This window comes from Rutilus rutilus (genome assembly GCF_951802725.1).
Source record: "Rutilus rutilus genome assembly, chromosome: 6".
In the NCBI taxonomy this organism is placed as follows: Eukaryota; Metazoa; Chordata; class Actinopteri; order Cypriniformes; family Leuciscidae; genus Rutilus; species Rutilus rutilus.
The window spans coordinates 44,538,101-44,610,189 of NC_140214.1; the positions used below are offsets into that span (position 1 = coordinate 44,538,101).

Here is a 72,089-nt window from a genome sequence, read left to right on the forward strand (position 1 = left end):
AAACCAAAGCCATTTTAAGAAAAGTAAGTTGATCGGCTAACGTCTTTTAATGGTGGTCTTGACCTCTACTAATTGAAACGATTGAATTAAGTTCCTGAGGTGGCATTCAAGGGGGCTATTTAAGTGTCTGTTATTTTGTACGTGTGAATACGGCAGATTCCAGATATTTAGCCAATTACCTCTGTTTTGGTAAGCCAGACTGGCGAGATTGTGTCGTGCATCCTTAGGAGAAGGACTGCAAAGCGATATAGTTTCCTTATCTATAAACGGAAAAATATAAAGTAAGAGCAAATAGAATAATCAAACATTAAAATGGCCATTTAAAAAGACTAAATGAGAAGAAAAGGTATTTGAAACCTAGCAAAGAAAAAAGAGAAACAGCAAATGTACATCTTATCAGCCCTGAGCCAGAAAAGCCTTTTTCATATTCAAATGTATTGACATGAGAACAAGCAGAGATTTGACCAGGCGTTAAGTTGTTCCAGAGACTCTTCAGAGACTGAAAACAATATAATTTGACTTGTATTGTTAAAGAATATAATTATATTATAACTTGAATTATAATAAACATTACATTACACTCACAGAGTAGGATAATAATTGGAGAAGTGTGACTTTCGTCATTAAAACTGAATTTCTGAAACAGAATTTCATTTGTGTGCTACCCAGTGCCAAAAGGGGCGGGGTATGCCTTTATTTTTCACCGTTAGAAAACACGGCTAGAATTGTGGCACAGGTAATAGCAAACCAAATTGTGCAACAACTAAAATGTAATCTAATCAGAGAAGTAAATTTACAAGGAGGGTGTGAAATGCTAAACAGCAGACAGAAGTACCACAGTTTTTTTGCAGGTCAAAAAATATCTGCACTAACCAAAATGTGTGAACGACACCATAAACAGCAAAATGCTAACCAGACAACCCAGAGATCTGCCTGTAATGAGAGAAAGCAATGAGCATTGCACATGCAGCAGACTGAAGGCTGAACTGAAAGAGCAGCTTCAGGTGTCACAACACACTGAGACAACAGCAACAATTCAGACTTGGTCAATGAAACTCGGTTTCATGTGACATCTGGAATTAAAAATTCCAACTGACATGATAATGGAACAAGTAAAAGAATTCCACACGTCTGAATTGAATGTTTTTTAAATATTGGAATTGTCTGTGGTTCACTCTCCTCTGTTTTCTGTCTCAGGCTTACTTCCGCAAATTCCTCAGAAGATGGATGCCAGGAGCACACCTGGAGCAAATCCAGGACAGCGGAATTGTTAGAACATAACATGAGACTCGGGAGATGGGTGAAAAGATATTACAAAAGGCCTTTTCACACGTCACACCATCACATTACTGCATAAATATGGCCTCCCAGTTTAGAACTGGAACGAAATTTGCAACACAATTGTTATAGATTATATTCCACCCATCTCCTAGACATGAACACTGAACACTACACATCATACGAAGATGTGTCATTTTCACACAAACAGATCCAGATAGCTTCACACACATAGGATGGTCATGACAGTCTAAAAGAGACACACATAGCATACGCTATTCACAACAAACTGCCAACTAATGCAACACACATGGACAACTGAATGGCTACAGTCACAAATCAAGACAAATTCTAAGGCAGACCTGCCATTAAATTTCAAACTCTATGATTGTTGGTGGGGGTTGGAAAATCAGAGGGCCCCTGATTTCTCAACATACCTACTAATAACAGAAACATAATTAAAATGGATCATTACAAAATTCACAATTCAACTCATCGACTGTGACTTAGCCAGATCAACACACACTCTCAAACACACTCTCTGTCACAGACACACACACACACACACACACATACAAAAACACACTCTGACATTCTAAAAAATACTCTCACACAAACACACAAAACCATTGATTGGTTTACACCGACCTCTTTCTGCATTTCTGAAACCTATTTTGATTTCTGCATTTTTTTTCCTTTGAGTAATTCAGAAAAACATTTCTGAAACTTATTTTGATTTTAATTTCTGAAACTTATGTTTATTTTAATTTCTGAAACTTATTTTGATTTCCTTTGAGTAGTTCAGAAAAACATTTCTGAAACTTATTTTGATTTCTGCATTTCCATTGACTAATTCAATGAATGAACAATCTCCATTCTTATATGCTTAAACATGTTCCAAGTCACTTCTTAGATCTGCATAGGTGGCTTGCATTGGAGGATTCATGAACAAAGTGATTATTATATTGAATATTATTATCGCTGTTATTTATTTAGGTTACACCGACCTCTTGCTGCATTTCCTTTGAATAATTCAGATCAAGAATATTTAAATTCCACTACCATTTAACATCACAGTGGTAGTGAAGAATTGGATATTTAAAAATGAGACCCTTCTACATGACCCTGAGAAACATTTGAGACCAGATGTACCATTCGCACTTGCTGACATGAACATGATATTTTATATTAGAAATGACATGATTTTGTTTTGTTGCATTATGTGTTCCCATGCATTTCCAAACGACTTCAAGTTCATAAGTGCTCAATCGTGAAGTGGACATTTAAGATGCTTTTCAGGTGTCTCAGGCTTTTCACACAAAGCAGTGTGAACTAAGGAGAAGCCCTTCATCCACTGAGGTCTGCCCAGACAACCGCACCACTGGAGGTGACAGGATTGGTCAAGAAGGGTCAGATTATCATCGTGGAGAAGGTGCCAGAGAAGCAGAAGTTTCTCCATGGAGGAGTGACACATCAACTGAACAAGTCACAAAGGTCCAGATTGACTCTACGAACTTTGCTCGCATCACAGGAAGAGAACCTGAATGCATTCATCCACCTGCTGGACTCAAGCAACATACATCTGGTGAGACCAGGTGTTCTGCAGGTGAACACAGCCCTCTGCAAGCTTCTACAGATGCTAACATTGAAAAGACAATTTTCGGGTGGACATCTCAAGAATGACAACAGACGTTTATCAGTGACTCCATAGGAGCTCATTTGAATTTGACCCACGGAGTCAAGGAGGGAAAACTGTAAGAATTGATAAATTAGGAAATTCCAGACAGTCTGTTTTGGGGGTGACCAGGCCCTGAGAGGACAAAAGGACCTCTCTGGAGATTAGCATTTGAACTGGCTCTCATGCACCATCGAGACGAAAGTCTCACCTCCGAGTCATCTAATCTACATCTCTTTCCCTCTCCCCTCACCCCTGTCTCTCATGCTCAAATGAACAGCTGAAATCACCCAAGAAAATGTATAGTTTAATGTGAATGATTATCACAGAGTATTTTCATGTTTGGTATCATTTAAAATGTCACAGTGCGACTGGTACAGATATCTCATATCCAGATAGATAAAACAAAAGGTAATAAGGTTTTTAAGAGCTTATGGATAATTGATTTACAAAGGAAGGTGGTCTCTAAGCAAATGGTCCCACACCCCCATGAAGATGTGACCACTGCATGCAAATTTCTATTGTTACATGTTTCCAGGTAAAAGGTTTGTCTATTTAAGGAATTGCAGCAGGGAGATCGGGGCCTTTTTCTGTACTTCAGATGGCCCGTGAGGCTGAGAGACCGAGATCTCTCAGCCTCATGTATTTCTTAAAGTTGGGTTTGCATCTTTTCTTTATTCCGGAGAATTTGATGTTTTGTATCGATTATCTTTGAATTGATTATGAAATTGGCATGATACATTTACCTGACATAATAAATTGTTACATTTGATTATTCTAACTGACTTTGATATTATTTTCATTGAAGAGTTAAACGGAATAGTCAAACATTCACTCATGATTAATGATCCACAGATATCATTAAAACCCTTTCATTTATGGAGTCAGATGAATTAAACGAGTAAATATATGATTAATATTTTGCATTTAACCAACCAATACTTCGCATGAGAAAAGGACAGGAACACGTGATACCTTCCCCGTGTATTGGCGAACCGGAGATTGGACCAATATATAACGGGCCTTACATGTTTTTTGTATTTTTTTATTTTTTTTATTTATTTATTTAAAGAAACAGGGACAGCGTACAATAAACATTAACCTCAAGGGGAGAGATGCATAGTACCAGGTTTTAGCTCAAGAGCTAATTTCCACCCGCAGTCCCTGGGCAGGCTGATGTTATAATAAAATATATCATACATACATGTATACTAAGATTTACATTGACCAATATAAAAACATTTCATTTACTATGGTCTACTCTTATAGACCTCCGAACACACACTAACGCACACACAGACACATTCACATACACACATACATACATACATACATACATCCGGTCACATGTGGATGCAAATTTGATTTGACAAGAGCCATTCCTTTGCCAGGCGTGAGAACATATAAAAGTTGGTGCTTCTTATCAACTCTGTGGGCAACATATTCCACTGACGAGCGGCCACACAAGAAAAAGCATAGTTTCCAAATGCTGTCCTGCATTTAGGTATCCTGCATTCGCCTCGCACTGTAGATCTAGTGGCTCGAGCTGTTGTTTCAGAGCCCAAAGATATAAACTCTTTTAGTGGAGGAGCAGCGGTGTCATGAAGAATCTTATACATCAAACACACATTTGTGTGGATTATCAGATTTTCAAAGCTAAGAAATTTATGTTTAACGAGGATATGACAGTGATGGAATCGTCTGCCTTTCTTATCGTGAATCTTTAGAGAACTTTTATATAATGACTCAAGTGGCCTAAGGGCAGATTTACAAGTCTGTGACCAACTTGTCATACAATAAAGAAAATGTGGAACAATCATTGCATTTAAATAAGCTCCTGAGGCCTCCATTGTAAGGGAATTTCGAATGTATCTGAACTGTGCCATATTAAATTTGATTGTATTTGATAACTTTTTTATGTGCTTTTTAAAGCCTAAATTTGGTTCCAATATGACACCTAAATATTTTACCTGCTCCGGATTTGAAATGATTTGTCCATCAATTAAAATCTTAGGACAATTTTGTATTTTATAACGATTTGTAAAAAACATTGAAACAGTCTTGTCTAGATTTAAGGTGAGGCATGATTTTTTTCAGCCACAAAGAAACTTTCCTCATCTCTTTGGTCAGTTTTTGAGCGACTTCTTCCGCAGTTTTGCCATGTGCATATAGCACCGTATCCCCCATATCAGCTTGAGAAAACACATCAGATCATTGCACTTGTTTACACAGTCTCGCAGCGCTGTGAAGAATAATACTATAATGGAAAATTTACCTCAGAAGTACGAGGAGCAACAGATCCGAGGCTATGGAATAATGTAGTACGTTTTTTTTTTCATTCTCAAGTGCGTCGCGTTTCTGTGCATGAATGAATGAATGAACGGCAGAGATGCCGCTGTTTACCACAACTGGCAAAAGACAGTTTAAATTTGAATCGTTTCTGTCTGTGAATGTTTCACTTTTAGCAAACTGTATTGCTATAGGCTACTGAGTAAAAATCGAGTGAAATATGTTGAAACAAAATGCATTTGTATAAGCAACGTATTAAACTGCAAATTAACATTTATATTTCTTATTATAAAAACAAAAGTCCTTAACTTTGAAATATGTATGATAAATGTATACTTTATTTTTTAGAAATAAATATTACACTTGAATTGTTGTTGTAATTCTAACCTTTTTTAATGAAAAAAAACCAAGGTAAATATAAGCCTTTTCTTTAAAATAATATTTTATTGTGTTTTATTAGTGACAAATTTGGGGAGAGGATAAATATTCCAAAACTGAAAATACAGTATGAGAATTAACTGCACAATTACTAGACATGTTTTCCTTTTCATATTATAGGCCAATACTAGATGCTTCCAACTGTTGCTCTTGCATTCTTTCTTGTGACACACCTGAATGAATGGCTCATTAAGTATGCGGCCCCAGTGTCTCCAGGTGACGCCCACTCCGCATATTGACTTTCCAGACAGAAAGTGTTTTGTAAAATTTAAAGGGCACCTATTATGCAAAATTCACTTTTACATGGTGTTTGAACATAAATGTGTGTTGGCAGTGTGTGAGCAAAACCACCCTAGAATGATAAAAATCCACCCAGTAGTTTTTTTACTATCTCAATAAATCATAAGCACTGTCTCAGAACACCCTGTTCTAGATTTTCCTCACTGTGACGTAGAAATGAGCTAAGCCCCACCGACGTGATTTGATTGACATCTGGTTTTGGCATAGACCCCGCCCTCGGTGATCTGCATCCTCCATTGTTTCAACGACAGCCGGTAATGTCTCCTAAGAAGTGTGTTGTGGGATGTAAGAATGGACATACTAGTCTTCACTGACATCAGAGCCACTGAAAACGCAGCGGATGGATTTTATTTATGAAGAAAAGGCACCACTTAAACGTCCTAAATACAAGAATCATTTTCTGACTGACTGTTTAGTTGAACGAGGGTCAAAGTTAATCCTCAAGTGTGGATCGTTGCCTACTGTTCACGATCCAACGTCACCTCCAGAAAAAGTAAGTGTATTTTAAGATTTTTGAGCAAATAGTCATTTCAATCGATGTCAGCCAGTTAAACAACAAATGCATCTAAAGTTATTTATTGTCGTCGTCATAGGATGTCTCAACAAACAACGTCAGACAGTTTTATGTCACGTAGGCATTTTTTTGCAGCATTTACAAATGTAAATAAATTAAGGTCTGCTCTATCTCCATAGACAGTAGGCTATATAAACGTCTATCTCCCTCCCCTTAAGAAATAAATAAAAAAAATTGTTTGTACTTAGCAAACGTTATCACAGTAGTGTGTGTGTGTGTGTAGTTTAAAAAAATTGCGCGAACGTTATCACAGTTCGTGTGTGTGTGTGTGTGTTGCACATCCATAATGGCAAAAGGGACCCGATTAAAACTTTGTAAGTACATAAATGTATCAAATAACCATTTCGAGACGTTTAGTCCATTCTCATTCGTGTTTATTCTGTGCCGGAGTCTCTTCCAGTGTTGCCAACTATTTTCAATGGAAAGTAGCTGACGCCTCCCCTAAAAGTAGCTAAATGTCGCTAGATGATGTCAAACGACAATTAGCATATTCATGACGTCATCGCGGCGTACTTGCACTAATGTTTTTTCTCATTAAAATCATGCTCACATACTGTATTTTAATATAACATAACATAATATAATATAATATAATATAATATAATATAATATAATATAGGCTATATAGCCGAATGTCCAATAAAGCTGTTCTCATTTACTATATTTTTTTGTCAGACAATAGAACGAGTAGCTATTGAATGACTATTTTTTATATGTGTAAAATTATCTGAATTGAGAGTTCGGGAACTGGATGAACTAAAGCACTGTGATAGTGAGTATTATAAGTAATAAGCACAAGAAAAGAAAGGAAAATAAAATGGTCAAACTAAATTCTTTAAATATATATATTTTTTAAAGTCCGTCCGTGGAAACTGCTCATTCACGTCTGTAGCTGCCGTGCTGCTGCCCTCAGCCATTCACAGAACAGGGTAGACGCAGAGAGAGGTGTGTGACCGCAAGGAGAAAGCAAAGCTCGCGCTCGCAGGACTCATGCTGGCAACATTTGGAGGTTACCGAGGTTTGTTCAAAAAGTAGCTAGATTAGTCGCTAGTCGCTTTTTTGAAAAATTGTCGCTAAAGGGGTCTGAAAAGTCGCTAAAAATAGCGACAAAGGCGCTAAGTTGGCAACACTGGTCTCTTCATCATCTGGGTCCAGCAGCAGGGCGGGGATATGCAGCTCATTTACATTTAAAGTGGTAGACGCCAAAACAGCTCTTTTTAAAACAGGCCCCAAAAATGACATTTTCAAATGGTTATAATAAATTAACTGTGGCGTATTTTGTGCTGAAACTTCACAAATACATTCTGGGGACACCCAAGACCAATATTACATCTTCTAAAAAGGGGCATAATAGGTGCCCTTTAAATCAATGTATTGTGTTATGTGAATGATAAGGCAGGATAATTTTCACATACTTTTGAAGAAAAAACAGATGGCAACGACATCCATTAGTCAAAAGTCTTATTGACACATATTTACTATGTGTTTTGTGGCCTTATTTCAGAAACTTTAGTTTTTAGTTTTTTCAATAACCATGCATAAACATTATTCTCTCAAAAATACAAACATGTACATGCATGGTGCTCACATATTATGGTAGCCCTGTTTGTGCTGAATAGAGTGAATTTACACCTTTGCCATTAATATGTTTATAAGCAACTGAAAAAAGCAAAAATGTCAGCACATGTCAGAACATCTCAAGGACCCCAAAAACACCTCAGACCCCAGAGGGTTAAATTATTGATGTCTTTCTGAGACCCTTTGTGCTTTACGCAGCGTGTTGAAGAGGGGCACATTTCAAACAGCAGCCGCTTGGACTCTTCAATCCATTCAGAGGCGAAATTATTTATCACCAGCAAAACAATTTCGTCATGGGCCAGTGTTCTCATTTTAACGACAATAAAGTTTAAAAGTTCATCTTCAATGATCACTTTGCCATCAGTAGTTTTATACACACAAATCTCAGTTTTTGTTCTTAAGCGTCCAGCTCCACCTGCACGCACAGCCACACTTGTCGCCATCTTTTTTTTTTTTTTGTTAAAGGAGTCATAATGTTGTTTTAACTTTGGTACCCAATGCTCTATTATAGTCTTTCAGGCACTTCTAAAAAAGAAAAGTGGAAAAAAAATCAACACAGAGCCCCTCAGACCCTTATTTCTAAAGGCATTATTGTCTCGCGAGATCTGATGCGATGTTTTGGCTGTCGTGGACGGTCATTATAATAATGCAAATTAGGGGCGCGTTGATTGGTTGCAGGAAGGAGGGGGGTTGACACCGCAGGTAACTTCAGCATCATTACAAACTGACATGGCGCAAGTTGTCAGAACCCGACCCGGCCGCGACATATGGGATTCAACCGTACATGTTTGAGCCGGACTCTGAACCAGAGCTGGAAAGGGAAGATGTAGAGTTGTTGGATGCACGTCTACATCAAGATGTCTCTGAATGGTAAAGACAATCATTTTGACTGAGACATACATTAACATCAGTTCGAGCAAAAACGTGTGTTGCTATTTTCTCCCACATAAATTTACCTTTTATTTAATGTAGATTACATTAACGGAGATGTAGTTTTTTTTTTTTATCAGCTTACAGTGGTTTTGAGATTTTTACTATCATGTGGTGTTTTTGCCTTGTTTCACGTTGTGGTTATTTAGACATTCAATATGTTTCTTCTTTAGACATGCAACGTGATGTTATACTTGCATTTAAACAGTTTTAGCCACTGAGCATGGACTCCTGTACCGTCACTACTGTAGCTGCTAGTGTAAAACAAAGTGGAAAGATGTGGCTAGCATTCGTAGAGTCCATTCCCCGTGTTTACCTCGAAGGTAACGTTACATACAATAGCCGCATTAGCAGTTAGCTGTTATTTGTTAACCACAGTAGAGCAATAAAAACACAGTCTTACCTTTTCAATTTCTGGCAAGTCCCTGATGGTTGGGATGGCACCTTTTCCCAAACGGAGCTTCGAGGCCAAGTTCGCCTGATATTGCCCCAAATTTGTAAATGATTCCGGTGTAAAATGTTTAGCACACACACCTAACGATACGCCACTTGAAAGAGTTGTTGGGACAGCGTCATTAAAAATGAATTTCCTCCACTGTTCCCTGATAGTTTCGTCCGTTTTTGGTAGATAAAACACATTTGCATGTTGTTTGTGGCAGTCACCCACAGAGCATCTCAAGTGTAGGCTACACTCGGTTTCTCCATCTTTCTCGAGTCGACTAAACTGAATCTGAGGGGGAGAGGGGCGGGCTTCCCGCGGCATAGGTTTGCGGTGTCCATATTTGGTATATCCTCCCCCGTCTTGACGTCAAGAGGGGGAAGAAATCAAAATCTCGTTTTTTCGTGCGCGTGCACGTGGCCTATTTTACAAACCCTGAGGTAAACAAACGCTTCACTTTTAAATATCGGCTTCCCGGCCAGTGTACAATCATTATGCAATCATAACATACATTGATTCTCGTGGAAAAGTGAAATTTCTACATTATGACTCCTTTAAAAGATGAAGGTATTAGTTAATAACAAACAAACAAAAACTTTAAATTAACATGAAGCCATAATATTAATAAATAAAATATGGTATAATTACAGTTTGAAAATGACATCCATAATATTTTATTTTAGTAAAAGGTATGCCTGGATCACCCAACACAAAGTTGTGTGTTGTGAGTGAGACATCGCAAAGATTACACCGTTATTAGATTTTTCGAACATTGCGTGGTTACACTATGCCTGAAACTTAGTAATCAACATGCATTTATGTAGGACTGTCAAAAAAAACATCTGTTATCATGGTTTAGTTGTATTTTAAAGCACTGTTTTTTCTTAAAAATGTTGTGTCAGACATATTGGGTAGCATGATTATCTTGTTTAATCGTGTATTAAGTCCATATTTATCAGTTTGATATTTGTAGAAATAAGCAAAATACATTTATAAAACAAAAAGAACAAGTTAATGGCCTTGTGTCAGAACACAACAGGTATGAAGATATGTTTGGTTTTTTACTTTTTATTCTAACTTTAAAGCTAGATTATCCTTTGAAAAGTGTAATACAGTATTTAATTTTGGGTGAAAATCTGGAAAACTTCCTTACACATGTAGGGTTTTCGCCAACTGACCTAAACCGTTGACCCCTGAAGTTATGACTTCTGAAGGCCTCTCATGTGTATTCACTCGGTTGAAAAATGGTATTTTGTAATTTAAACATCTGAAATTAAAGGTACAGTAGTTTTTTATGTATTTTATTAGCTAAAATCATTGTCTGTATTCATAAAATATGTCCTCATTGGTGTAAAATGACCTCTGTCAATGATCTGACTTATCCTCGTAAGCGAAGAATTTCTTATCTTTATTTACATGGGACGGGTAAGTCCATGGAAACTTTCATGTCGTTCCGCCATCTTGAAAAACTATAATGGCAGAGAGGGACAGAAAGCACTAGCCTACCTCAACACGTTTCATCATCAACGCGTGTTCGTTCAGAGCCGGCTGCCTGAGACCAGCTAAAGTGGACAAGGAGATCAGTGAGAGGCACTGGTCACTGCCCCCGGCAAATCTGAAAAGGCTGCACTGCACGGTACAATATAATGCTGGATCATACGTTTGCAGAGACACAGGAGAAGGAATCCTCGTTGCCAAAAAGCAAAACATTATTTTATCGGGATGTAAATAAATATTGGGATAGCTTTTCCAAGGTGGAAAGAGCTAATGAAGGAGAAAGACTTTAAAAGGGACGCTGAAGTTGCCTGCTTTCTTCTCGACAGGTAAGTCAAAGTTACGGTCTAAATGACAAGCTTTTTTCATTGCTTGGTTGTGTAAAATATTTTCAGGCAGCATAACAGTAGTTAAACTCGATGAAGTGCAATTGGATGTCATAGCTTGTCATAGCTTCTTGGCACATAATGGTTACCGCAGTTGCAATACGCATTTGAAAAGCAAGGCGCTATTCGTTAAAATGCAAAATACAATGTCGCCACTAGATGGGTGAATTTCCTACACCTTTAAGGACTAACTTGTAGGGTCTTTAACAAAAAAAGCCTCCAAAATCGAGGAGGTCAAAGGGTATGCTTCTTGCTATAGTATCATCAGCTCTCCCCAAAGTCTGTTCATGCGTCCAACACCGGATTTAAACTTCTACATATATTTTGAGTAGATAACCGATAGTATATTCTCAGTAAAGGGTTTCACCTTATGTGTTTCCGCACTGATTAAGGATAGTTCGGGAGATACAAGAAAAGTAAAAATCTTTTTCCATCTTTTATGTGTAATAGATCATAGTTACTGTAGAAAATGTAAGATCATGCTTTGAATCAAGACTCACATGCGGAGGGCGCGCACACAGGCCGGTGGTGCGCTGGAGAGGCATTAAGGAAAAAAAAACAGTCTTTTGTTTTACAACTTTTAATAATTTATTTAATTTAAAACATTTAAAAATATATATAATTTACACTTTGAAATAATTTTAGCCCTAACACAAGGTCTCATTCTGATCGCTGAATAAACCCTAGGAGTCAGAGACCGTCAGATTGCTGTGAGAGAGAACCACTCTGTGATTTTATATTATTATTATAAGCAATTAATTTATATACTTTTAAAGAATAGAATGCTTTTCAACTTTAGTTAAATTAGCAAGATATTTATATTATATTATATAATTTATATACTATTAAAGAACTGAATGGTTTTTCAACCTTTGTGTGAAATATACACCTTTTTTATAAAATCTCTTTTTCTCACTTTCACTGCTCTCTGGAATACGATGTGTGTACATAAGCTGTATGTTTTTTTTTTCTTCAACTCTATAAACATTTAACTGATTGCAATTTTTTCTAACTCCATTTTATTTAAACTTTTGGTGTGAGGTTTTAGTAAGATCTTATAAACATTTAATTTATATTCTTTTAAAGAACTGAATGGTTTTTCAACGTTTGTGTGTGAGATAAACTTCCACAGTTTTTCCCTTATCAGTTTTCACATTACAGCCCGGATGCGTTCAGGAATATCCTGTGATACCAAGCTTCAAAAGGCTTCAAAACCCAGAACTTTCTGTCATGTTCAATAGGCTTCAAAAACACACACTAACTGTCATACCATGAATTATTATTATAACAGCGTCTTCAATAGTCAATAGTCAAAACCCAACTTCAAAACCCGAAACCTTTTGTCAATAGTCAAAACCCAACTTCAATTGATTAAAACTAACTGTCAATACCAGGGTTCAAAAGGCTTCAAAAGGCATAAAAAACCAAACTAACTGTCAAAACTACATGATCAAGGGCTAGTCGGGTCATACTAACTGTCAAAACTACATGATCAAGGGCTAGCCGGGTCAAAGGTTATTGATCCCCTTTGATCCCCCTTTGATCTCATTTGATCTCCTTTGATCCTATGCCAAAAGGGGCGGGTCACCTGTCACCAGAAGGGGCGGGGCACCTGTCAATCAATCAATCATTTTTGACAGGTGGTCCAGGGTATCAACTACTAACCAGCGCACAGCATCTCAAATGTTACTTTTAAAATTTTGATGACACAATTACGTCCACAAACATCAGGCATCCAAACACAAGATATTTTTATTTATTATGATTTTTATTGAGTTTCGTCTGTGCACTTTTTAGGCGCAAGTCATTTATTATGTAGGAAAAAAATCAACAGTCTTTCCTGGTTGCAGCATCTTTCAATTTTATTATTGATACTTTGTGGCACTTTACCAGGAAGTGATGATTGTATTCTCTTGAATTATATTACGATTGTATTATCTTCACTGATGGGTTTTAAATTAGTCGGTGTTCTACGTTATGCATGTATGTATATACACTGAATGATTTTGATACTTGATTTTTATCTCCTTTTTTTCCTACTACTTTTCTCTTTATTTTATTCTTTTATTGATTTATTTTATTGTACTGTAAAGCACTTTGGATCAACTACGGTTGTGTTAAACTTGTGCTCTATAAATAGAACTTGACTTGAACACATTGGATGGAAACAATGCTTTATTTGCTAATATTTTATGTAATATTATAATTGTGCACTGTAGATTTGAAAATCATGCTTTTCCCCGTTATTATTTGATTCACGGGACCGGACACCAGTTATCTTGCCAAGAAAAATCTTTATTATTATATGTCAGGAGAAAAACTTTAGAATATGTTGTATTTATGCCAGGTCTATGTGTTTCCGTCTTTCTCTGCCATATGCAGTACAGTAAGATGGAGTTTATATACACCACTGAGGGACTTTACAACTTCCTTGTAAGGTAGATAAACATGTTGCTTAAGCTTTAAAAATGGAATGTATATGTCATGCTTACACATGACATGGCACAATCCACTTTAAAATTTTGATGACACAATTGCGTTCACAAACATTAGGTATCCAAACAGAAGATAACATGACAGCGTTTGTTATAGAGTTTCTTCTGTGCACTTTGAGGCGAAGTCATTTATTATGTAGGAAAAAAACAACAGTGTGTCCTGATTGCAGCATCTTTCAACTATATTATTGATACTTTGTGGCACTTTACCAGGAAGTGACGATTGTATTCGCTTGAACACATGGAATGGAAACAGTGCTTTTTTTGCAAATGTTTAATGTAATATTCTAATTTTGCACATAAGTTTAATTCAAAACTTTGAAAGGAAACACAGCTAATATGGTGAACATGGAACATGATATCACGGTTAAAAATAGTTCCAGATGAATACACATCCACTGATACAAATATAAGACTATTTCACCAAGAAGCCTGTTAAGCTATAATACCACCTTAATTCCATTAATAGTTAAAAGTTAATATTAGGAATTTTTGCAAGCGTCTAGTAGTTGTCACAATTTGAAGAGTGTTAATTTAAATGATACATAATGATATAATACATCAGGAAACTAGATTAGGTCAAATAAACCATGCAAATAAAGCAAGCTGACACTCTCTTGATTTGTGCTTATGTTAATTTACAATACTTGTGATTACATAAAAATAAATTTCTATATGACAATTTTTTTTATTAATAATTGTGATCTTGAATTTTTTTTATCAAAATAATTGTGATTGTCAGTTTATCCATTATTATGCAGCTCTAAAAGAACTTGTCATTTTCAGGTTTGTTGCATTTATGTTTTTTTTAACATGTCTGACAATGACAGTTGTGTTCCATTTTTGCCAGCTTAAATTCATCACATAATGTAAAGCCCCCTTATTTTTCTGCTCTTCTCCAGCTTTCCTCAGATCCTCCAGCTTCTTCATCCATTCATCTTTTCCCTCCTCCTTCAGTCTGGGAATCAGGAAATCCAGATGTTGAAGAGTGAAAGCGCTGTCTGCTTTTAATGCGATCTTACACAGACTCATGATGGCCGTATAAGCTTCACAGAGCAGGACGGACTTTTCTTCTTTAGTCTTCTCCAGGTCGCAGTTCACTTTTTCTTCCAATGCTGTTTTATTATCAGACTCTTCAATGTTACATTCTTGTTCCTTTTTAGTATTTTCCTGTATTTTTTTGACAAAACTGTTTTTTACTGCTTTCAGCTCGTCAAATGTCATAGTGACTGGTTTTGTCTCTGTCACATATTTTTTGTCCTCTTTGACATGTTTGCTGTAATGACACTTCCTGGTACAAGCAGTGCAGTGGCTGTTTTTCATGACTGAACACTTTGAGAGATTATCGGGAGAGACCCACCAGCAGCCCCACTCATGACAGTTTTCCTGACAGACGGAGCAGTAGGTTGCATTTTTGTTTCTCCATGATTCATTTTTAATGGGGACTTTTTCTTTGAAAACTCTCTTGACTGTAAACTCAAAGTTTTCACCTTTCTCAATCTTGTCTCTGTTCTGTCTGAGGGCTTCCTGAATCTGAATCAGTTCTTCAGTTTTTAACTCCTTCTCAAAGATTTGCTCTATCAGATTCGAGACACAGGCCTCAAGTTGTCTTCGCTCTTTCAGAACATCTAATGTCATCTCAACACTTTTTCTGTTCTTTTCTTCCAGGAGTTTGAAGAATTGATTCACGCTTCTCTCTCCCATTTCCCAGGCTGATCTGTAGATATGCTCGTACTGCTCATCTCTTTCTTCTTTCTGTCGGTTGTTGAATAAGAAGTGAACAGGTTTTCTTCTCTCGTCTCTTCTGCAGGGTATTTCTGCTTTCTCAATGGCATTGAGAGCATCTGTTGGAGGTCCTCCATCTGACTGTGTGAGTAGAAACACTATGTTGTTCTCTATATCTCTACCAAACAGAGACAGAACTGAGTGAAATATGTAAAGCTCTTTTCCAGAGAGACGATTCTGAGACGCCTTCATCACAAAACACACTGCATCAATATAACGAATCCCATCATCCTTATCTGAAAATAATCTGGTCAGATACTCATCAATCTCTCTGTCTTTCTCGTCTCCTTCAGTGCTTCCGTATCCTGGAGTGTCAATGATGGTCAGAGATGTTGGGTTTTCTTCAACAAACACCTCATAAACAGTGATCTCGCGTGTCTGGGATTGTGACTGATCTTGATGTTTTTCTTCTTCTGTGATTTTATAAAACTCTTGATCCTCAAACTTCACTCCCAGTAAGTAGTTGATCATGGTGTTGATCATGGTGGTTTTCCCAGAGCCGGTTTCTCCCACCATCAGGATGACTTTGTTCTTCTTGTTTCTGTCTCTTCTTCCATATGTCCACTGTCTGACCTTTTTACCAGTCCCATCAAGATATTTTCTTTCAGTGTTCAGACGATAAAGCGCTGTAGGACCTGGATTCAATAGTTTGGCATCATGACGTGATCTACAGAAGATAATTGATTTAGAATTTATATGTTATGATTTCAATCAGTTATAATTATTCACTTATTATAATAGGGGTTGATAAAGGATTGTTATAGGCTCGTGGTCAGTATAAGAGTGTTGGCCCGATTGACAGAACAGCCTTTTGGGCCAGTTCAGTGCTAAACATTTCACATTCCTTTATCTTGTATGATGTTTATTTTATTTTATTTTTTTGCTGATTCAACAACAAGTTTGTGTTATTTATCTGGCTAACACAGATTAACAAAGAAAATCTTACCGCTTCCCCTTTGGTCGATCCCCATCACCTGTATTTGATAGTAAGCATTTTCAAAGATTTCAATAATGAATAGCAGACAAAATAAATAACTTTTGACTTATTTTAATTTTATTCATGACATTCGATTTCTGTTATTACAAAAAAATAATGTGGTAATTTACAGACTCACATTTAAAATTAGTATGACGATCATTACTGTGATCTGAAGCACCGCTGTCATCACTGCCGTCAGAGTCATTGTGAAGGTGATCCATCTTAAAAACAACAACAACAACATTTTACTGTCTCTTAAGTTATCCATCACATGTCCTAATAAATATTGTTGATTGAGTTCAGTGTTCAATGAATCATTAACAATATATCACAAAATGAAATATCTAATTTTGTGATTCCCTGTTAATGAGTTGTTGAACACTGGAGTAAAAGGAATACAAACAGCCTTTTAATGACATACTTACAGTCTACAGGGTAGAGCATTTGAAGAAAATTATGCTAAAATTCCAATGTTAAAGGAGTCATGACCTAGTATTACCTTGGATACCTACTGCTGTATTATAGTCTTTCAGGCCCTTCTAAAAAAGAAAAGTGAAAAAAAAAATAAACACAGAGCTCCTCAGACCCTTATTTCTGAAGGCATTATTGTCTCGCGAGATCTGATGCGATATTTTGGCTGTCGTGGACAGTCATTTTAATAATGCAAATGAGGGGCGCGTTGATTGGTGGCAGGAAGGAGGGGGTTGACACCGCAGGTGACGCTTTAGCATATCATTACAAAATGACATCATGGCGCAAATTATGAATGAACCCGACCCGGCCGCGACCGGCTTCCCGGCCAGTGTATAAGTATGAGGCGCCGTTTAGGGCTTAAATCAAACTTCATTCACGCACACATATATGAAACACGCTTGCATACATACTAAGTAGTCACACATACATGTATATGAACTCTCCACGCACATACTCATATGAGACGCGAGCACGCACACACACACACACACACACACACACACACACACACACACACACACACACACACACACACACAAACTAGACGGCGCCTCATATATAAGCGTTAGGCAATCAATATACAATAGCCGAATTCATGATGATCTCAGTCATTTGTTGTTTGCAAAGTAACGTTAGCAGCCATTCCCCATGTTTACCTCGAAGCCAGGGCCGGCCCTGACCAATTTGCTGCCTTAGGCAAGATTTTACCTGGTGCCCCATGCATCACAGCCCATTTCACCCCGTCATTGTGTTTATGATTATTTAGCCTATATACAGTATATATATATATATATATATATATATATATACACACACACACACAAACACATTACAGCCTAAACACAAATACCAAGAGCATTACATCTAACATTCAAGTCCCCATTATCTTTTATAGCACGTTTTACAATACAGATTTAATGTGAAGTTGTGAACTTTGCTATTTTGAATAAACCTGTAAATAAATATCATTACTAATTTTGGCAAATAAATTTTAAAAATGCCATACAGCACAGGCCAAAAGTTTGGAAACATTACTATTTTTAATGTTTTTGAAAGAAGTTTCTTCTGCTCATCAAGCCTGCATTTATTTGATAAAAAATACAGAATTTTTTTTTATATATATATTGTGATATATTATTACAATTTTAAATAAATGGTTTTCAGTTTATTATACTTTAAATGATCATTTATTTCTGTGATGCAAAGCTGAATTTTCAGGATCATTACTCCAGTCTATAGAAATTATTCTAATATGATGATTAATTATCAAAGTTGGAAACAGTTCTGTTGCTTAATATTTTTTCATAACCTGTGATACTTTTTTAGGATACTTTGATGAATAAAAAAAAAAAAAAAAAAAAAGAAGAAAATGTTTTAAAAATAGAAATCTTTTGTAACAACAATATACACTACTGGTCAGTAATTTGGGGTCAGTAATTTTTTTCTTTCTTTTTTTTAAATAAATCAATACTTTTATTCAGCAAGGATGTATTAAATTGATAAAAAGTGATCGTAAATAAGATTGATATAATTAGAAAATATTTTTATTTTTATTTTTAATAAATGCAGTTCTTTTTTAACATTTAATTAATCAAATAGGCTATATTAGGCAGCAGAACTGTTTCCAACACTCATAATAAATCAGAATATTAGAATGATTTCGAAAGGATTATGTGACACTGAAGACTGGAGTAATGATGCTGAAAATTCAGCTTTGCACCATATAAATAAATGATAAAGTATAATAAACTGAAAACCAACTATTTTAAATTGTAATAATATATCACAATATTATTATTTTTTTTCTGTTTTTTGATCAAATAAATGCAGGCTTGATGAGCAGAAGAAACTTCTTTCAAAAACATAAAAAATAGTAATGTTTCCAAACTTTTGGCCTGTACTGTATCCCCCCAAAACTGCACAACTGCAGAGTAAAACATTAATTTAAAAAAATGCGTCTTAAAACTGACATGATTGTTACAAAATCACACAGTCTGGGGACTCTGGATAACTCAGAACAACTGCTAACATTAAGTTTAAGGTAAAAATAACTGCCATGAAATTATAGTATCTTACTCCTGTCCTATGCAATTATATAAACTGTTCATTCACTACATCACTTTACCTCTGTCTTTATCCCCTTTTATTCTCTTCTCTTCTTTTTGGCACTGTATGATCGCAGACTGCTCATTTATAATGTGTGTCATGTAAATTCGGCCATCCGTCACAATCAGGAAACTTTCACCGTGTCTAGAACTGGCGCGAGCTGCCAGGCCCGTTTCTACGAGCTGTGTGTTAACAAAAGCAATGCTGTCTACATTGGATGCGGCGTCGCGCACGCTACACAGTAAATTACCAACTTATCGCGCGCGCGCTCTGTTTCTGACGCACTTCAAGCACTCGCTGGGCGGGGGAAGATTGAAGAGCCTGACTTTTTTTTTTTTTTTTTTTGCTTTATTTGGTAGTATTTCGAATTAATGGTTTTAAAATATTATATTAAAAAAAAAAATAATAATTCACTCGTTCACTCATTGTGGCGCCCCTATGGATGAGTGGCGCCCCTAGCATTTGCCTATTCCGCCTATGCCGCGGGCCGGCCCTGCTCGAAGCTAATACTCCCGCTAGCATACAATAGCCGCATTACCAGTTGGCTGCAGTTTGTTACACAGAGTAGAGCAATAAAAACACATTCTTACTGTTTCAATTGCAGGCAAGTGTCTGATTGTTGAAAATGGCCCCTTTTTCCCGAGCTTCGAGGCCAACTTCGCCTGATATTGCCTCAAATTTGTGAAGGATTCCGGCGTAAAATGTTTAGTTAGCACAGACACATAATGTTAAGCCAGTGGGAAGGGTTGTAGGAACCGCGTCATTAAAAATGAATTTAATCCACTGGTCCCTGACAGCTTGGTCCGTTCTTGGGAGAGAAAACACATTTACATGTTGATTCTGGCAGTCAACAACAGAGCAACTCAGTGTGCACTACGTTTCTGCTTCTTTCTCGACTGAATATGAGGGGAGGAGGGGCGCCAGGGCACACTTCCTGCGGCAGGTCTGCGGTGTACATATATGGTATATCCTGCCCCGTCATGACGTCAAGTCGGAGCTGAAATCAAAATCTCGTATTTGAGTGCGCGTGCACGCGCGCTGGTTTATGAACCCTGGGGTAAACGAACGCTTGACTTTTAAATATCGGCTTCCCGGCCAGTGTATAATCGTTAGGCAATCATAACATACATTGATTCTCGTGGAAAAGTGAAAATTGCAGGTCATGACTCCTTTAAAGCAACTCATGCTCTTACAACTCTGAAAATGTCAATTTTTCAGTAATTGAAAAACGTCTCGGTTACATATGGTAACCCTCATTCCCTGAGGGAGGGAACGGAGATGTACGTCATGACCGACAGATAGGAATCTCGCTAGAGAGGCCAATCTACTTCCAGTGAAACTAAACGAGCCAATGCATATTGGCGTGCAATCATTTGCATCAGCTGTGCAGCCTCGCAGCGCGGGTATTTAATGAGCAGCTGGTGCGATTGCACATCAGTTTTTTGCTGAGGAGCCAAGCCTGAAAAGCTGGTCGCCCCGGCGGGTCGCAGCAGATGTGGCGACGGGACGTACATCTCCGTTCCCTCCCTCAGGGAACGAGGGTTACCATATGTAACCAAGACGTTCCCTTATCGGTCGGTCACTCTAGACGTACGTCGTGACCGACAGATAGGAATTCCTACCAAAGCGCCACAGCTGCCGCACCCCATCCAGCACCCTGTGTAAGTCTCCACAACTTTTTGCCTGGAAGGACGATATGAGAGGGCTTACACAGAGTGTATCTGTCACTGTTGTTCCGTGATAACCCATACTGTGAGATTATTGGATAACACTGGGAAGCGTGCCCGATCTGAGGGAGGGCAACGCTGCGGAAGCCACATTCTTAAAATAGTTATGTGGGAATATACAGTGTTGGGTGTAACGCGTTACAAAGTACGGACGCGCGCGCAGCCCGTTAACTCTCTCCGCCTTCAAACAACACGAGCGCTGTATTGCTCTCTCTCCCTCGCGCATATAGTAAAAGGTCGGAAGACCGGTTGTGTTTTATAGACAATTTTGCTTATAAATGACTATTTATAGGGCTTGAATTACAACCTGAAACTGCGCATGCGCGGGTAAAACTGCTGGGGTGAAACTGTGGCTCTGCGGCTCTGCAGACAGATATTATTGGGACAGATGGGGAAAAATGAAAGCGTCAACAACGGCAAGTACAAGTACAGTTGTTTGTAGTTATTTGTGCTAGACAGTGCCAGTCTGTTGTTGGCGTAATAAAGACCCTAAAGAACACTCCTCCTTTGTATGTTCTCCCTCCATCTGATGCATCTCAGGCAATTATAGAGTAATTAAGAAAAAAAAATGTAACTAGTAATATAACTAGTTACTTTCTCCAGGGAGTAATAAAGTAAAGTAAGGCATTACTATTTTTGAGAGTAATATGTAATATGTAATATATTACTTTTTTGAGTAACTAGCCCCAACACTGATGCAGTATAATAGCTACATCTCTGACGTTTATAACAAACCAAACCGTTTGAAAATCGGTAGAAAATTGAGCAAGTTATGGTTATTTAAAAGTACATGCACCATGTTATGAGTGAGCGAGCACCCTGTCGTAAGATGGCCGCCGTGTGCGGATGTCGAGCTCCATTGGCCAGCAGCGCGGACGAGCCATCTAGCCTTTATATGATATCTATGGCTAGAGTTGCCGAGTTCTCCTTTAAAGTGCGACGATATAAACTAAATTATGCTTAACATACGGAACTAACATATTCTATTTAGTTTTAAACTATTTTTGTAAAATATAAATAAAAGGCAAACAATGTCTAAATCATTGAAAATGAATAAAAAAGAACAACAGGAAACTTTCAATGCTCCGCCCTTCTTCCTCTTTCTCCCCTCAAAAGAGGAAGAACAAATCAAACAGCTGGCAGAACAAAACAATGACAATAATGTTTCAAGATGTATATTGACTAGTTTAGTTTAGTTTAGTTTAATTGGCTCCTTTTCCACACACGAAAAATGACACTCACAGATAGACAGTTAATGTCTAAAACCAGACTCATCATGAGTAAACAGACTTACAGACTTATGAACTTGTTCAGCATTATTGCAGGTTCACTGAAGGACACTGACTTTACTGATTACACTAAAACATCAATACAAACCCATTGTCAAGATAAACTAGATTTCAACTAGATTAAATAAATCAATTAAACAATTTTTAAATAAAAATAATTACAAAACTAGAGTAAACGCTCTCTAAAACAGTAAACTTGATACATTTTTTTGCAAAATGCTCAAAACTGATGTGGTTATTCCCTCGTCTTCAAGATTCTACATGTCTATCCAACTCTACTTTTGTTGACCTTTCTAACGTGTATTTTGCAAAGCTGATATAGAAACTTCTTTTGTTATATTAAAATCAGGTTAAATCTCTTTGGGAGAACTTGAGTTATTATCGTTCCCCTTTTATAAAATATAATACAAAATATGAAACTTTCCATTGAAAGATATATTTCTTTTTTCTTGGAGTGACTATATGCTAGTGATCTTGATGCTAATTTTGTTGTGTTGCATTGTAAAATGTTTATTCACAAAAACAAATTTCTCAACACTTTGCCTATTTTATATCTCTGACATCTCCTTATCTCTTAAAATCATTGATAACAATAAGAACAACAAGTTTCTTAAGAATGTATGATATTTTTTCGTAATGGTTGAGGTGCAATTGTTATTTCTCTGTATTTTTTTTTTCCCTTTCTTTTTCCTTTTCATTTTATGTCAATGTATTAAATGCAGTGCTGTTTCTTATCTTGCAATAATAAATAATACAAAATCCCGGAGACATAATAAATACATAGACGGTCATTTTTATGGATAATAATTCCCAAATCCTTCTGCCATATTGTTTTCAGGTTATTACAGGTCTGCAGTTACACTAAGCATTGATGTGTAACACATAGAAGCAGTGTGAGCTTCACATATAGGCATAAACAGGGTTATTATCATTCAATACTTGCATTCAATGAGTTCTTGACACAGTGTCTAATCTGCAGATACTTCCAAAAGTTTCCTTGGCCCCCAATATATATTTTTTCACCAATTCAGAGTATGATATTACATTTCATTCTCATACAGATCCCCAATTACAGTTTCCCCTTTCAGCTGCCATTGTTTCCAGAACACCCTGCTTTACCTGTACATATTCAGGGTTATTCCACAATGATGCATATGACTGTTTATAATGTGCTGTCCTGCACAGTGCACACTTTATGAATTTTGCTCCAAACATATATCTATTTGAGTCTCATTTAGCTTCATAATGTAGACAGTGGCGTCAGGTACTTGAGGGAACTGTATGAAACAATTATATAACGTTCGACTACGCCACCCGGTATATACCGGGAACTATCAGCCCCAACTCAGGGAGCGCACAGGTTCGTTACCAAAAGAAATGGGTGAGCAGAGAGACATAGGCCAGGGAATATCAATGATGAGGCAGTTTTATTCAAATACAAAAGTTAAAATCATCAATACATTAACAAGGGCTCAATATTCACATATCAAAAAGAAAAAGAAAACAAACACTTTACAAAACTTTAAAATAAAAAAATACTAAATACACTAATACAAATACACAAGAAAGCTTAATTAGGAGGGAGATGGCCTGCTGTGACCCTCAATTCACACAACACACTTAATATCCACAGACACACACTCTGTTGAAGTCAAGTCACTCAAGCACAGCACTCAATGTGAACCCCTTAAACAGCAGCTAAACCCCTCCTCGATACACTTTCTTCGTCAAAAACCAGCCCCAAAAATAAAGAAATCTAAATTACAATTTGAAGCAAACCAATAGACAAATCAAAATGAAACAAACATGCCACGGTCGGCCGCACACACACTCAGAGCAGAACAAGTCAGCGAGGAAACAGCCACGCACTCGCACGCTGCGGCGAGCAATCGTCCCAGCTCGCTGTTATGCAAGTTCAAGTTCGCTCCAACGAAAAGACGACAAAACTGCTCAGGCAAGACAGCAGTGCGTTACGTCAACAGACGCGCATCTCTTCCCGCAATATAGAGGTGAAACCCTTGCTCTCGTCACTCAAATCGGAAACGTTCTCAGCGCAGCACTATACGTGTTCGCTGGCCTCAACATGCCGCCGGTTGCTCGTCAAAGAACTCAAAACCCGGGGCAGCCTGTGCACGGCCGCACAGAGCCGAGACAGCACTTCCTACTCTCCCATTCATAAATGGCGGCCTCCGTAAAGGGGCGGTACGGGTGTCAACGCATCGCATTCGCAAGTGGCAAAAACCTCCCCATTTTATACCATGACACCAGACTGCCGATAGGTTCAATGTTTTCACATGACACTGGCCAATAATCAACACAGACACTTCACCCTGCTACAATAACATTGTGAAATTATGCTAATGGGATGATTTTTTTTTTTTTTTTTTTTTTTTGCTAATGGGATGAAATGGTGAGGCCAGTTTCTGCTCTATCTTGATCCAGTCCAACTCTAAATCGCGTCTCAGAGATATTATATATCCTCACAGGTATGTAGTATATATGGGGTACATTGTGTCAAAATGATTAATGACTTTGACCTTTGACCTTTGTGACAGGTTGAACTTCCTGTGACCTTTTATGATTGATGGGTTGTACTTCCCGAAAGGGGTTATGGGATTAACCTATTGACCTCTCCCTGCATCGATCATGTTGTATGACAGGTGCTTAATCCGTTTTAAACCTAGTTAGTCCTAAATCATAGTTTTGAAGGATAGTTTTGACGGAAGGAAATAAAACAGATGTTGTTTTGCCGGATAGTTTTGAAGGATAGTTTTGACGGATAGTTTTGACGGCTTCAAACAGCCGGTGTCATGTTATACGGATGTGTGTGTGTGTGTGTGACAGACAACAAGCTTTGTGTCATATGTGTGTGTGTGTGTGAAGAAGGGTTATATGGTGTCATGTTGTACGGATGTATGTGTGTGTGTTATATAGGACATGTGTCACAGACACTCCCTCCCACCCTTGCATTCCAGAGCATCGGGCACTGACATCTGAACATGTGCTGTTCGGTCACTGTGAAACTGTGAAGCGTATGCCACACAAAAACATTCTATCCTTTATATAATTTATATAATATAAATGATATAATCTAAAAACAATTAACATAAAGTTGAAAACATACCATTCTTTATATTCTATCCTTTATATAATTTATATAATATACTAAAGCAATTTAACTAAGGTTGAAAAACATACCTTTAAAAGCTTACTAAAACCAGTAGTTTTAGCTGAATAAAAGTGTATAAAATATTCTATCCTTTATATTCTATCCTTTATATAATTTATATAATATAAATTATATAATCTAAGCTTGAAAAAAAAACATTCTATCCTTTTTAAAAGTATATAATGAAATGCTTACACAATATATCTTACTAAAAAGTATAAAATGAAATGCTTACACAATATATGTTTGTATACATGTTTGTAAGTCTGGACGGTCTCTGACTTCAGTGATCAAGATATCAGGGGCTGAAATTATTTCAAAGTTTAAAAATGTTTTAAATTTAATACATTATTAAAAGTTGTAATAGAGTTGTTAAATTATTAAAAGTGGTAAAAATACTCCTTTCCTGAATGACCTCACCCTGTCTCAAAACATAAGGAGCGCGCGCGTGTCTGTGTGTCTATGCGCGCGTCCTCTTCCTGCGAGCTCTGACCCCCCTCCTTACAGTGTAACTGTCAAGTGAATCTCACACTAACAAAAGTTGAAAACATGCCTTTAAAAGTATAATATAAATATCTTATTGATCCAATTGTTTTAGTTTTAGATGAATAAAAAATGACTGAGTTAAAATTAACTCATCAATGTCCATACCATTCATGTCCACAAAAATAATTAACCTAAGGTTGAAAAAAAATATTCTGTTCTTTTTAAAAGAATATAAAATAAAAATAAAAATCTTCTTACATGTTTGTAAGTCTGGACGCTCTCTGACTTCAGTGATCAAGATATCAGGGGCTGAAATTATTTCAAAGTTTAAAAATGTTTTAAAGTTGTAATAATGCTTTTAAAATCAATGAATTATTAAAAGTGGAAATACAAAAAGACTTTCTTCCTGAATGAGCTTACCCCTGTCTCAAAACATAGGGAGCCGTGCGCGTGCCTGCATGCGCGCCCCTTCTCCGTCTGAGCTCTGACCCCCTCCTTTGCATACCAATCTCGCACTAACAAAAGTTGAAAAACATACCTTTAAAAGTGTATAATATAAAATAAAATAATTTTACTAAGGTTGAAAAAAATATTCTGTTCTTTTTAAAATAAAAACCTTACTAAAACCAATTCATTCAGCTGAATAAATAAAATCATCTTACCTTATTTTAGAAAGTTGAAGTATACCATTGATGTCCACAAAAATGTAATGTATGAATGGATTCAAAATTGTTTTACACAACTGAATTCACATAGTCATTCCTGAATGTCTCTCAAAGCACCGTCTCAAAACATAGGGAGCACGCCTCTAATGTATGTGCGTCAAAAGTAAAACACACGTGTCTGTGTGTGTGTGTGTGTGTGTGTGTGTGTGTGTGTGTGTGTGTGTGTGTGTGTGCTCTGACATATGAAACAGGACCCCACTCCACATTCCTGAGCCCAGTGAAAGTGTAAAGCCAGTAAAGTATATCTCATTTAAAGTGAGAATAATGTTTTATATTTCACAAATAACATAATATAAATATATTACAAAAATATACTGAAATGCTTGTAAAAAGAATAAAATTCATCTTACATGTTTAGAGTTACATGTTCAAGAAGGTCTTAAGAGACATAAATCACAGAGTGGTTCTCTCTCACACCAGCGTCTCTGACTCAGAGGGTTGTATTCAGTGATGGGATGAGGCATTTTGAATGCTGTGTTGGGGCTAAATTGATTTCAAAGTTTAAATGATATCTTTTTAAAAAATATTTGTTTCATAACATATAGATGTCCATACATCCTATGAATGAGATTGCAGTTGTAATAGAAAAGACTGTTTTTTTCCTGACTCTGCTCCTTCCCATTCCTGAGCACGGTGAAAGTGATAATAATGTTTTAAATTTCACAAAAATAATATAAAATAAATACCTTGCTAGAAATCTACTGAAATGCTTGTAAAAAGAATAAAATTCATCTCACATGTTTAGAGAGTTACGACTTTTGAACTTATGTGTTCAAGAAGCTGTTGAGAGCTATAAATCACAGAGTGGTTCTCTCTCACACCAGCGTCTCTGACTCCTAGGGTTTATTCAGCGATCAGAATGAGACATTGTGTTAGGGCTAAATTTATTTCAAAGTTTAAATGATATCTTTATAACATGTTTTTAAATTAAATTCAATACATTATTAAAAGTCTTAATAAAAAAGTCTCTCAAACAGAGGCCCTCGCTCGTGTCTGTCAGCAGGCCGACGGGGGCGCGCGTGTGTCTGTGTGTCTATGCTGCATTCTGACATCCCCTCCTTCCATTTCCAGAGGTAACAGTGACACTGTGAAGTCTATCTCACACTAACTAAAGTTAAAAAACATTCTGTTCTTTATAAGTATATAAAAAAATATCTGCTGAAACCAATTGTTTTAGATAAACAAAAGTAATAAAATCCATCTTACATAAAACATTATATTCTTTATATTCTATCCTTTTATATAATATAATATAATACAAAATAACAGAGTGGTTCTCTCTCTCATTTAAAAGTATAACCTTAAAAAGTTTGCATTAGATATTTTAAAAGATTGATTAAATTAAATCTTTAAAGTTTCAATACATACTCATCTTCTATTTATCTGTACTTATGTATGATATAAATTATTTTTTTGCTTAACGGTGACCTAAAGTATAATTGTTATTAAACAATGTCTGTTCAAAAACTGTACTTGGTCGTCTTAAATCTCATTTATATGAAAAAGATTCAATCAGCATTTTTTGTCCATGTGGGGGTTTCAATTTTTATGGCTTTCCATAGCTATCCCGCACACCTAAACACGACCATCACAGAAAACTACATTTTCAAAATGAAATAAAAATAAATAATTTAATAAAATGTAAACAAAGTTTTAGCTAAATAAAAACACCTTACATTTCCAGAGAGGCGAAGTAGTTCTTTATGCAATGATAAAAACGATCCAAAAAAGCAAATAGTTTAAGTTGTCATAAACATATCAGCCCCAGACCCTTCAGAGATAAACTACAGTGTGACCTGAAGCTTCAGGATATAGGGCAACAAACCAGATGAGTCTCGGCGGACAATGTCGCAGTAAATCTAGTCTGCTAACGCCTTTCCAGAGTACATCCAGAGTTTACACTAATTTCATTTAAAAGTTTAAATCAAATCTTTAAAGTTTTATTAAAATCATATCTTCTATTTATCTTCTTAGAAGATTTATGTATTATTGTAACTAAGCAGCGTCTGTCCAAAAACTTTAGATTGTTACATACAACATACAACATGAAACATGTTGTCAAAGTTTGTCACAATGTTTTTTAAGAAATCCTAGGACTTTACATTGCTCTTATTTAGACAAAGTTGTATCATTTGGAAAATCAAAGTAAAAATCACACATCGTCTTAATTCAAAGTATAAGTATAAGATCGTATAAGATCATTTTTACTCGTATCTCCCGAACTAGGGTGAAACCCTTTACTGAGAATATACCACCGGCCATCTACTCAAAATACATGTAGAAGTTTAAAATGTTAGCATTTGTTGATGGTGGCCGTATGAACCGACTTTGGAGGGGAGCTATAGCAGGAAGCATACCCTTTGACCTCCTCGATTTTGCAGGCCTTTTTGTTAAAGATTTAAAAAGATTCCCATCTTGCGGTGAAATTCTATTTTGCATTTAAACGAATAGTGCTCTCTAGCGGTTCTCCCATCTAATCGCTTTTTCAACTTTGGTAAATGTGTCAAGAATCTATGACAACATGTCTTCTGATAGCGCTTCATCGAGTTTAATTGTACATGTTCTACCGTTATGATGTACTTGTTACATGTTCTACCGTACATGTTCTACCGTTCTATATAATGATTAACCAAGCTTGTCATTTAGACCGTACCTTTGACTTACCCGTCGAGAAGAAAGCAGGTGTCTACTGCGTCCCTCTTTCCACCTGGGAAAGCTATCCCGATATTTATTTACATACCGATAAATAAAATTTGAATTTAATTAAAACTTCTCCTGTGGCTCGGCATAACTATGATCCAGCATTATATTGTACCGTGCAGTGCAGCCTTTCAAATGTGCCGCGGGAAATATCAACGTCTCCCATATGGTCTAGCGGTTAGGATTCCTGGTTTTCATCCAGGCTGCCCGGGTTCGACTCCCGGTATGGGAAGACAATTTTTTACATTGCCAACAAAATTCAAGTTATTCAAGTTCATCAATGATCATTTTTAGTTATTCACAGTCTTAGGGGCCTACACGAACTGCTGAAACAAGCAGTTTCTTGAAGATTCGGTACTGAATCATTTTCACAAATACAATTATATTGAATCATTTATGTCATCATTTCAACTTTTCATCTCATTATCATGACGCATAGTCATAATTTAAATTTTTTATGTCAGAATTACAATTTTTGTCAATGACGCCTTTTTAATGTAAAACGTTTTTTAAGTCATAATTTGGTTGTTGACTATAGTAGTGTTGATGATGATACCTGCTAGTGCTTTTTGTACCTCTCTGGTATTATAGTGTTTCAAGATGGCGGAACAACACGGAAGCCTCCTTGGACTTACCCGCCCCATGTAAATAAAATATAAGAAATTATCTTTCTTAAAATCAGATCATTGGCACAGATCATTTTACACCCATGAGGACATATTTATGAATAAAGACAATGATTTTAGCTAATACAATACCATTTTTTCAATCTACACATGAGAGACCTTCAGAAGTCAGAACTTCAGGGGTCAACGGTTTAGGCCCGTTGGCGAAAACACTGCATGTGTAAGGTAGTTTTCCAGATTTTCACCCAAAATCAAATACTGTATGACACTTTTCAAAGTTTGAATAACCTGTTGTGTTCTGACACAAGGCCATTAACCGGTTCTTTTTGTTTTATAAATTTATTTTTTGCTTATTTCTAAATATCAACCTGATAAATATGAATACACGATTAAACAAGATAATTTTTAAGAAAAAACATTTTTCACCATGATAATGTTTAGTTTAGATGTTGATGATTAAGTTTTAGGCGTAGTGCAACCAGATTTCTCTAACATCTCACTCACGACGAACAACGTTGTAAATAAACATTTTCAAACTGTAATTTAACCATATTTTATTGATTATGGTGATTTAAAGTTTTTGTTATTAACTAATACCTTTATCTTTTAACTAACATCTGACCCCAAATAAACAGATAATGGAATGTTCACAATCTACAGTTAGATATTCTCCTATGTATGTAAGTAGTTGTGCTTAAATCTTTGGCTGTATTTTGTCACACCGTAGTGATACAAAGTTCCAGACTCTATAACTTTAAAACATCATCTTTGGAATCACACGTGTCCATGTAAGATTCAAAAAGACCAAATCACTAAGAATTTGTGATACACAAATAAATACACAAAAGTTTATTACTCCGCTATTTTAGTCATCTTGTTCAGATAGCAGGCGACACTGTTTCACATGTTGTACGTTGGACTGTGTTTTAGGTGAAGACGTTTATAGAAATAAATTACGCTTAAGAATTTAAGCGATAGTTTGACTAAATTGATATCAATCACACAAATACGAATCACACAAAGTATTAACACGAAAAGTAAGTTCTAGAGGTCAACTGGGTTAAAAGTAAATGCATCATCATGAGCCATTTAAAACAAATACAGAAAAGCCACTATAGTGATCCGTTTTGAATGTCTGTCATTAACATCTTGTTTCTTTTTGTACAGTTTGCAAAAAGTACATAGAGCGTGGTCAAACATGTTAGGAAAGTATCCTATACATTATAGGTCCTTCTACACGATAGGCCTTTAACCGGTTCTTTTTTGTTTTATAAAAAAAAAGAAAACAAAAAATATGACTAAAAAAAAATGACTAAATCTTTCTGCGATGCCTACGAAACATCGACGTGAAAGATGAGTATGGCTGTTTTTCTGTTACCTATTACGCTATAACTCGTTTAACTATTACACAGTTAAGCTAATGAATTACGGTTGACAAGTGGTATTTTTACGTAAATTGATTCATTTTTTTATTCCATCCACACTTTGACACCAGAGTTTTATGATCTTCTTTTTATTCTGCATAATGCCGACATGTTTTAACATATCGTTCATTTCATTCGTTAGATAAATCATCTATCTAACAGTCATCGGTCAGATTCTTGTTTATATTGAACATTGTTATTGAACCGTTTTTCAATATTATTGAAAATAATTGTTAAATAAAAGCGCTATTGTTCTCGGCCTCATCAAAGTTCACATAGTTTTCACAGGAGCGTACCGACTCTGAAACAAGAGCAAAAGATTTTGTTTGCATTTCTTCTGAAACACCCTGTTTTAAAATTGTTTAACATCGTCAGCGTAACACTTACCATACTGCCGGTTGTGATGTTTTTGTATGGCGTTTTCTTTATCTCTTTATCTATTTATATATCTCTTTGTTCATACACGACGGTATTCGCATGATTTGTATCTTGATTAGAGTCTTGATTTGATACGAGAGACATTTACATTATACCGTAAATAGCGCTAAAATGTATATTTTAATATTTTTAATTATATCTCTGGTTCTATGTTTTTAAAGACAAGGACGCCTGTTTCTATAAGCGACCCTCAAAATCTGTGCATACAACAAAATTACTTTTGTTTGAAGAAAAACTCAGCGGGTGCTTGATCACTATTGAATCTATTAAACACAGTAATGATGTGTTTAACGCGATATGGATATCACATTTTAATTTCAACTAACTTACTTTTCAAATAACCTCTTAATAGTTAAATGAACTTAAAGCCTACGCAAAATTATTCTTAAAAAACATTAACTTAAAGCATGCACATCCTAACTACTTTCTAAATGTTTGTAAATCCAAAAATGTTGTCACTGGATCGAGTGAAAATAATAAACTTGTCCTTTGTGTTTATTCATCAAGTTAAATGTAAATTTGCAAATCCAAATGATAGGAAAACTTTATGATAGGAAAGTACGGACGGCGCCTTTGACCAAGCCTCTACATATGGGGCACTTGCGCAGAGAAGGTGCACATTCTTTGCACACAACTAGGTGACCACAGGGGATGAAGACAATGTTCACTTCCTTATCCATGCAAACTTTGCATGTGCGCTCCTCTTGAAGTCTTCTTAACTGTTCCTCCATAGACAAGTCTGAAAGATCTTGACTCGGGGATGCTGCTTCATTTGTCTGGGCCGTCAGGCCACTCTCAAATTCCATCTCTAAAGCAGACTCCACCGCCGCATCTTCTGAACGGTCTTCTCCAGGACCCACAGCTGGATCAACACATTCTCTCGTGTCTCCATTAGTCAATAGTCTTGGAAATCTTGCTTGAATCTGATGAACAAACTCTTGGCCCTTTTCTTGCAGCACGTATTCACATCTTGGAAACCACTTGGCATGTTCTACCCATGGATCATCACCAGACTCCCAACATCTGAGTCCACCATCGCAAGAAAAGCACTTCACGTCATCATTACGACCAACATAGTAAAAACCAGCCTTAGCCAATTGGTCTGGTCGAACAGTTATTCTTGAGGGCCAGTAGACAAATGTGAGCGACCTTTCTTCACACCGTTGCATTGCCGATACATTGAAAAGGATAGATAAAGGTACATTATCTGCACGGTCACCCCGAACGAAGGGGCAGTTGGGGTAATGTCTCTGGTGCTCTGATACTGCACAATCTCCCAGTTCCCAGTTGCTAAGCTGGCCTCCACAACTGAAGCAAGCCACTCTGTCGCCCTGACCAAGGTAGTAGAAACCACTTTTGGCAAGCTCGGCCGGACTTACTGGTGCAAGAGTCCAATTCTGAAAGGTGTCAAGGCGTTCCTGTTCCCGACGCATGCCAGGATTGTGACAAGCCGGAGGTTGCTGGTGAGACATATCCATGTTTAAGTAAACTCCTCCGTTTGGCCTGAAACGGATGCCGTGGTGGTCGACGTTACGGGTGTCGCAGGGGTGGAAAGAGGATGGCTTCGTTGTGAAGCGGGGAAAAGGATGAAGACATAAAAATGGGACCACAGGGTGTGTCTGGAATGTAAATGGTTGCACATGCATGCACATAAAATGCAGAAAACAAATATTGAAATATTGAATTATTCTAAATATTATGAGCTCAGACATTTTTACCAGAATTTTATTTCAACATTATACTTTCATACATTGAAGAAGAAATTTGAGTGAAAGACATTTACAGATGGTCTAACCAGAATAGAAAATCTCTGCAGGCTATCATGTTTTGCTCCAGGGTATAGTTGACCAGACTTTCAACTAATTCACCAACGTCAGTTTTTGCATTTTTTGACACCAGTGACACACAGAGATCCGTTACGAATGTCCATATAGTGAGTATTTCTGTGATTTCGAATTCGGCACAACATCCACGCAACACATCCAGAACTTTTCTGAGGATTACGCCGTTCGGCTCTTTGCCGTTAAAAAACATGGGCGTTACATCAGGCCATGGCTTTGTCAAGCCTCTTACGACGTCCATTTCATTTTTGAGATTTGTCACACGTTTGGTATCCTGCGCACAATCTTTTTTCATATCACTCGCAGCGTCGATGATCCTGTGCATCAAGCCAACCATTTGGCCTCTAAAATGATCTTTAAACATAGAGTCCAGCGCAGCTCTTAAACGACACTCTTTGCCCGTGGCACACTCACACACCGGAGGATAATTGTACCCCGTATCGCCAGAACTCAACGGGGAGTCGCTCTCCTTTAGGTTTTGCGTCGCCATTTTTTCAGCTTTTCAGTCTCCTGAATCTCCTGCAATGTTCCTGGAATCTCCCTTGCGGTACAATCGTGCATTAATGCGCAGAAGTTTGTGGGTCAGAAGTTTGCGTCAGGTTCAGACAAACAGGACTTTCAACTTTTTTTTTGCAGTGGCGCAGCAGTCCGAGGCTAGTAGAGCTAGAGTAGAGCTAGAGTAGAGCGTGTAATGTCGTGAAATATTTATCAGGCTGGGGTCCACCCCTGCCCCGCTGGAGGGGCTGAATAGGGTGTTGGCCTCAGGAAAGCCATAAATAACTAGTTCCTGCATAACCAACAAGTCCTACATGTCGCCAGAGAGAAGTTTGAATCGTTCGAGTCATACACACAACTGCAGCGATGGAGCGCGTGAACACGAGCAGTGTGAGAGGATTCCTGAGATCTTGTGACGATCTGACTGAGAAGATTCGCTGTTTAATACAGAAGAAACTCATCAAGAAGTACTTGAGCAGGTATAAAAACCTATTTTATTTGTGGATTAAAGAATAGAATAAAAAATAGCCATTTCTATAATAAAAGTATTTCTCTCTCACTATGGACAACCAATCCCATGCATGCCAAACTATCATTTGGCATAACTAATCATTATCAACATATATTTTTTTGATAAAAGAGTTCCAAATGGCACTTATTTTTGACCCCGTATAAGCACTCCAAAGTTCACTTTGTCCACAAAAAGGAACTTAGCCTTAATTTACTTTATGGGTGTTAGGTAAATACGTTTATTAAATTGTACACATTCATTCATGCACACATGTTATGTGTTTCTTCTCCTCTCACATTAAATCACAATTTAGAAAAAAAGAAATTAGAAACAAGTTGATTATTTTTGTAGTTGTTTAACATTTCTCAAAACATTTGTCAAATATGAAATGTTTAGTTTAGCTACTTGCACCTTATCTAGCACTTTATGACCGTTATCAGCTATTATCAGATACTTTTGTCCTAACATAGACTATTGTTTTAGCTCTGGTTTAACCTGCTGTGCGTCTGTTCACCGTCCATCATGTGCTCTAACACTGCAGCATCAGCTTGTTCATTGACTTTGAACTGGTGTATGAATGTGTTTATTTTATGTTAACTTTATTTTTGCTATTGTACATACATTTTATTCTTCTAACTGTTTATCTTTGGTTAACACAGTTGGAGAAGAACAACAGGGAGGTTGGAAGACACAGTAGAGGAACTACAGAATAAATATGGAGAGAAAACAGCATTAAAAAGGATCAAGTCTATAGTGAAAAAAATCAGAACAAAGAATATCAAACGTAGGAAAAGATTTATCATTTTACTTTGTTAGTAGTGAATATGTTTCTCAATCTTCAATAAGTTTTACTATAACGTTTACATGGTTTTGGTTGTGTATTTAATTGTTAATTTTTTTTTTTAACAGATGGTGACGTTCAGACGCTGAGCATTCAAACACATTCTGGAAACATGACAAACCAACAGCCTAACAACCATCTACAACGACAGCATAATAATACTAATAATAATAATAATTCTACATCATTCGGACGGCTATTAATTCAGATCCCTAATCAGCTTACCTTCACAATTGACCAAAAGAATGGTGGGACAATAGTTGCTCCAATCATGGTAGAAAAGACAATATATGGTGATGTTAACATCAGTGTGGTGAGTGTCTGATAAGTTAGTCCATAGAGTGTGGAACTTTGCATCACTACGGTGTGTCAAGATACAGCCAAAGATTTAAGCACAACTACTTACATACATAGGAGAATATCTAACTGTAGATTGTGATCTGAGATCTCTTTAATTTTGTGTGTTAAAGTGTTAGTAGGTATTAGTTAATAACAAAAACTTTAAATTAACATAATATTAATAAAATATGGTTAAATTACATTTTGAAAATGTTTATTTACAACGTTGTGCGTCGTGATACCTCGCAATGTTAGAGAAATCTGGTTGCACTACGCCTAAAACTTAATCATCAACATCTAAACTAAACATTATCATGGTTTTGTTGTATTTTAAAACACTGTTTTTCTTATTTCCTGATTTTCATTTTTCAGGTCGATATTTGTAGAAATAAGCAAAATACATTTATAAAACAAAAAAGAACCAGTTAATGGCCTTGTGTCAGAACACAACAGGTTATTCTAACTTTGAAAAGTGTAATACAGTATTTGATTTTTACAAATAGCGAAACCAACGGGCCTAAGCCGTTGACCCCTGGAGTTATGACTTCTGAAGGCCTCTCATGTGTAGATTCGCTCGTTGAAAAAATTGTATTTTATTAGCTAAAATCATTGTCTGTATTCATAAAATATGTCCTCATGGGTGTAAAATGACCTCTGCCAATGATCTGATTTAAAGAAAGATCATTTCTTATCTTTATTTGCATGGGACCAAGGAGGCTTCCGTGTTGTTCCGCCATCTTGAAAAAGAGCAGAGAGGGACAAAAAGCACTAGCACGTTTCATCATCAACACTACTATAGTCAACCACCAAATTATGCCTTAAAAACGTTTTAAGTATTACATTAAAAAGGCGTCATTGACAAAAACTGTAATTCTGTATTAAGTAATAATTATAACAAAAAGTTGAAATGATGACTATGCGTCATAATTATGAGATGAAAAGTTTAAATGATGATGTACTAAATTGAAATTATGATAAAGTAAATGTTCCATAGTGAAATTTTCTGAATTCTATATAATTGTATTTGTGAAAATGATTCAGTACCGAATCTTCAATAAACTGTTTGTTTCTGCAGTTCGTGTAGGCCTCTAAGACTTGTAGGCCTCTAAGACTATGGATAACTAAAAAATGATTATTGAATAACTTGAATTTTGTTGACAATGTAAAAAAAATTGTCTTCCCATACCGGGAGTCGAACCCGGGCAGCCTGGATGAAAACCAGGAATCCTAACCGCTAGACCATATGGGAGGCAATGATACTGCCCCGGCAAATTTGAAAGGCTGCACTGCACAGTACATTATAATGCAGGATCATACTTATGCCGAGCCACAGGAGAAGTTTTAATTAAATTCAAATGTAATTTATCGGTATGTAAATAAATATCGGGATAGCTTTTCCCCATGTGGAAAGATCTAATGAAGGAGAAAGACTTTGAAAGGGAAGTTGCCTGATTTCTTCTCGACAGGCAAGTCAAAGGTATGGTCTAAATTACAAGCTTTTTTCATTGCTTGGTTGTGTAAATCATTATATAGAACGGTAGAACATGTACAATTAAACTCGATGAAGCGCTATCGGAAGACACGTTGTCATAGATTCTTGGCACATTTACCAAAGTTGAAAAAAAAAACGAGTAGATGGGAGAAATCTTTTTAACAAAAAAGCCTCTAAATCGAGGAGGTCAAAGTGTAAATCATTATATAGCTGCCATAACAGTACAAAAACATGTATCGTTAAACTCAATGAAGCGCTATTGGAAGCCATGTTGTCATAGCTTCTTGACACATTACGGCTACCGCAGTTGCAACACGCATTTGAAAAAGCGAGTAGATGGGAGAACCACTAGATGGGAGAAATTCTTTTGGGAGAACTAACTTGTAGTTGGGTCTTTAACAAAAAAACAAAAAAAAGCCTCCACAATCGAGGAGGTCAAAGGGCATGCTTCCTGCTATAGATAGTATCATCAGCTCTCCCCAAAGTCTATTCATGCGGCCAGCAGACAGATTTTAAACACCGATTTTACACTTCTACATATATTTTGAGTAGATAACCGATAGTATATTCTCAGTAAAGGGTTTCACCCTAGTTCGGGGAATACAAGTTAAAATGATCTTATACGATCGTATACTTATACTTTGAATTATGACTGATAAAATTAAATATTCGCTCAAGACCAACTTTACTTATGCCGCGTCAGTGATTTTGCAGATGATACAACTTAGTCTAAATAAGAGCAATGTGGAGTCCTCGGATTTCTTAAAAACAACACAACAACAAAACATTGTGACAAACTTTGACAACATGTTGTATGGACAAAAGATCTAAGATGCCCAAGCACAGTTTTTCAACAATCAACAACTAAACGCTGTTTAGTAAAAATTCTACTTTAGGTTACCGTTAAACAAAATCATTACAGTAATCTTCTAAGAAAATAAATGGAAGATATGATTTTAATAAAACTTTAAAGATTTCTTTTAATTTTAAAATACCTTATTTAAACTTGTATGATTATGCTTTTAAATGAATTTAGTATAAACTCTGGATGTACTCTGTAAAAGGCGTTAGCAGACTAGATTTACTGTGACATTGTCCCCCGAGACTCATCTGGTCTGATACCCTGTTTCCTGAAGCTTCAGTTCACACTGTGGTTTATCTCTGAAGGATCTGGGGCTGTAAGGTGTTTTTGTTTATATATTTATTTAGCTAAAACTTTGTTTACATTTTAGTAACATATGTTATTAATAATAATTTAATTTAAAATAGAGATTAGTTTATTTTTTTAGAACCGTGTGTGTGTGCACAAAATGATATTAAATTATTTATTTATTTATTTCATTTTGAAAATGTACAAATGTAGTTTTCTGTGTTTAGGTGTACGGTACAAAATTCATTATAGCTATGGAAAGCCCCCACCATAAAAATTGAAACCCCGCATGGACAAAAAAATGCTGATTGAATCTTTTCATATAAATGAGATTTAAAACGACTAAAAAGTACAGTTTTTCTACAATCTAAAGTTTTTGAACAGACAGACATTGTTTAATAACAATTATACTTTAGGTCACCATTAAACAAAATCATTACAGTAATCTTCTAAAAGATAAATAGAAGATATGAATGTATTCAAACTTTAAAGATTTTATTTAAACAGTCTTTTAATTTTAAAAGATCATATTTAAACTTTTACGATTATGTTTTGAAATAAATTCAGAAAGATGACGGCACGCTAATTTACCGGAACCTGTCACAGACACACGTACGCACACACACACACACACACACACACACACTGTAACGTTGCTGGCTGAATGATAAGAGGAAGCAGGATCCACATGCAGCAAACTTTATTTGATAAACCTAAAACTAGACAAACTCAGACTCAGGAAACAGGACACAGGAACCAAACAGCCAACATACAAAAACAAGAACTCACAAAGACTGAGACTAGACACAGGGCTTAAATACATGGGCAAACAAGCTAAACAAGATAACAAGGGGGCGTGGTTAAATCAGAAACACCTGGGGAGACTAATAAACAAGAAAGACTACAAAAGGACTACAAAACATGGCACATAACAGGAAATAACAAAAATGCATACCAGACAAGGGAAACACAGGACAGGAATCATGACATAGCCCCCCACTTAAGGAGCAGATTCCAGATGCTCCTCAGGAAATAGTTCAGGAGGGTGGTGGAGCGGAGGCGGACCCAGGGGGCGGGATGGAGGGCCAGGCCCGTGGAGCGGAGGAGGGCCTGGAGACTGCAGTAGTACGGGAAGCCAGGGTGGAGAAGGCAGTGCAGGCGACCAGGGAGGAGCAGGCAGTGCAGGCGACCAGGGCGGAGCAGGCAGTGCAGGCGACCAGGGCGGAGCATGCGCTGCCGGCGACCAGGGCGGAGCATGCGCTGCCGGCGACCAGGGCGGGGCAGGCTGTGCAGGCGGCCAGGGCGGGGCAGGCCCTTTGGCGGTGAAGCCACGGCGGTGAAGACCCTTCGGGCGGCCACGGCGGTGAAGACCCTTCGGGCGGCCATGGCACAGGAACAGACACCGGCTCAGGAACAGGAACAGACACAGGAACAGGAACCGGCTCAGGAACAGACTCTGGATCGGCGGCGGCCATCTTGTCTGGAGACACTGGCTCGGCGGCGGTCATCTTGTCCGGAGACACTGGCTCGGCAGACGTGACTTGAACAGACACTGGATCGGTGGAGGCCATCTTGTCCGGAGACACTGGCTCGGCGGCGGCCATCTTGTCCGAAGACACAGGCGTGGAGTCGGCCATCTTGTCCGAAGACACAGGCGTGGAGTCGGCCATCTTGTCCGAAGACACAGGCGTGGAGTCGGCCATCTTGTCCAAAGACACAGGCGTGGGGTCGGCCATCTTGTCTGTAGACACAGGCACAGAAAGAGGAAGAGGAACAGATTCAGGCTCAGTATCAGGATCAGTTTCAGGCTCAGGAACAGATTCAGTCTCGGCGGGACGAGACTCTTGACGGGCGGACGTGACGTGAAGCTCAGTCTCTGGATCGGCAGAAGTGACGTGAAGCTCAGTCTCTGGATCGGCAGAAGTGGCGTGAACAGTCTCTGGATCAGGATCAGCGCGCTCTGAGCTTGACGGGACCAGCGGCGGCGAGGGCTTTGAGCTGGGTAGGACCAGCGGCGAAGAGGACTCTGAGCTGGTTAGGACCAGCGGCGAAGAGGGCTTTGAGCTGGACAGGACCAGCGATGAAGAGGGCTCTGAGCTGGACGGAACCAGCGGCGAAGAGGGCTCTGAGCTGGGCAGGACCAGCGGCGAAGAGGGCTCTGAGCTGGACAGGACCAGCGGCGAAGAGGGCTCTGAGCTGGACGGGACCAGCGGCGAAGAGGGCTCTGTGCTGGACGGGACCAGCGGTGAAGGCCCTAGCTTGGCGGGCATGTCGCTTGCTGTCTCAGGCGCGGCGGGCATGACGCATACTGCCTTGGCTTCGGCAGATCTGGCGTGAAGTGCGGGCTCGGCTGGACTGGCGTGAAGTGCAGGCTCGGCAGGACTGACGTGAAGCTCTGGCTCGGCAGGACTGTACTCAGGCTGGACGGACGGGACATAAATTAGTTCAGGCTCAGGGGGTACTGTGAGCTTGTGGGGTTCTTCAACTACCAAGCCCACAGTAAATGATGAACCGCCCAGGAGAAGAGCCAGGTTGATATACCCCTCTAGGGTCCATCCGGCATTATCATCCGGCATCATCAGAGCGATCTCCTCATCTAGCCCACTCCAAAATATGTCCATGAGCTGAGAGTCCTCTAATGATGCTAAATGACAACAAGTCAAAAAGTCCCTAGCATACCTCTCGATAGGCTGACCATCTTGGAACAGAGAGGATAGCCAACTACTTAGAGCTCCGTTGCTTACAACTGCTGGATCCATTTTGTGGTGAGTTCTTCTGTAACGTTGCTGGCTGAATGATAAGAGGAAGCAGGATCCACATGCAGCAAACTTTATTTGATAAACCTAAAACTAGACAAACTCAGACTCAGGAAACAGGACACAGGAACCAAACAGCCAACATACAAAAACAAGAACTCACAAAGACTGAGACTAGACACAGGGCTTAAATACATGGGCAAACAAGCTAAACAAGATAACAAGGGGGCGTGGTTAAATCAGAAACACCTGGGGAGACTAATAAACAAGAAAGACTACAAAAGGACTACAAAACATGGCACAGAACAGGAAATAACAAAAATGCATACCAGACAAGGGAAACACAGGACAGGAATCATGACACACACACACATACCATTTGTCTGGTGCTTCATGAAATCTTCAGTCAGCAGACTTAGATGAATTTTATTTTTATCTAAAACTGAAATTTCAGTAGATTTTTTTTTTATATATATATACTTTTAAAGAACAGAATGTTTTTCAACTTTAGTTAAATTAGCAAGATAACCATTTTAATGTATACCCTTTTTTATGTAATATGATTTTTATTCTTTGGTTTATCAAAAACAATTGGATCAATAAGATATTTATTTTATAAGCGTTTAATAGGGTATATGTCGAACGTCGCATGACGAAACCGGAAACCTGGTCTCATCGCATCCGCTTGTCATAGAAAGTGTTAACAGCCGTATGAACTGATGCCGATATCTATGGAATTTTAAGGTAATCAGCTAACCTACCTATCTCACTTTGTTATTGACTTTTTATTCTATTTAAATATCTAAACGTTAGTGTGAAGATTTTTTTTTTTTTTTACTTTTAAATATCGATCTTCACATGTGAGGGACATTGGTTATGATCATCTTTGCTCGCTCCTTTTAAGTTATCTTGAGTAAAACAGTAAAAAAATGCATGAAGCACATACAAAAGACCTGAACCGGAAGCGATGCGTTCTGTTTTCCGGTTTCGTAATGCGGCGTTCGACATATACCCTATTATATACTTTTATAAAGAATTGAATGGTTTTCAACTTTAGTTAAATTAGCAAGATAGCTATTTTATTTTATACACTTATAGGCCTAAAGAACGGAATGTTTATGTAATATGATTTTTTTATTCTTTTGTTTATCTAAAACTGAATTAAATGGTTTCAGTAGATTTTTAGTAAGATATTATTGCATATTATTTGTGTGAAATATAAACCATGATTAGGGTAACTCTCTTTTTCTCACTTTCACTGTTACCTCAGGAATGTGGAGGGGGTCATGTCAGAGGACGCACACACACATACACACACACACACACACACACACACACACACAGACACACACACACACACACACACACACACACACACACACAGGCACACTACTCTGGCTGGAGAGGCATTCAGAAAAAAACAGTGTTTTTGTTTTACAACTTTTAATAATGTATTGAATTTAAAAACATTATTACGACTTTTAATAAATGTATTAAATTTAATTAAAAAAATAAAATAAAATAAAAACAACATTTTATAAAGATATCATTTAAACTTTGAAATAAATTTAGCCCTATTGTCTCATTCTGATCGCTGAATAAACCTAGGAGGAGAGAGAGAGAAACACTGACATTTATGTTATATTATTTTATAATCTTTTCATTTATACTTTAAACGAACGGTATGTTTTCAACCTTGGTTAAATTATTTTATAATCTTTTCATTTATACTTTTTAAAGAACAGTATGTTTTCAACTCTTTTTGTGATAGGTTTTAGTATTTAGTAAAATCCTTATTCATTTTATTCTTTTGTTTCTCTAAAACTGAATTAAATGGTTTCAGTAGATTTTTAGTAAGATATTATTGTATATCATTTGTGTGAAATATAAAACATGATTAGGGACAACTCTCTTTTTTTCTCACTTTTGCCGTTACCTCAGGAATGTGGAGGGATCATATCAGATGTTGACACATTTCCTAACAGCACTTGTGATGCCATATAGCCAGACACACACACACACACACACACACACACACACACACACACACACACACACACACACACACAAACACATAACTGAACTGGACAACAAATTCAAACTTTCTGTCAAAAACAGATGTCTATCACAAACACAGAAAATACACCCAGCTTGTGTGCACAAGAGATAATGCTTGTGTGACGCAGTCTTCAAACTTTCTGCCAAAACCACATGATCTACGGATAAAAAGGGTCAAATAGGGTCAAAAACTTTCTGTCAAAACCACATGATCTGCGACTAGCTAGGACAATAGGGCAAACCATAACAACATATGCCGGAAAGACACCGGTAGATAAAACTGTCAAAACGCATGATCGAACGCTCGATAGGACAATCCATATCCATATCTATACACGCCAGAAAGGGCGGGACAGGTCAACGGACAACCGGAAGGGCGGTGACCAGATGTCTTATCTGTGGGCGGGACCGGAAGTCATCAATCATTTTGACAGGTGCCATAGCATAAGTACTACTGACAAACTGCGACTTTCTTGACTTTCATAATTACCTTTTAAATTGACAAACATCATATGTGTAGTTCAGGGCACAGTTCAGACGGAATAAAAAGATAAGTTATCTCTCGCCATTGACTTCCATACATATTTTTTCCGAAATAAGGTCCCATGAGCCGGAAGCGGAGGGGCGGGACTTAGGCTCTCTATGTCAGCGTTGCATTATCTCATATGATCTCACACATTCAAACGTAGTCAGAGAAGACGCATATTCTCTCCGATCACATACGTTCCGAAACACTCAAACTGCGCTGCTTTCACAGATGCTTTCTTTACTCCAGTAATGTGCCGCCACATTTTTAGCTTAAATCCAACGAAACATACAACTTCGTTTGAATGTCAAAGAACAGTTGCAAAAAAAACGCACACACACAAAAAAAAACCTTCGCCCCTTTAGTTACTGTTGCTATGTCCGACAAGCTACACCGCGCGCGCTCACGCCAAACCATGATCTCACGCAATGAAAAACACATCGCGCAGCAGAGAGGACACTGACAACACGCTGACAGACAAGACAGTCCAGGTTACTTTTGATATTAAACAAAGTCTCAACGTTAAAATTTGGTCATTTTAAAAGAAATTTAGACAATACCGTTTTGTGGCTCTGTAATGTGTCTGACAGATCGCTGTGGTGCCTCAAGGTAAAGCTGCTCGTGAACCGATCATCTCTTCCTTCTAGATAATTTATAGCATCAAATAAACATGAATGAACATAAGAAGGAATGTAGTTTTAACTGCTGAAAGATGTCAGTAGGCTATACTCAGTAACTTACACTCCGTTTTTTCAAGTTCAAATCCTCCAACGTTGAACTCTCCTGACTGCTTTGTCGGACAAAAAAAAGGCGGATTCGGCGGATTATGATTGGCCAGATCGCTTGTCAATCAAACTCCCCGCGAAGGGTCGATTCTCATTGGCTGCCTGCCAATGTGGCAGGTAGATTGACAGTGTTACCCGCCAATTGCAGAATTCACCCGCATTTGGCGTGTGGTCGGGTGTTAATTTCAGGCCCTGGGTAACTATTAAAATGGCTACATGGAAACTGGTGTATCAAAGAGTAAACTGCTCTACAATATTTCTTTCAAACAAAATGTTAAATGTATTAACAGTCAAATGTTTCCCAATATAGAGACAAATCGGACCATACAGGCTCAAGCTAACAAAATTCAATTTCATGCTTGCATGGGGTCATGCTTAAAATTACTGAAAGCTATTGTTAACATAAGATTTATGAGAGAGATTCACTCTAATACACTTTAATAAAGATGCTGACATGCATGCTATATTCTTGCAATGGAAGTGCAATAACACTTAACTTCCTTAGAACAGAAACAAGTAATAAAAACTCGGTGAGTGGTTTAGCGCAATTTTCTGACCTCATGGGATCACAACACTAAGAGATAGTAAATCTTTTCCTGTAATTATTTTTTTTTTTTTTTTTTTGTGCGTTCCCGAGATTAGACCTTCCTTAACATAATGCCGAAAACCCAAAGTCTCTAGGTGGTCTGGTTGAGGAGTAGATAGAAGTGCAATATTGGTGCGCACAGACAGAACAGAAATCATGAGTTAACAATCGCAATTTTGTCCAGTGGAAAATTCTCTGAATTCCCCTAAATTAGATTCTGCCAAAAAGATCTTTAGCTTATGGTTACAAAGAGACCTTACAATATATGGCAGAACGCTGTTATCTAAAGCTGAAGGAATTTCACGCTTAGTTTATCCTTCTATATCCCTTTATGTTGATTCGGTCACCTGTAAATTTATTGACACTCTTAATTTTAAATTTATATGGAAAAATAAAGGGAAACACACAGCAGGAAATATTTAACTCAACCGTACTCAAAGGAAGGTTTGAATGTTTTAGACTTTTTACCTTGAACCAGGTTTTTAAAACAAACTGGTTGGAAAAAAATGTTTAAAGGGGAATTCAGTCTGGTTTTGGATTCCTAATTTGATTTTTAAAAGATGTGGAAATTTAAAATTGTTTCTTTCTTGTGATTTTAAATGTACGAGACTACCTATGAAACTTTCCATGTTATGTCATGGAAGCTGATCTTTTAACACAATTTTTCTCCTCATATCATATGGAACAACCAATATTATTTGATTTGATTTGATTTGATTTGATTCAATTTATTGTCATTACACAAGTACAAGTACAAGGCAACGAAATGCAATTTAGGACCGACCTGAAATTAGTAAGAATACAGCATAACATGAGGAGAGTTGAGGAGAAAAAAAGGCAACCCCCAGACTATGCTCCAATAGGGAGTACAGTTTGGGGACAGTAAAACACCTCAGCAATTTGCACATAATCAGTACACAACATGAACACACAAGACTTGCAACAGGGGAGAGGGGAGAGGGGAGGGGGTAGGGGGGAGGGGGGAGAGGGTAGGGGGGAGAGGGGAGGGGGTAGGGGGGAGGGGGGAGGGGAAATGGGGTTGGAGGTAATCCAGCAAAGGCAAGCAGCCATCCGGTCCTGCAGCCATTTCGGCGCTGGTCACAGACCCGCCTGACAAACTGGTGGTAAAAAGCGTCGAAGGCGTGGGATGGGGGGTGGGGGAGGGTGATTGCATATCTGTATCTATGTAAGAGTTCGTGTATGTGTAGGCCTGAAGAGTCGCTACGCCTGGCATCCCAATCTAGGTGCCTCAGTCCGCAGGATGTCATATCGAAACACAGCAGTTGCCATGGAGACAACCTTGATCAGGTCCCAGACAGAGTCAACAATCAGCAGGTGTCAGTGTGGAGTCGGGGAAGGAACGAGAGCGTCTCGCTGCAGTGCTCTCTCCAGAGGGAGTTGTTGTTCCAGCAGCGGCCTCGGCCAAGGCCAGTGCTGATAGAGGGGGGCCAAAAGCAGATAAGATTGTGGTTGTTTGGTCTTGGGACGAGTAGCCGCATTCCAATTTACACAGCTCCTGGTCCGTTTGGGTCTCCGAAACGATCAATTTGCCTTTGCAAAGCTGTGAGCTTCTCCATGATGTTATCCATATTGTGGTTCATAGTCACAGTCTGAGTGCCAACAGCTCTGCCCACTGCTTCAATCATAACGGGCAGCCTTGTGGGGCTTTGGACAGCTGTCACCGTCTTCTTAATTCCTCGATAAACCAGGGCAATGCCTAATCCAAACAGCAGAAAACCTGTTATCATGGTTCCGAATAGGTAGATATCTTCAACGTCCTCCACGGAAAGAGCCGCCAGACACACGACCCGCCACCTCGCCCATGCGTCCATCGTGTAGCCAGCTGCGAACGTTCCGTCAGGGCAGTCAGGTTCCCCCGAACCCAAGCTTCTCGTCGAGAAGATGGTGTCAATTGCGTTGAGAGACCAGTTGATCAAATCCATAATTTCTTAATTTGTAGAGTAGTGCGGAGAGAGTCTCTCAAAGTACAAGACAGTAGACGAGACGAGAGGAGCAAAGCAGGGAAGATAAGGGAGAGGAGGGTAGAAAAATGCGACCGCCTTCGTTGAGAGCCAAAGCAAGAAGGTGATTTATCAGCCTGTAAATCATTTTTCTTCCCTTATTGGTTTAATAAGGGCATTGCTTTTTTTTGTTTCAGACTAAGTAAACAATAGTGGAGACTTGTATTCTATGAAGATATTATTAAACTATATGGTTTAAATGTATCAAAACAGAACTACATTAAGCTTACAAAGACTATCCCTTCTAATTTGTTGTTTTTGGTGAAATCTTATAAATCATATGGTAATTTGAATATGAATGTCCCTCAACTGTTTATACATGGGGTAAATATTCAATTATTAAGGCTTATGGGAAATGGTTTTCACTTTTCCCCAAATATCACATTTCATTAGGTATGGACAGTGCCAAAAAATGCGTTTTACAATAAAATAAGTCCATTTAAAATGTATTCATCATTATTACCCTTGTAATAAATATTTAAGTAAATTTTACCATAATATTTCCCCACTATGCTCTTTTTGCCAAGAGGAGGGATAATCTATTTTACACTTATTCTACTGATCGGTTCTTATACTAAATTGTGGCTTCAGATTTCAGCCTCCATCTTGCATTTCATCAGTTGTGTAATATTTCTGTCAGTATAAGGTTCTTTTTCACTCGGATGTCTCTGAAAATAAAAAGCTAGATGATATTAAACTTTTTTGTATGATGGTATCATATTCACAAAGCAAGATAGGCCTACTCGAGTACATTCACAAAAAGACCCTAGAATGCATTTTGGCAACTGTTTTGCTTTAAGTTATTAAACAACTACCCCGAACTTCTGATAGCACATTAGCAATTCTGATGTTAAAAAAGAAAAATTACCCCGACCTCGATGAACTCGCCGGCGAAATAATCGTCTTGTTGTGGAAAGTAAGGTTGAATCATCATTTCTCGCTGCCAGCTCCTGTCTTGCACGGGCTGCAGCATTAAAGGTCCCGTTGCATGCGATTCCATGTTTCAAACTTTAGTTAGTGTGTAATGTTGCTGTTAGAGTAGGGCTGAACGATTAATTGCATTTGCGATAATATCGCGATATGATGAAATGCGATTTTTTAAACCGCAAAGCTGCGATTATAGTCTGGTCACGTGACACGCGAGAGTAAACAAGTCTGTATTGCAGATGAAGCATCAACTTGGCACGCGACACATACAGACCTGGCTACAGGAAATAACAGTTTATGTTTAATTTATGTGATATTGTGTTATAGATTCTCTCCAACGATTCTGTATCGATTAAGATAATTTCAGATTTATGTCTGAGCTTAGTTTTAAACACAGATAGGCTACGTGATGGCGCGTGTGCATAACAACCGTATTCTGCTTGCTTCTAATTCCTCTGTCTCTCTCACACACACACACACACACACACACACACACACACACACACACACACACACACACGACACCACTCGAACCTTACGAGAAATAAGTTAATAAAGTTCGGAAAAGTTGAAGCGAATTACAAGGACATTCGCGGGCTTCATTGCACAAAATATGAGAGATGCGCGGTCTGCGTGATGTTACTTTTGTAGTGCGCGGTCTCGCCCGCCGGTATTTTACTTACAGATGTTCTACGAAGGCATCATATGTCTTGGAATGCAGTTGGCTTATATATTAAAAATATGAAAATCACCGACAGAAGCTGCTTTCAATTTCAAATACTCACGTGCGCTTTGCGAAGAGCGTTTGAGCATGCGGCTGTGAGCGACTCTGTCTACGTGGTTAAATGTACTTGCATCTCAAAATGCTTTTATGACGCGAAATTAATGTGACATAGTCAGTTATTAAACAGACAGGACAAACCACATCTTATAATTTCAAAAGAGATGAAAACGTTCATACAGCCTACTCTTAAATACTGAAAGCACTCTTTGTTTATTGCTTGTAATATTTTTTTCCCTCTTTGTTATTTGTTTTGAAGCTATATTTGTTAAAATTATTAACATGTAATTGTATTAATTTAGTTTTTTAATGTGTAATTATTATAAGTAGGCCTACTTATAATTATGTAATTAAATATTTTAAGTTTTATTAATATGATCATTTTTTTTAATTGATCGGCTCATGAGGTGCCTAAAGATTCCCTTCCCTATTTTACAATGATTTATTGCTTGTTTTTGTTGAATAATAGAAAAGATAAAGAGCTTAAAAAATAATCGCATATTAAATCGCAATCGCAATATTGGTAAAAAAAATCGCAATTAGATTATTTTCCAAAATCGTCCAGCCCTATGTTAGAGCATAAATAATATCTGTAAAATTATAAAGCTCAAAGTTCAATGCCAAGCGAGATATTTTATTTAACAGAAGTTGACTACAAAAAACGGCTCGATTGGACTACACCCCTCTACATCCTGCTTTAGTGATGTCACCAGAACCGTTTCTTGACTAACCTCCGCCCACAGGAATGCTCCCTCAACTCCACTGGCTACTTGCGCACTTCTTATAACTTAGGCTACTGTGTTTACTCAGCTCTTACGGTGATTTTCTGAAGTAAAACTGACGCTTCATCTTTTGTGTGATGTACAATAAACTTTATTAAACTCATCAGTACATGTTTGATCATCATTCAGACAGCAGACTTGTAGGCTATTAATAAATAATGGATACATAGCCTACAAGCAGATGACAAATACGTTATAATAACCGTAATTTAACTACTAAACCATACCTGTTTCATCTCTATACAGCACTCTGACTCTGTAGGCATTATTGTCCGACTCGAAATGAACGCCATTACTGAGAGTTTCTGATATTATCATCATTCCGTGAGATGAATTTTTCCTGAGAGACTGAGCGCGAGCTCATGAAGCTCCGCCCCCTGTGTCGTCCAGCAGCAGCTCATTTGCATTTAAAGGGCACACACTGGAACAGCTCGTTTTTCTGAGCCCCAAAAAATGTCAATTTAAACATGCTGTAAAAAAATGATCTGTTGGGTATTTTGAGCTGAAACTTCACATACACACTCTGGGGACATCAGAGACTTATTTTACATCTTGTGAAAAGGGGCATATAACGGGACCTTTAAAAAGACGATTAAAAATTCCTTCGCCCTTTGGCTGCTCCAACATGGTGCTAATCAGTGCTAATTAAGTTAACAGTTAACAGGTGCGATTTGATGATTTGAAAAACATGCTCTGCTCCCGCCTAAAGTGTGATGCGGGTCTAATTTGCATACAGATATCTGCAACGTCATTTGGCCTAGTCAAAAGTTTAATTCAAGATATCTGTAATTACATTTTGACTAGGCAGAATATGGCAAGCCGTTTTAACATTTAATCATTTCAACCGACTAGTATCTATTTTCATGCTACTAGTACTTATTTTTTAGATACTAGTATCTATTCCATTAAGTACTAGTACTTATTCATTAGGTACTAGTGCTTATTCTTTAGGTACTAGTGCCTATTCTTTAGATACTAGTGCTTATTCTTTAGGTACTAGTACTTATTCATTAGATACTAGTAGTACTTATTCATTAGATACTAGTACTTATTCATTAGATACTAGTACTTATTCATTAGATACTAGTACCTATTAAATAGATACTAGTACTTATTCATTAGATATTAGTAGTTATTCATTAGATACTAGTACTTATTCATTAGATACTAGTACTTATTCATTAGATACTAGTACCTATTAAATAGATACTAGTACTTATTCATTAGATACTAGTACTTATTCCAATAGTGACTAGTAACTATTATTTTGTTACTAGTAACAAATATTTTTTTTTTTTGCCATTGACTTCTATGGGGATCTGTCATTCAGATATCAACTATTCAGTTCTGACTAGTATGTATTCCAATTGTGACCAGTACTTATTTATTAGATACTAGTAGTTATTTATTAGATACTAGTACTTATTTTTTAGATAATAGTACCTATTACTAGATACTAGTATGTATTCAATAAATACTAGTACTTATTCATTAGCTACTAGTACTTATTCAATAGATACTAGTACTTATTCATTAGATACTAGTACACAGCAAAAACTCCAGTGTTAAATTAACACTCCTGGGAGTGTATATGAGTCCACACTCAAGAGTGTAAAGTGTTAAAATATGAGTGTTAAATTAACACTCAAGAGTGTTAAAGTTAATGAGATAATTAAGTGATTAATTGAGTGATGATTGGTCATTATTGAAGACACCTGATGTTAACAAGCAGAATCACTGAAGGAGAAAATCACAAATTGTAAGTTACCATTATGGTGATGGGTGTTTGCTTTAGTTGGGCTCTTGACCATTATATGTTTACTTTAGATTTTGTTTGACTGTTCATCTGTCAGTTATAACTCAGATACAGCAAAGAAAAAAAAGTGATCTGATGGTGTTGGTTATATTATGACAATCATCATTTGAATCACTGAACTCATTAAGATTCTTATTTCTGATTTAGATTTATGTTGTTGATCACAGAATAACTGTGATTCTGCTAATATAAAGGATTTCTTAAAAGTTTAGAAAAAAAAAAAAAAAAAAAAAACTTTCTTTTAGGCACACACATACGTCAAGATTCAGTCTATGCATCTCAACAATGGTGACGAGCAGAATATTCAATTAGGAAAAGTAAATTACATAGACAATTCAGATCATAATTTATTCATACCGCAATGCATGATGGGAGCCATTAATGAGTTGTGATTGGTGGCAGCCACTGCAACATGCTTTATTATTGTCACCATTGTTGAGATTCACAGGCTGATTATTGATGTCAGTGTTTCTAAATAAATTCATTTGAAAGTCTTTTGATCAGAACACTCTTTATTAAATATTTTGGATTATATGAAAAATACTGAAAATCATATGTAGAATCACAGAGCTGCTGTAGTTACCAAGTTAAACCAAACTATCTCAATAAGTTTCGTTTTTCGGATGACAACATGATTATGTCAAAACATAACCAACACCGTCAGATCACAATGTCTCTTTGTTCATCTGACTGTTATAACTCAATAACAGCAGACAAGCCAAATTTAAAGTAAACATATACGGGTCAAGAGCCCAACTAAAGCAAACACTGATCGCCAAAACGGTGGCTTACAATTTGAGATTTTCTCCTTCAGTGATTCTGCTTGTTAACATCAGGTGTCTTCAATAATGTTCATTCATCACTAAATTAATCACTTAATTATCTCATTAACTTTAACACTCTTGAGTGTTAATTTAACACTCATATTTTAACACTTTACACTCTTGAGTGTGGACTCATATACACTCCCAGGAGTGTTAATTTAACACTGGAGTTTTTGCTGTGTACCTATTAATTAGATACTAGTACTTATAAATTAGCTACTAGTACTTATTCAATAGATACTAGTACCTATTTATTAGATACTAGTATTTATTCCGAATGTTACTAGTAAGATTTTTTATTTTACTAGTCACAACTGCTTTTTTACTCGTCTTATGTTATGACTAGTCAGAACGGCCACTGGATAGTTCAATTAAAAATCTTACTAGTAAAATAAAAAATCCTACTTGTAACATTTGGAATAAATACTAGTATCTAATAAATAGCTACTAGTATCTATTGAATAAGTACTAGTAGCTAATTTATAAGTACTAGTATCTAATTAAAAGGTACTAGTATCTAATGAATACGTACTAGTATCTAATGAATAAGTATAGCATGAAAATAGAGACTAGTCGGTTGAAATTATTAAATGTTAAAACGGCTTGCCATAGGCAGAATGAAAGTTACAGATATCTCAAATTTCAGATATCTGATCTCTAATCAAAATTAATTTCAAGATATCTATAACTTGATAAAATATATCTACAATTAAATTATGACTATCCCTAACTCTAGTTTGAGATATCTACAACGTCATTTCGCCTAGTCATAACTCCAGTTACAGATATCTACAACGTCATTTCGCCTAGTCAAAACTCCAGTTACAGATATCTATAACGTCATTTCGCCTAGTCAAAACTCCAGTTACAGATATCTATAACGTCATTTCGCCTACACTGTAAAAAAAATCCTAATTTTACAGAAAATAACTGTGATTTTTTTATGATCATTTTCTTTAATTTTAAATTGTACTCAAAACACTGTAAAATTACAAATAATATCTGTAAAATAAAAATTCAGCTGTTATTTTAGGTATTGTGACATTAATGACACATTACAGTAATTCACACTTTTTATACAGAAAATTTATTGTATTTTTCATACAGTATTTTTTCTGTTTTCTTAAATTACATAAAAATGTATGTAAAATTACAATTATAATCTGTAATTTAACAGAAAGAAAACAGTTTATGATAAAATGGTCAAATGACTGTCAGCTCCCCAAAAAACTGTAAAACATCCTAAATTAAATAAACTGAAAAACACTGTTATTTTACAGGTATTTCCTGAATAATCACGATCATATACCTTCATTGTAAAAAAAAATCGTAAAAAAAGGGTCAAATGACTGGCAGCTGCGGCTGCCAAACAAAAACCTTAAAATTAAAGTAAAATATGGTCATTTAAATAAACCGAAAAAACACTGTTATTTCACAGGTATTTGCTGCATTATTATGATCAAACACCTTCATTGTAAAAAAAATCGTAAAAAAAGGGTCAAATGACTGGCAGCTGCGGCTGCCAAACAAAAACCATAAAATTAAAGTAAAATATGCTAATTTAAATAAAATGATAAAAAACTTTAAAATAAATTTGATGTCACCATGATTGAGATTAGTGTCTGCTTTAGTTGGGCTCATGACTTCAATTATTAACTTATGTTTTTCTTTGGCTGCTTTAACTGTGTATTTGATGCACATTTGTTATAGCAATAAAAGCTGGAGAAAATTTCAGATGATTTTGGTCATTCTTTGATGATGTCATCATATGATGGCTTGATTCTCTGATATGACAGTCAAAAATATGAATATATTAGCTTAGATTACATGTAGATGGAATTTAGCTTTATACAAAGTCTATAATGTCATAATTTCTCACATGCATATATTTTTTTACAATCGTAATAATTCAGGAAATAGCTGTAAAATAACAGTGTTTTTCTGTAAAACATTTAAGGAAAATTTCTGTAAAAGTTTTTTGCACTTCTAAAATAGGATATTTTACTTTATTTTTACGGTTTTTGTTTGACAGCCGCAGCTGACAGCTTTAAAATAAATTTGATGTCACCATGATTGAGATCAGTGTCTGCTTTAGTTGGGCTCATGACCCGTGAGTTTTTAACTTTAGTTTTCTCTGGCTGCTTTAACTGTGTATTTAATACACATTTGTTATAGCAATAAAAGCTGGAGAAATATCAGATGATGTTACAGTCTTGGTCATTCATCAGTGATGTTACAGTCATCGTGATGATCTGATTCACTGATATGACAGCCAAATCTCTGAATATATTAGTTTAGATTACATAATATGTAGATGGAATTTAGCTTTATACAAAGTCTATAATGTCATAATTTCTCACATGATCCTTGGCAACAATATTGTAATAATCTGAAATTTAAAAAGATATATATTATATGGAAAAAGTTTTGAGCTGTTTTTTTTTTTTTTTTGTAGTATAGACATCAAGAATCAACATATGAATCTCAACAATGGTGACAACCAACAAAGCTTTTTTGTGACTTTATAGTAGTTCAGATTTTTTTTCGTTGTCACCATTGTTGCGATTCATACACTGATTCTTGATGTCTGAGTGAGTCTATATGATCCTATCAAAACATTTTCTGTATAATGACATCATAAAATCTGAGTATCACAGCACTGCAGGATCTTCTATAGCAGTTTTATCATGCAAAAATTAACAACTAATATTTAATTACTTAATCAGATTTACACTTCAGGTGGTATCAATGAAGCAGGACACTACATGATGACTATTATCACTAAAAAGAGACCAACATCATCTGATCTGAGTTTCTCTTGGATTCCTACCATAACTAATATGCATCAAAGACACACAGTTAATGCAGCCAGAGAAACATTAAAGTTAAAAATTAAAAGTTCAAGAGCCCAACTAAAACAAACACTAATCTCCATCATGGTGACATCAAACTTTATTCTTTTCAATAAAACTTCAACTTCTAAACCTCTGTTAATTCTCAATAAGAATGTTAGTATGAAAGAAATAAAGTCTGGATTGTAATAAGTGAAGATGCTGAGATCCTGAGAGATCTGGTAGTGTTTAATGTTCTGTTGGGGTTTAAAGTGTTTCTGTATGGTGCGTTTCGTGTGTCACCATTGTGTTGAAGAGTAGAGCCTGAGCTTCAGTCCAGGATGAGCACAGAAACACTGATGAAATGCTGCATGTTGCTTTATTTAACAGACAGTAACTGTGTAGTTACTGATGTAGTGACGTATAGTCACAGCAAATCATGCATATAATTAACTGCATGTTTTTCAGTAAAAAATCTGAAAAAATGTGAATTAACTGTGTTTTAACTGTGTATTTCTGTTAAAAAAGATTAATGAAGATTTCTGTAAAAGTATTTTGCACTTATTTAAATTAGGATATTTTACATTAATTTTACGGTTTTTGTATGGCAGCCATTGCTGACAGTCATTTGACTGTTTTTTATGGGATTTTTTTACAATGAAGGTGTTTGATCGTAATAATTCAGGAAATAGCTGTAAAATAACACTGTTTTTCCGTAAAACATTTAAGGAAAATTTCTGTAAAAGTTTTTTGCACTTAATTTAAATTAGGATATTTTACTTTATTTTTACGGTTTTTGTTTGGCAGCCGTAGCTGACAGTCAATGACCGTTTTTTTTACGATTTTATTTTTTACAGTGTACCTAGAACGGTTTTCCTCAGCGTTTGTAATGTCTGCACAAAGGAGACGTTGGGCAGCTGTGCTAAGATTCACCTTTGGAGAAAACTGTTGATTTTATACTCGAAAAATTTAAGTATCATTATTAAAAATTAATTTTACCCCAGAATGAATTGCATTGCTATCCCACCCCAAAACATACAATAATAACAACTTGTGCTGACCAATTAATTATATTACTTTTTACTGAAAATTATATAATTCAATAAAACAAACAAAAAGTAATGTATGTCATTCGAAATAGCTATGTATGAATACACTCTAGATGTGTATATAGTGAACATATCTACATTTTCATTCAAACAATAAATAAAGCATTAATTAAATAATTGTATTTTATTTACTGACAACAATGAGAAATTAAATTAGTCAAAGAATGAATCAAAGTCACCATCACACAATAAACAAATGCATATACAAGTCAACACATGAAACAAAGCTTTATTCAAACTACAATCATGTATGTAGACTACAGGCGCTGAACCCCACATCCTTCTGCCATCTCAACACAGCGGTTCCCATTCTGCGGGTTTATTCTGATGAATCAGCTGACCGCCAGAGGTGAGCCATGCCTTCGTGTCGGAGGTTGTTGCGTGATGTGTTGTGCTTCACAATCTGAGGCAATAAGGGCTGGTGGAGTGATGGAGGGTCTCGCAAGGGCAGGAGGAGTGATGGAGGGTCTCGTAAGGGCAGGTGGAGTGATGGAGACTCTTGTCCATGGCACCATCTCCAGGATTCAGCTCTGGGCTCCTCATCCTCAGTGCTCACACCAGCCTGCTGACATTTCAGATCCTACAAAAATGCACAAACATAACACAAAAGCAGTAATTTAACCGCACAATGTCATTTGATTTCAGTATTATTTAGAAGACAAAAACGCTTTTTTCCACAAATGCCGCCATCATCTCTCCTTGTAGGTCCTGCTCCACCACAAAAGATCTGCAGCAAATGCACAGAAATCAAGAATCAGAAAAGTGATGTAATAGCTCTGTTTGAAATTACAATAATTAAAATAAACTACAACTTAAGATTTAAATATTTATTCATTTCTGTAATGTCACAAAGCCTTTGATGGCAGCATTCAGCTTCATGAGCCACTCTCCACCGGATAAACACACATCTGTTCATCTGTCCCTGTAACATCCAGACAAGATTCACATTACCTCTGTGATTTATGAACTCAACACTACATTTACATGTTGAGGTTGTTTTAACTTTTTATCCTACATAAATGTTCCTCAATTTATCAACAGTAATGGACAAATAAAATAGATAACTTGTTACTTTATAGATTTGTTCTACATAATAGCACACACTCAGATGCCTATTTCATATCTATTAGACGTAGTAATCTGCAATTCTTATAGAAGATTTTCTAGCCAGATATTTAATAGACATTTAGTAATTGTATTTAAGATGTATACGGTTTAAAATGTATGCAAATCCACTTTGGTGACGTATGTGTCCTTGCTGGAGCTCCTCTGTTAGCTACATAATAAATGTGATTTACAGCAAAATCTCAAATATAGCGTCTTTACACCTTCAACAATTCAACAGTTTACTGTACAGTAGTTCAACACATGCGATCATTTGTTTTAATACTCACATTTGAAAACAGTCTCGTCCGTCATCCTTTCCGTCACGTTCGAGTATGACCTATCCTTCTTCTTCTTTTTTTATGACGTATCCTCTCGCGTGGCCTCCTGGGATAGAAGAGTATCCATCGGTTGAGCACTCAAAAATCTGGCCGAAAGCAGTAAGCCATCCGGGAACTTCTCGCCTACTCTTTTATGAATACTGATGTTTCGAACGTACTGCTTCCTTCACGTACTGTTTTCGCCTACTATATAGTAGGAAAGTAGGCATATTAGAACGCACTCAAGTCCGAATCTCGCGATAATTAGTACGTCACCCAGGTAATTCTCGCCTACTCTTTTGGATTCATACATACTTTTTCGCTCGCCTACTCTTTTTCCCATACTAAATAGTAGGGAAGTATGCGGTTTGGAACGCAGCTAATAGGAAGAGAACCGATTCTCTTCCTATTTTGTCTAATAGGAAGAGAATCGGCACTCTCTGCTTACTTCTGGTTTCTGGACTGGCTGCAGTAACACGTCTCTGTCCATGCGGGGGCGCTCGCAGGCGAGTGCAGAATGAATGGAGGTCTATGGCGAAAAACCCTCAAAATCCACTTTTCTCAGGATATAATTTTTTGTCTAGTAATTTGAATGTTGTATTCGAAAGGAGATGCAAAGAAATTACACATTGCTGGGTGTTAGATTTTTTAGAGTCTCTTATTTGGTTTAAAAAGTCTTTTAAAATGTCAATGACGTCAGAATGCTGACGTCATTAGCAGAATGCTAGCGTGTTATGGGCAACAACAACTCAACCTGTAAGAAATCGAAAGGACATAAGTACTCGTTCATTCAACTTTCGACCTATAACCCATGTTGAACTTGCAAAACTTACAATAAAATCTGAGATTTCTCAACGGCAATCGGGTGAAAGAGACACATTTAGCCGTCTAGCCCCATAGACTCCCATTCAGTCTGCACTCGCCCGCGATCACCTCCAGTGGAATTCTAATGGAACTGCAACCAAGATCGATACAATGGGGCTAATAGGAAGTGCCAAGGCTCTCCGTAGACGGGCTCTGGTACTGCGCAGACTCAAACTGAGCTTGACGACGTAGATGTGACGTGAGCAACCCGTCTGTCTTCTAGTAGCTGTGTCAAGCGAAATCTGAATCATTCCCTTCCGAAACTTGCAGAGACGGAGAGTGTGAGTAGGAGCTGTCCATGAGCTGGAGCAGGAGAAACTTTTGCTAAGTATTCTGATTAATTACTTTGCCATTTTGCCTCCACGTCCCCCCGATTGCGCGCGAGCTTCTCCTCCTGTCCATACAGTAATCTCTCTACTTGTTCTTCAGCGATCTTGCGTCCTTAGGCTTGTTTGAGATGCGCTTGCCTCGCCTGAAATGTAGTCGAGAGTAGGCGCTGCAGTGAGAGGAGGAGTGAAAAAAGCGCAGGCAAGCCGGACACTTCTCTCTTCTCGTAGTGGATCTGACACCTGCGAGATCAAAGATGGATATCGCGGGATTCACGCTCGTGCACAGTGTTGCTAATAAACTGGATGTAATTCAATTTATGTTGCTTTAATATGAAAATAAATAAAATGAACAAGACACCCAAAGTACTTGTTATTTAATTCCATTCCAAATACATGTTTATCAATATTTTCTTTTCTTTAATACAGACATATGTGTTTTTATTTATTTATTTTTTATAAAAATTAAATTGCATAACCCATAGAGATCGCACTGTTAGATACTTTGGGAATATTCACACATAACGTATACACATAAAACATGATATCAGAGTTTTAAAATCAAACATTTTAAAAGAGAACAATAAATCACGGTTGTTTAAACCAATTAACATTAAGCTGTGTCGTCAGCAAGTCGTTTCCCGTCATGCTTTTGATCAGCGCAGTCGGTGGAGAGCAACTGCGCTCGACTGCAGAATCCGACACGTGCGCCTTGCGCTCGCGAGAGATTTTTGACATACGTCAGCATGACATCAGAGCAAGGCGGACCGCACTCGGACACATTTCTAACCGGCATGCATCTCGCGCTGATCACCGGTGATCGATTCTGCGCAGATTTTGCTCATCTCAAACAAGCCTAATGTGTTCTCGCTTTACGTCATCATTAACCGTCGAAGTTCAGACCCAATTCTCAAGAACGCAAGTACAGAGGACGGATGAAAGAACCCGGATGTGTTCTTGATACCGATGCATCGAATGCAGACTTGCTCGCCTGATATCCCAGAAGTCGTTGCGGCAAAACAATGGAGGAGGGAAGCGCAGCGCATACCTGTAAGTCTTGTAATGTATTTTTAACATCACTAATCTAAATATACATCTGATTTTGATATATTATTTGAAGTTGGGAAATATATGGGGTTGTGGAAAGTTAAATTTATCCATCAGAACTTAACTTTTTTTAATTAAAATACGCTAGCTTACATCCTGAGGTAAATGTAAACGGTTTTATTTAGCACGAATTCGCAGTTGCAAATAGAGTTTACATCTGTATTAACGTTAGTTAATCAGCTATTTAGCAGGTGTTTTTTTCTTCTTTTTTTTTCTATACTTAGGGAGCAACGAAGAGACAAGAATGCTTATCCAGTGGAGAGGAGCAAACGAAGCCCTCTTCACTGGAAAGAGGAACTCCTCTAAGTCTGGCTGGGAGTAAGTAATTCTACTTTCTTGTTGCATGTTCATTATCATGATATATCATACTGTTGAATTTTGGCACATATAGGCCTACTCTTGTATATAGTCAGTTTCTTGGTTTATTTTATTTTACATTATAATGTTAGTTTCCTGTAGTTTCCTGTTACTGATCAGATGTCTTCTCTTTTCAGGGTTTTTGTGAAAAACACCAGAATTCCAGTCATGCCTAAACAGGCAAAGAAAAAATTGAACAATTTAAAGGAGAAATACAAGGTAAGAATGTCTTTTAGTCATGTTGATCAGTCATATATATAGTGCAGTGAAGCAAGATATATTTTTTTATTATTAGGAGTTGAGGGACCCACCGACAGGGAAAGGGGTAGAGGCGGGAGAAGTGGCAGTGGTATAATGAAATGGATGCTGTGCTCCAGGGGCAGCATTCCATCAATCCGCCCCTGGTAGTAGCAGCAAATGTGTCTGCTACTGCAAGTGGCGTTGTGGCTTCTTCCTCCTCTGCCCCTCTTCCAGGCAGTGAAGCACAGAAGAGACCGATGAAGAGGCGAAGCTCCTCAGAGCTCATTGAGCTGTTCAGGGAGCAGGCCGAGAGAGATGAGGAGAGAGAAAGGCAGGCAGCTGCAAAAGAAGAAGAGAGGGAGAGGGAGAGGGCTACTACAGAAAGGGCTGAGCGCTACCTTGCTCTTTTTGAGAAACTTGTTAATAAATTATAATAAAAGTTCATTAGAAAGTATATTTTGGTTTGAAGATTTTTTTATTTACATTATGATTTCATTGTAAATATTTCCAAAGTTTATTTGCACTTGCACTGACTATTAACATCAACCCCACCCAATAATTCTACACTACATAACATAACATACCTCAGCTGAGTATTTGTATAACAAATATACATATATATACTCTTACTCTCATTCCCTCACACACACAAACTAACTTGATCTAACTATAGTCATGTTCTTGTAGGCATGCAGGTAGCTCTTCAGGGGCAGAGAGTTGTGCTGCAAGTCTAGCCCTGATGTTGTTCCCAGTTTGCTTCAGGTCCCCACCCATGTCTTCTGCTTCTGCATCCTCATCCCCAAGGTCCTCTTCTTCCAGGATGTCATCAGTGGCGTGACACAGATTGTGTAGAATGCAGCATGTAGCAACCACTTTTGGGGCGAATAGAGGATTGATCTCTAGGGCCCTCAGGAATATAGCCCTCCAGCGTGTTTTAAGCATGCCAAAGGCACGCTCAATGATGCACCTAGCCTTGGCATGGTGTTTGTTAAAGCGGCCTTCAACACGACCTGGCGGTAAGACACATAGTGACAATAGGTCAGTTAGGGTCAAGATGAATCGACCATTGACAATGTTTATTCACTAAAATGCAATGACATTGAAAATGCAACTGTCACTATATTTATCATAATTAAGTAAATAAACTGTAATGTTATAACTATGTAGACCTACTTACCAGCCACAGGTTGTCTGTATGGGGTGATTATGGTGACAGGATGTTGCAGACATGGGTAGCCCCCATCTCCAAGAAGGAAGAACCCATTTGGTGGATAAAGGGATTCCTTATACATTGGGCACCTTCGAAGGACCAGAGCATCATGGACGGATCCTGGGTTGCCTACATAAATGTCAAGGAATTGTTTCTGTTGTCCGCCAGGTGGTCGAATCCTAATATGGCACCCATCAATCGCACCAGCAGCTTTCTTGAAGGCATTGTGCCCTGCCAGACGGACGAAGCCTCTTCCAAGCTCCTCCATCTCCTGTGGCCCAGGAAAGTGAATTATTCGGTGCAGGACTGCCAACATTTCCTCAGTCACATTATGCACAACCCGGCATACTGTGGATGTGGGCATTGCAAATGTTTCTGAGGTGACACGGTAAGAGGCTCCACATGACAGCCAGTACAGTAGAATGAGCACCTCAATCTCGTGACTCCAACCATGATCTTTTATTCTTGGCAGCACCCAACACAACAGCCCAATTGTTACCCTGCTGAGTCTCAGTGAAGGCACTGTGTCCTCTTCAGAAAAATAAATTCTGAGAATTGGGACTTGATAGTTTAGCACTGCATAGTTTTGAATGTGTTGTTTTTCCTGGAAATAAAATGGTAATGTTTAATGACCTCCCCTTAAATATTAAATGTATCTTTATTGTTTTCACAGTTTCAAAAAATAAATCTGTGGTTTTCTTTTACAATTTCAGTGCTTCTCTCTGTTTTTCACTTGAAACTAACACCTCACTCGTGTTGGGCAGTAACTAATTACTAGTAATTTAGTTACTGTAATACTATTACTTTTTGCAGTAACTAGTAGTGTAACTAATTACTAATAAGATTTTAGTAATAATATTACAGTTACTATCCATAAAACAGCTTAGTTACTTTTGATGCCTCAACCCTGTAATTCCCAGATGTATTTTCATAATTTTCACGACTGTGCAGCAGGCAATCTTGAAATATTGAAAAGCTTACATTCAGCAGATAGAAATATTGCATTATATTGATTTTGTCGGGAAAAAAGATGACCTGAACACTGTTGTGTAAGTTTTGGCTTTACTTTACTCTGGCATTAGAGGCTTTAAAATTTGCCATTTAAACATCCGAAGCCTTGTTCCCAAATTAGACGAATTTAAAATTTTGCTTGCGCAGTCAAAAGCACATGTAATGGCAATCTCTGAATCATGGTTAACTCCAAATATTCCGGATTCTTTTCTTTCAATTGAAAATTATGAATTGTATCGTAAAGACCGCATTAGCAAGGTCGGCGGCGGAGTGGCCTTCTATGTGAATCGGAAATATGCACATTTAATATCAAAAATTGAAACCGAAACTGAAACATTAAGATTGATCGTACATTTTACACCTCAACATGCAATCACCTACAAAACCTTGTTACCTACAAAACCCCTAATGTTAGTGAAAGTTCTTATCTATCCCAGCTTACTTACATAATTAAATCTTTTACAACAAAGGAGCTTGTAATTCTGGGTGATATCAATCTCGACTGGAATGATAGCTCATCGAAATCTTTAAAAAATATTGCAATAAAACTTGGACTGTATCAATTAATTAAGGATCCAACAAGAATTGGTAAAACGCGCAGTTCCATTCTGGATCTTTTTCTCACAAATCAGCCTTCAAAATATGCAATGTCTGGTGTCATGGATGTGGCTATTTCAGATCATTCGCTCATCTATGCAGTTAGAACGATCTTAAAATCTAAAAAAACTTATGCTTCTCACTCTGTACCAAAAATACCAATTTCAAAACTGTCGCAATTCAATGCTGATTTTAGTGCTATTAATTGGAGTGATGAACTGTCATTAGAAGATCCAGAACAAATTTTAACGCAATTTCATACTAAATTACATTTAATACAGAATAAGTATGCCACTGTCAGCAAGATTCGATCAAGAAAAAGTAAATTACCTTGGATAAATTCTGAAATAATTCAACTTCTTAAATTGAAGGCTTCTTCTCTTAAATTGTATAGGGCAAGTCGAACATCTGAGAGTAAGAATAATTTTATACAAATTAGAAATAAATGTACTTTGGAATTGCGTAAGGCAAAGGCGGTCTATTTCCAACAGCTGATTATTCAATCTGCTAGCAATCCAAAGACATTGTGGCAGACCCTTAAGGTCATCACCGGTGAAAATGAAAATGAGAAGAAAAATAATGTTGATGTTCAAATTTCCACACGGGGTACACTTATCTCAGATTCAGAAAAGATTGCAAGTGCTTTTAATGATTATTTTGTATCATCTGTTAAGGAATTGGCTAGGCATTTTGCCATTCCCTCTTTGTCCTCACCTGTTCTTTCTTTAACATCTGATCAGTTCTCATTTTCTGAGATCTCACAGAATGAGGTGATACAAACATTACATCTGCTTAAAAACTCCAATGCCCGTGATATTTATGGTTTAAATACCTTATTTTTAAAGACACATGCTGATAGCCTCATACCTCTCTTTCTGCATTTAACCAATCTTTGTATCAGGCTTTCTATTTTCCCCACTAACTGGAAAACAGCACAAATTATTCCGATTTTTAAATCTGATGATCACACCCTTGTCTCAAATTACAGACCTATTGCAATACTTCCAGCAATGTCTAAGTTGCTGGAAAAAGTCTTGCATAACCAGTTAAGTTCTTACCTTCAAACTAATAACTGGCTCAGTGATTGTCAACACGGTTTTCGTACTAAGAGATCTACTATGTCGGCGTTACTACTTTTCACTGAACAAATACGTGATGCACTTAACAAAGGTCACATTGCTGGAGCTATTTTTATTGATTTCCGTAAAGCGTTCGATACAGTGAACCACCAGATTCTGCTAAACAAACTTCACTTATTTGAATTGTCTCCATCTGTGATAGAAATGATCTCTTCTTATTTGACGAACAGGTTGCAGACTGTCAAAGTTAATCAGGTTAGATCTCAACCTTTAGTTTGTGACATAGGGGTTCCGCAAGGCAGCATTCCTGGACCCTTACTTTTTCTTTTATATATCAATGATTTTCCTCGAGTGTGTAAACACTCAAAATGTTTACTGTACGCTGATGATACTGTGATTTTTCTTTCTGGTGTAAACCCCAATGTCATAAACTCAAAACTATCATCTGATCTTTACCTCATACATGATTGGTTGAAAAAGAACCATCTGACCATCAATGTAAAGAAAACTGAATGTATGTACTTTCATTCACCCAGAAAAAGTTTTTCTTTAACTGATGTTATTACTTTTGTAAATCAAGATCTTGTTGTTACAAAAACATACAACTACCTTGGTGTACTACTTGATTTACATCTTACATATCGGGAACACATTTCTAAATTGATAAAAAAGTTGAATCAGAAACTCTATGTGTATAATAAGATCAGATCATATCTTTCTTTTTCAGTCTCTGAAACTTACTTGCATGCTATTGTGTTCTCAACAATGTCTTATTGTCTTCCAATCTGGTCTCTAACCACTAAGGACATTACTGAACCAATAGCACGACTATATTACTGAGCACTTAAGATTCACAGCAATATATCAAGGTGGTCTCATCATTGTAGTGCGCATTGTAATGCTTTGACCTATGAGAATTACGTAAACAGTCGTGTCATAGCACTTTATTTTCAGATTCAAAATAGCTCTTCCCCAGAATCTAGAATTCCTTTTCCGACCAGTGTTGCCAGATGTACGATAATTATCGTATTTGTACGATAATTTTGACCTCTGTACGATGTACGATCAATAATGGAAAAAATCTTATAATGTACGATAATTTCAGAACTGTGTGACAATGACAATGACAAATGATGGTCGTTGTAATCATAGGGCTTCTCATTGATTTAGCTGTGGATTCTACGTCTACCGGCCGGAAGAACGTGTAGAGAGAGGGAGCGAGCGAGAGACCTTGCGTGTGTGTGTGTGCCAGTGTGCCTCACGAAGCGCATACAAGGACCCCCCCCCCCCCCTTGTAGATTTCTTGACTGTATTCTGTACAGGTTTGACTCGTGTACGATAATTTTGAGCTTCTGGTACGATACTTGGACATTTCCAATCTGGCAACACTGTTTCCGACACACAATGTGAGACCATTACGTGTTACTAGGTCAGTCTCACAGGCACTTGTTCCAGTTCCACCATACAAAAACAACTATGGTCAAAAATCTTTTTTCTATATTTACACTAAAGTTTGGAATGATATTCCCTATCGCATTCGAACATTGTCATCTATTGCATATTTCAAAAAGTCATATAAACTGTTTCTTCTTGATAGTCATACATGCATGCATTGATTGTGTATTGTTTTTAGTTTTGTCTTTTTGTATTTAATGTTGTATTTGTCTGTATTTGTTTGATCAGTTATAATGTTCCCTTTCGTCAGCAGGGAACTCCGACGCCTCGTCGGGGGAGTTCCCCTGACGAATTGGGATCACGCTAGGGAGACCAATTGCCTTCGAGTGAATTAAAACGAGCCAATGAACATTGGCATGCAAGATTTGCATTCCGCAGCCCGCCTACCAGTGCGGGTATAAGGCGGAAGCAAGCGCATACACAAACGCTTTTAACTTCGGAGCCGACCGATTGTGTCCTCTCTGAGTGAATGAGCTTTAAGATTGTATTTATCTTACGCTCTACGAGTCTGCTGTTTCGGGAAGGGATCTCTCTGTGTTGGTGAGATGGCGTTTCAGCGACCGCGCGATTTCCTGTCTGCCGGCTGCGTCTACACGCTGTTAATTCAAAAGCTGTTTTAACAGCTGGTAAACGGTTGAGTGCGCACAGCGGGCTTGCAGTTTCCCCGCTGTGTCACCGCGTTGGGTCCCTGTGTGCTTCAGCACAATAAAGAGAGTATTTTCTTTCTGAAAGAGCAACACGAGTGAAGATCGCGTCCTTTTCAGGATGACGTTTCACTCGTGTGTTTCTGGATGTGATCGTTTCCTGTCCTCATTGACGGCCACGTTCATTGTTTCACATACCTAATCAGTGTGTGAGACTACGTTCGTGGGTGGTTCATGTTCTCTCAGGAGTGCATGACCACGTCGGCACGTTGTTCGTCTCCCCTTTTTTAAAAGGCTCGAGCCGCTCAGCGTGCCGTGTGCCGTCGAGCGCCGGCTGACCGCGCGGGTTGTCACGGCAACCCAGCGCGCGTCATTCGGCGCTCTAGATGCGCGATCGAGACTCGTGTACCTCTATGAGGTTGAGTCCCTTTGCTTATTCCCCATCTAGTTCCTCTTCAAAAAAGAGAACTACTTTGGCTAATAGCATTGGTGATCTGGGGGTTACAGTGCGGAATGTCTCGCCAGGTGAAAGACCCTCACGAGCTTCCCACTCCTCTAGCGCATTGCAAACATGCTGAGACTGTGTTCGTGGGTGGTTTATGCTTTCTTATGAGAGCATGACCATGTCGGCGCGTTGTTCGCCTTGCCTGAAGGCTCGAGACGATGGCCACGTTCACTGTCTTGCATGCCTGGTTGACGGACACGATCACTGTTTCACATGCCTAATCAGTGTGTTGAGACTGCGTTCGTGGGTGGTTCATGTTCTCTCATGAGTGCATGACCACGTCGGCACGTTGTTCGTCTCCCCTTTCTCGTAAGGGCTTGAGCCGCTCAGCGTGCCGTGTGCCGTCGAGGCTTTCGGATGGGATTCTGGTCTTTCTCATGAGGGACCAAGCATTTCATTCGGGGCCCCAGGGGAGGGCAGATGTCGATCGCTACATCGGAGAGAGGGCTGTTATACTCTGAAAATGATGCTGAGTTCCTACTATAATGGTGTGTTCTCATGCTGAAGATTCAGACTTGACAGCCACACTTTCCTGGGCTGTTCTAAAGTGCCTGGATGGGTGTGAAAATTTTTGGCAGTATGGAAGCATTTTGGTGCCAATATGGCAAGCCAAACATGCCTAAATCTGCAGAAGTTTTTCCTCTCTCACTACCCCTGCACATTCAGTGCACATGGGTAGTTCTGACTCGGAGTAGAGCTGTGCTTTATGACTGACCGTGATTAGTCACAGCGCTGGCCTTCGGTCAGACGATGTCCACACTGGTGGTCCAGAAGCCCCCCAGAACCAGCCCGCTCGGAGTTCGTTTCCCCCCAGCAAAAGGAAGGGAAATGACCCTGAGAGGAGCGACCCAGAGTATGTGACGTCTGCTCTTCTGGAGTGCGTGTCATCACCACTCCTTCCCCCGGAGGAGGGCCGGGTGGAGAATTTCGTTTCTGTTCCGCCGCTGGTCATCCAGTCAGCGGTACCCAAAGTTTGAGCAGTCCACTTCCTCTGAGTCACTCACGGGCCCCAGCGCTCAGATGACAGTGAGGGCTACGGCCTTGTCGCTCTCGTCTCTCGCTGGGCGAGGAGGAAACCAGGACTCGATGCCCCCGGGCCTCGCTCCTCGTTTCCCCTTACGGTCGAGACTGGCACTAAAATAAGGCCAGTCTCCTCCGTTCGAGAGGGTCAGAATGGCAGTGCGCGCCGCCCCCCGAACGGCGCCACTCCCGCTCCCCTCTCCCCAGCTTGCAGATAGCAGTGGCGCCACCTCGGTCACGTCACTCCTCTCTGCCGCTAGGCGGCAAGGCTCGGAGACCAGCAGCCGCCCTTGGGCCTCGCTCCTCGTCTCCTCCCCTTCCTTCGCCAGGCGACAGCCCGCAGTAGAACACTCTCGGGTCTTCTCTGCCGTCTGTCCCCCGATGGAAGGAGGTAGGTGTTGTCCAAGTACACACCCTGACCCCGCTCTCGGCCGCTGCAATGCCACCGGAGCCGTGTCCCTGCCTTCCACCTCGCTGCCCCTCCGCGGGTACGCCGGTGCTGTGGGTGGGCTCGTTGCGGCGGGTTATCGGAGCCTGGTTTGGGCTCTTGAGGCCGTCGCGCTGGTTCATCCGCACCATCCGGCTCGGCTATGCAATTCAGTTTGCACGCCGGCCTCCCAAGTTCAGGGGCATCCACTTCACCCGTGTGCGTCCGGTGGATGCTCCTGTCTTGCGGAAAGAGAGCCGGTCCCTCCAGCCGAGATGAGGTCAGGGTTCTACAGCCCTTACTTCATTGTACCCAAGAAAGGCGGTGGGTTACGGCCAATCCTGGATCTGCGAGTATTGAATCGGGCCCTGCACAAGCTCCCGTTCAAGATGCTCACGCAGAAACGCATTTTCGAATGCATCCATCCCCGGGATTGGTTTGCAGTGATCGACCTGAAGGACGCGTACTTTCATGTCTGGATTCTTCCCCGACACAGACCATTTCTTCGGTTTGCTTTCGAGGGTCGAGCATATCAGTACAAGGTCCTACCCTTCGGGCTGGCCCAGTCGCCCCGTGTCTTCACGAAAGTCGTGGAGGCGGCCATTGTTCCCATGAGAGAACAAGGCGTTCGCATTCTCAACTATCTTGACGACTGGCTCATTCTGGCACACTCGCGAGATGTGTTGTGCGATCACAGGGACATGGTGCTTCGGCACCTCAGCCAGTTGGGGCTTCAGGTCAACTGGGAGAAGAGCAAACTCTTCCCCTTGCAGAAGATCTCTTATCTCGGTATGGAACTGGACTCGGTCGCCCAGACTGCGCGCCTCACGGAGGAACGCGTCCAGTCGGTGCTCAACTCCCTCAAGTCTTTTCGAGGCAAGTCAGCGGTTCCACTGAAACAGTTTCAGAGGCTCCTGGGGCATATGGCAGCCGCAGCCGCAGTAACGCCGCTCGGTCTGTTGCATATGAGACCGCTCCAGCACTGGCTTCGCGATCGAGTCCCGAGGTGGGCGTGGCAGAGGGGCACGTTCCGGGTCAAAGTCACCCCGCACTGTCGCCAAACCTTCACCCCTTGGTCGTATCCTGTGTTTCTACGGGCCGGAGTGCCCCTAGTCCAGGTTTCCAGGCATGCTGTGGTGTTCACAGATGCTTCTGTCAAGGGTTGGGGGGCCACGTACAAAGGGCATGCAGTCTCGGGTCTGTGGACGGGGCCCCAGCTGCATTGGCACATCAACTGCCTAGAGTTGCAAGCAGTACGCTTAGCCCTGTGTCGCCTCAAGGGGCTTCTCAAACACAAGCACGTACTGGTCCGTACGGACAACACTGCGACCGTTGCGTACATCAACCGACAAGGTGGTCTGCGCTCCCGTCGTATGTCGCGACTCGCCTCCCACCTCCTCCTATGGAGTCAGAAGCATCTGAGGTCGCTTCGTGCCGTTCATGTCCCAGGGGAGTTCAATTGTGTGGCTGACGAGCTTTCACGTCAGCCTCCCCTTCCAGGAGTATGGCGACTCCATCCCCAGGTGGTCCAGCTGATTTGGCGAATCTTCAGAGCCGCACAGGTAGACCTGTTTGCCTCTCCGGACACGACCCATTGCCAGTGGTATTACTCCCTGACCGAAGGAACTCTCGGCACGGATGCCCTGGCACACAGCCGGCCCCGGGACTTACGCAAATATGCGTTTCCCCCAGTGAGCCTTCTTGCACAGACCCTGTGCAAGGTCAGGGAGGACAAGGAGCAGGTCCTTTTGGTGGCCCCATATTGGCCAACCCGGACTTGGTTCCCAGAACTCATGCTCCTCGCGACAGCCCCTCCTTGGCCGATTCCTCTGAGGAAGGACCTACTTTCTCAGAGACGGGGCACTCTGTGGCACCCGCGTCCAGACCTCTGGAAACTCCATGTCTGGTCCCTGGACGGGACGCGGAGGTTCTAGATGGCCTGCCACAGTCAGTGGTGGACACCATCTCTTCAGCTAGAGCCCCCTCTACGAGGTGCCTCTACGCTCTGAAGCGGAACCTGTTCGTCAGCTGGTGTTCTTCCCACCGGGAGAACCCACGAACTTGCCCGATCAGAGTCGTGCTCTCCTTCCTACAAGAGGGGTTGGAGCGAAGGCTGTCTCCCTCCACCCTCAAGGTGTATGTTGCCGCAATAGCTGCACATCACGATGTAGTTGAAGGTAAGTCTGTGGGGAAGCACGACCTGGTCATCAGATTCCTTAAGGGTGCTAGGAGGCTAAATCTAAGAGCCTCGTGATTTGTACCCTGTACCCTCTTGGGACTTAACTTTAGTGCTTAAAGCACTCCAAAGTCCTTCCTTTGAGCCTTTGCCGACAGTTGAGCTTAATTTCCTGTCCATTAAGACAGCGCTCCTGTTAGCATTGGCATCCTTCAAGAGGGTAGGGGATCTGCAGGCTTTTTCGGTCGACAAATCGTGCCTAGAGTTCGGGCCTGGCCTTTCTCATGCTATATTGAGACCCCGGCTCGGATATGTGCCCAAGGTTCCTACCACTCCCTTTGCGGACCAGGTGGTGAACCTGCAAGCGCTGCCCCTGGAGGAGGCAGACCCAGCCCTAGCTTTTCTCTGTCCCGTCCGGGCCCTCCGGGTTTATATAGACAGAACGCAAAGCTTCAGGACCTCAGATCAGCTCTTTGTTTGTTACGGAGGCCAGCAGAAGGGGAAGGCTGTCTCCAAGCAGAGGTTAGCCCACTGGCTAGTGGATGCTATCACCAGGGCTTATGAGTCCCAGGGTGAGCCCTGTCCACCCAGGTTGCGGGCTCACTCCACTAGGAGTGTTGCCACTTCCTGGGCTCTGGCATAAGGCGCCTCGCTAACAGACATTTTTAGAGCTGCGGGCTGGGCGACACCGAACACGTTCGCTAGGTTTTATAGCCTACGTGTGGAACCTTTTTCCTCCCGAGTACTTGCTACGGCCAATAATTAGAAGGAATAGGTGTGTCGGCTTGCGACGCCATTCCGTGAACGGATACGTGCGTCTTCTTGCTCCGTTGGTTACCCAACAAACGGCTAACCTCGTGAGTTCCTCCATCACCCCCTCCGGTGCCAGGCGTTGCGGACCGCCCGGCACCAGGTCTGCTACCTTCAGTAAGGAGTTGCTAGTAGCCGTGTCTTCCCCTTGACAGACTCATTCTGTCGTCCCTGTTGAGTACGCTCCTCACTCCTCCGGACTGGGACTACCTTCATGGACTGCCATATGTTTCACTACCCTACTTGGTTAGTACATGTGTGTATTTGAGGGCCTTCCTCTAGGCTGCCTCAGCTTCCGCAGCGCCCCCCCCCCCCCCCCCCATTATTTCCTTGGGGTCGGGCACGCTTTCCCAGTGTTATCCAATATCCACTGATTGGGTCTTGCGGAACAGCAGTGTGATTCCCTAGCTAGCTCCCGCAAAATTTCTGGAAACTGCTGCAGGGCTGTAGCTTAGCTGGGCGCTGGAAGGGGCCAGCACCATGGCGTTTTGGTAGGGATCCCAATTCGTCAGGGGAACTCCCCCGACGAGGCGTCGGAGTTCCCTGCTGACGAAAGGGAACG

General features: G+C 38.7%; 2 protein-coding genes and 2 long non-coding RNA genes across 4 annotated transcripts; 1 reads left to right on the plus strand and 3 right to left on the minus strand.

Moving 5' to 3' along the window:
• Positions 1 to 14,505: 14,505 nt before the first annotated feature.
• LOC311292544 (uncharacterized protein) lies at positions 14,506 to 26,590 on the minus strand. Its single transcript, XM_084412268.1, has 4 exons — positions 26,554 to 26,590; positions 16,777 to 16,861; positions 16,608 to 16,635; positions 14,506 to 16,328 (listed from the first exon to the last, which is right to left on the minus strand). Exons 2-4 carry the CDS (start codon positions 16,859 to 16,861, stop codon positions 14,630 to 14,632), a joined length of 1,812 nt encoding a protein of 603 aa, XP_084268394.1. The 5' UTR covers positions 26,554 to 26,590; the 3' UTR covers positions 14,506 to 14,629.
• Positions 26,591 to 32,349: 5,759 nt separating this feature from the next.
• LOC311292422 (putative inhibitor of apoptosis) lies at positions 32,350 to 33,282 on the minus strand (the record flags this gene model as incomplete). The annotated part of the gene is made up of 1 exon (XM_084412090.1): positions 32,350 to 33,282. The coding sequence occupies one exon, from the start codon at positions 33,280 to 33,282 to the stop codon at positions 32,350 to 32,352; it is 933 nt and encodes a 310-aa protein (XP_084268216.1).
• Positions 33,283 to 56,484: 23,202 nt separating this feature from the next.
• LOC311292585 lies at positions 56,485 to 58,860 on the minus strand. The gene is made up of 2 exons (XR_014627760.1): positions 57,670 to 58,860; positions 56,485 to 57,197 (listed from the first exon to the last, which is right to left on the minus strand). It is a non-coding gene; the product is annotated as an uncharacterized lncRNA (long non-coding RNA).
• A 1,219-nt stretch (positions 58,861 to 60,079) lies between these two features.
• Positions 60,080 to 62,436, plus strand: LOC311292579. The gene is made up of 4 exons (XR_014627754.1): positions 60,080 to 60,314; positions 60,491 to 60,572; positions 61,398 to 62,191; positions 62,276 to 62,436. It is a non-coding gene; the product is annotated as an uncharacterized lncRNA (long non-coding RNA).
• The last annotated feature ends 9,653 nt before the right edge of the window (positions 62,437 to 72,089 follow it).

Coding starts and splice junctions, on each gene's coding strand:
- LOC311292544 (XM_084412268.1), bottom strand. CDS start 16,861: ATGGATCACCTTCACAATGACTCTGACGGCAGTGATGACAGCGGTGCT. Junction 16,636..16,776: donor TCGTCATACTAATTTTAAAT/GTGAGTCTGTAA, acceptor TATCAAATACAG/GTGATGGGGATCGACCAAAG. Junction 16,329..16,607: donor GATCGACCAAAGGGGAAGCG/GTAAGATTTTCT, acceptor TATCTTCTGTAG/ATCACGTCATGATGCCAAAC.